At 48.8% G+C, this 72089-nt stretch overlaps 3 long non-coding RNA genes across 3 annotated transcripts; 1 reads left to right on the plus strand and 2 right to left on the minus strand.

The window, feature by feature from the left end:
• The first annotated feature begins 29910 nt into the window (after positions 1–29910).
• LOC117071369 lies at positions 29911–31471 on the plus strand. Its single transcript, XR_004432263.1, has 3 exons — positions 29911–29942; positions 30139–30235; positions 31401–31471. It is a non-coding gene; the product is annotated as an uncharacterized LOC117071369 (long non-coding RNA).
• LOC117071370 lies at positions 31364–38480 on the minus strand. The gene is made up of 2 exons (XR_004432264.1): positions 33647–38480; positions 31364–31896 (listed from the first exon to the last, which is right to left on the minus strand). It is a non-coding gene; the product is annotated as an uncharacterized LOC117071370 (long non-coding RNA).
• Positions 38481–52487: 14007 nt separating this feature from the next.
• On the minus strand, positions 52488–59166 carry LOC117071271. The gene is made up of 3 exons (XR_004432219.1): positions 59139–59166; positions 53014–53221; positions 52488–52681 (listed from the first exon to the last, which is right to left on the minus strand). It is a non-coding gene; the product is annotated as an uncharacterized LOC117071271 (long non-coding RNA).
• Positions 59167–72089: the final 12923 nt, after the last annotated feature.

Raw genomic sequence — 72089 nt, forward strand, 5'->3', positions numbered from 1 at the left:
GTTGGGGCCCCCACACAGCCCACACCCTGTCATGGGATGGACGGGGCGGGGGTCCACACAGGCCCACAGCTGTCCTGCCTCTGGGCCCGGCTCCTGCTTAGCCTTCTGCCCATGGGACAGGAGGAGGCAAGACCAAGGGTGAGGCTGGGATGACAGCCAATCATAATGGCGAACTTTACTAGGCATTTTTTTTCCACCAGGCACTCTTTCAGAATGATCCATTCCTATGTGTCTGTACCTGACTCTCTCCTCGTGTGGAGGAGACTGAGGCACGAGCCTCAGGGCCTGCTGGAGATGGTGCAGACAGCAAGGGAAGTCAGACCACGGATCGGCCAACAGACCTCTCCAAGTCGCTCTGCTGCCTCTGGGGGAGGCGGAGGGACATCCGTAACGTGGCGCCCAGCCGCCGCGGATCCTGGGGCTGTTGGGGTAAGAAGGGTCAGGGCCAGGCTGGTTTCAAGCTGCAGTGTGCTGGGGAGGGGAATGGTGATGTCATCCCCACAACCAGAGCACCCCCGCCGCGGTGCGACCCCTGAGCGGGAAGATGGTGCCTTCCTCATGCCCTGAACACAGACTGAGCTGGCCAGAGGCAGGGAGCGCCTCAGGCGGGCTGGAAGGGCTCGGTAGTGAGGGTGATAGTTGAGCGGGGCAGCCAAGTGGAAGGACGCCTGGTTGGAAGGGAATGGCCTGCCGAGACAGAGAGGCTGGCGTTCTGAGGGAGCCAGCTGCAGTGCGGGGGACAGGTTAGCGAGGTATTTGAAATTTCTGCAGGGAGGGCCCGGCTGAGCCTGCACCAGCAGCCTAGGCCTGCAGCCTCGGCCCCTCCTAGCCAACATCGGTGAGGGTGTCCCCCCACAACGTTTCACCTGACTCTGTCCCAGCTCAACTCACCTGGCGGGACTCAGACCCCATAACCCTTGTCCGAAAACACAGCCTTCCCTGCCCTCCCCCACATCCTACCATCCCCATTTAGAGGAATTGGCCTCAAATGACCCACAGCAAGGTCCACTAGCAGCCAGGACTCCAGGGAGAGTCACCACAGGACAACAGACCTGGCCCTGGCCCAGGTTCTCACCACCCACGTTCCAGTGTATCCAGACCGCAGCCCAGACACCGTGTGCGTGCTAGTCATCTGCAGCCCATCTGGTGCCCTGGCACCCGCTGGAGCACATCCCCAGATAGGGACTCAGCATTCCTCACGCCACTAGCAGGGCTGCCCCATGCTGGCCTCAGAGGTCCAGTCCCTGCCTGAGGCCCTGCTCAAGCACTGCCTCCTCTCTGGAGCTGCCCTGATTCTGTCCAGGGTTCCCTGGGGCTCCTGAAACCCTCCTGCTATAAAAACAGCTCAGGGCCTGGAGTCAGGGAAAGCAAGGCTGGACCCTGGCTGTGCCTTTTTCCAGGCCAGGGCCTTGTCCAGTCTGTGCCTTAGTCTTTCCATCTGTAAAGTGGGCTGGGTCCATCATGGGGCTGCGGGAGGGCTCTGGAGGGAATGTGGGCAGCAGTCTTCGCTCTCAGTCACCAGCCGCATGGGATTCAGACACCTGAGCTGACCCACTCTGGGGGACCATCTCTATTTGTCTCTAGATTCCTGGCAGCCAGCACAGGCCAGTGTCCAGACTCCCTTAAAAATAGCCAAGGCCAGGCATGGTGGCTCACACCTGTAATCCCAGCACTTTGGGAGGCTGAGGTGGGTGGATCACCTGAGGTCAGGAGTTTGAGACCAGCCTGGCCAACATGGTGAAACGTGTCTCTACTAAAAATACAGAAATTAGCTGGACGTGGTAGGTAGTACATGCCTGTAATCCCAGCTATTCAGGAGGCTGAGGCACGAGAATCACTTGAACCTGGAAGGCGAAGGCTGCAGTGAGCCGAGATCGCACCATCACACTCCAGCCTGGGCCACACAGTGAGACTTTGTCTCAAAAAAAAAAAGCCAAACTCCCCCTTAACATTTATAAATCCCCATTTACATATCAAGAAAAATTGAATTGGTGTTTCTGATTCATTTACAGTTAATTTGTGAATGGCTGCTCTGCAAGAGATAGCTGGGTCCAAACACTCCAGGTTGCAAATACCCAAGGTCGCAAACGTCCAAGGCAGAGTCTCGTCTCCTTTTAGGGACACTCCCAGGGTGGCAGGAAGCTCCCCTAAGGATGGGGCCTGGGATGGACAGAGAGACAGCATGAGACGGCATTCCCCACACGTGTGTGTAACTGTGTCCAAATTTCTCCTTTCCCCTTCTTTTTTTCTTGACCTTTGGTGACAATTATCCATGTATTTTTATGAATATATAACAGCATGAGAGCCACAGACTCCAACACAACCAGGCTCCTGGTCCACTGGGAGCCTCCTGTCCCAGGTCAGGGCCACCATCCCTCATATCAGCAGTTCTCCAGCCATCCGTGACTGGCCAGGGAGGCCCCTCATGGATGGCAAGAATGGCAAGCTGGGGAGAGGCATTGTATGGGCAAAGATGGGAAAGGTGGCATGCCCTTGGATGTGGACAGGTAGGCAGGTGGCCTATGGAGAGGACTGGCTCTCAGGCCTGTCTCCTGGGATCAGTTTGCTTGGGCAACCATGACAAAGTACCATACACTGAATGGCTTAGGCAGCAGAAATGGATTGCCTCACAGTTTTGGAAGCTGGGAGTCTGAGACCAAGGCGTTAGCAGGCTGGGCTCTTTCTATGGGCTGTGAGTTAGAACTTGTGCCAGGCTTCTCTCCAGCTTCTGGTGGTGCACTGGCAATCTTTGGCATTCCTCACACGTGTGTGTAACTGTATCCAAATTTCTCCTTTCCCCTTCTTTTTTTCTTGACCTTTGGTGACAATTATCCATACATTTTTATGAATATATAACAGTTGTACATATTTTGAGGGTACACATGATATTTTGATACCTTTACACAAAATAATGAGTAAATCAGGATTGTTAAGATAGCCATCATCTCAAATATTTATCTTTTCTTTATGTTGGGAACATTACAAATCTTCTCTTCTAATTATCTTGAGTAATATACACAAAATTATTGTTAACTATAATTTTCCTACTGTACTGTCAAATACCAGAAACTTAGTCTTTGAAATTACCCCTTCTTGTAAGAACACCAGGCACATGTGGGACTAGGGTCCACCCTAATAGTCTCATGTTAATTTGATTATCTCTGTAAAGACCCCATCTCTCAATTCCAAATGAGGTCACATTCCAAGATACTAGGGCTTAGGACTTCAACATATGAATTTCGAGGGCACAAGCTAGTCCGTGACATTTCTCAACAGACTCATTGGCCTAGAAGTGCCCAGGTGACCACAGGTGTATAAAGGGAAGGCATGATGAGCCCGTGGGCAGCTGAGAGAGTGGGCGCAGAAGGGCAGAGCAAGGCTGTGAGGTAGGGATACCCTCAACAGGAAGGTTGTCAGAAGAGCCAGGAAGGGCCAGTGCAGAACTCGGTTTCCTGAACGTGGAATGCCCTCAGTGGGGGCAACATAGCAAGAGGTTAGCCCAGGTTGGGGGTTCAGACCTACCTGAGGTGGAGTCTCAGCTCTGCAGTGTCTGCCCTCTGAGATGTCAGGCCTTTAACAGCTCAAGTTCAGTTTGCAGATCAGAGAAATGGGATGGTAACTACAGCTCACAGTGCATGGCAAACACTTGGCTCTTGATAGGGAGCTCAGGACCAAGTCTGGACAGGACAGCCTGCCTGGGTTTCCTTAGTGAAGTGTCAGGCCCTGGACAGCCCCTTTAAATCACTGAGTTAGAAATGGGGCTGCCCACTCCTATTCAATGAGTATTAGAAGTCCTACCAGAGCAATTAAGCAAGAAAAAAAATAGAAGGCATACAAATAGGAAAGGAAGAGGTGAAAATATATTTGCTGATTAAATTATCTTGTATATTGATAACCCTGAACACTTCACCAAAAGCCGTTAGAACTAATAAACAAATTCAGTAAAGTTGTAGGATACAACATGCAAAACTTAGTAGTGTTTCTATACACTAATAACAAATGATCTGGAAAAGAAATTAAGAAAACAATTCCATTTACAATAGCTATAAAAATAAAATATTTAAGAGTAAATTTAACCAAGAAGGTGAAAGATGTATGTACTGAAAACTAGAAAATATTGATGAAATCAATTGACGAAGATAAAAATTTTTTTAATCCTGTGTTCGTTGATTGAAAATCAATATTGTTAAAATGCCCATACTACTCAAAGTGATCCACAGATTCAGTGTATCCCATATCAAAATTCCAATATCATTTTTCACAGAAACAGAAAAAATAATCCTAAAATTTACATGGAACCACAGAAGACATCAAATAGCCAAAGTAACCTTGACCAAAAGGAACAAACTCAAAGGCATCATACTATCTCATTTCAAAATCTAATACAAAGTTACAGTAATCAAAACAGCATGGTACTGACACAAAAAAAAGACACAGACTAGTCAAACAGAATAGAAAGCCTAGAAATAGCCATGCAGAGCCATGCATTTATGGTCAATTCATTTTCAACAAAGATGTCAAGAACACATGATGGGAAAATGACAATCTCTTTAGTAAATGATCTTAGGAAAACTGGATATCCACATACAGAAGAATTAAATTAGACCCTCATCTCATATCATATATTATACAAAGGGTCAATTAAAAATGGATTAAAGACTTCAATATAAGACCTAAAACTGTAAAACTACTAGAAGTAAACAGAAGATAAAAGTTTCACAACATCAGTCTAGGCAGTGATGTTTTTGGATGTGACCCCAAAATCACAGGTAAGAAAAGCAAAAATAGACAAGTGAAATTACATCAAACTACAAAGCTTCTGCACAGCAAAGGAAACAATCAAAAGGGTGAAGAGCAAGCTAAGAAATGGGAGAAGGAGAACATATTTTCAAACCATACATCTGATAAGAGATTAATATATGAGAAACTCAACCCAATAGCAAGAAATCAACCTGATTAAAACTGGACAAAGGACTTGAAGAAACATTTCTCAAAAGAAGACATATAAATGGTCAGCAGGTATATAAAGCAATGCTCATTGTCACTAAATCATCAGGGAAATGCAAATTAAAACCACAGTGAGATATTACCTCACACCTTTTAAAATGGCTATTATCAAAAAGATGATGAAACACTTATTAAAAGTGTTGATGAGGATGTGGGGAAAAGGAAACCCTTACACACTGTTGGTGGGATTGTACTTAGTACAGCCTTTTGGAGCACACTATGGTTCTTCAAAAAACTAAAACTAGAACTACCATATGATCCAGGAACCTCACTTCTGGGTATATATCCAAATGATACAAAATAATATGTCAAAGAAATACATTGCGGCACTATCCACATTAGCCAAGATGTGAAAGCAATCTAAGTATTCATCAGTGGATAATGGATAAACAAAATCTGACATATACTTGGAGTCCTGATAAGAGAAGTAAGCAACAATAAGGAAGAGGCCCCAGGAGAGGAGGAGAACTATTGTTCTGGGAGATGGCTAATCACAGACAACCCACTGGCACAACATCCTGCTCCCAAATACCTCATTCTGCACGTAGCCCCAGCAGCACCACCTTATAAAACTTCCCTCCAGCCTCTGCTTCTTGGCAAACAAGCCCCTTCTCTGGTGTGCCGCCTGTTGCTTCCTTGCAACATACTTTCTCTCTAATAAACTTGCTTTCTTTAGCTTACTGCTGTTTCAGTAAATTATTTCACTGCCCGCAATGCCGGCCCCAATCAGTCACGACCCACATCACCACTGACAACAACATAGACACAGTGGAGTACTATTTAGCTTATAAAGTAAGAAATCCTTTCATTTATGAAATGGGTGAGCCTGGAGGACTTTATGTTAAGTGAAATAAGCCAGGCACAGAAAGACAAATACTTCATGTTCTCACTTATATGTGGAATCTAGAAAAGAGGAACTCATAGAAGCAGCGAGTAAGGTAGTGATTGCCAGGGGCTGGAGTGTTGGAACTGGGGAACGTGGAGACGTTGGGCCAAAGGTGCAAAGTTTCAGTGAGACGTAAGGAATAAGTTTTAGAGATCTATTGCACAGCATGGTGACTATAGTTAATAATAATGTATTGTATATTTCAAAATTGCTAGAAGGGTTTATTTTAAATGGCCTCACCATAAAAAATAAGTGAAGTGATGGATTTGTTAATTAGCTTGATTTAATTATTTCATGTGCATGTGTGTATAAAAACATTGCAGTTGTCTAAAAACTAAACTGAGGCACATAAAATTTTGAAGAGTTTATTTGAGCAAGTAATGATTCATGGATTTGGCAGCTCCAAACCAGAAGGAGTTCAGGAGCTCCTCCAAGGGAATGCAAGAGTGAGGCTTTTACAGAACAAGCATAGAACAAAAGCAAATAAAATATTTGATTAAACACAGCTATGTAGTTGATTTTTTTAGTTTATCCTGTTGGAAAGTCACTATTTATATAATTATAAGTTTGTTGGATACTTCTAATTGGTTGAGCTTAAGCTCTTTTTTTAAAAAAAAATGGGTATTTAAAAGAAATAGCTTAAGTTTTGCTTATGTTTGCAAATAAAGCAAGGTTGAGGTCACTTATGAGACCTAACTGGTTTTGTCCTCTCAGGAATTCTTCAGGCCCAATCTCCATCGTCACTTACTTTAACGACCCCACACCTCACTCCCCTTTGTTCACCCTCTCAGCATGCTGACCGTGTGACCAAACAGCATAGCATTACTCTCAGTTACCACTGTTGATACAGTCACTGGAACAGTCATGTAGGCATTATCATCATCAACAGCTGCATTGGGAAGTAAGGTCACATTGTCATTATTATCCAAAATTGGGCATTCATTGTAAGACTTGGGTGGTCAGTTTGTTCAGGTCTCTGAATTGTCTAATCCTGATGGCAATCATTTGAGGTGTGAGTGGCTACTGGTAAGTATTTAAAATCCTCACAAGGATACAAGGACTACAGGGAAGTGAACACAGTGACTAAGGAGAATGAATACAATGACTAAGGAGGATAATAGCCAAGAACTATTGGCTGAAAAATTCCCTGGAGCAGAGATCCCAGGAGTCAAGATTTAACCAACTGAATAAATCAAACAAGGAAGCAGTACCTATTTGATGAGAAATACATGTTTCTGAAAAGCCTTTTAATTTGGGGCAACGATTTATAATTTATTGACATAGAAGCGACATTTTTTATTAAGAAGAGCACAAACTACTCCTTACCAGATCAGGAACTTCTGTGGAAGTTAGCCTATGGAAGCTAAATTGTTCGTTTCAGATTGTATTGCTTGAAGGAAATTCAAGCTGTCATCCTATGAGAATAAAATAAAAACAAAGATTAATATTGGGAGTATATTATGATCTCAGTGTTTGAGTCAGAAGGACAGCTAGTTGAGATTTCTAGATTTGAGTCTGAAACATCTTTAGAGGGGGAATGAGCATGGCAGCTGTCATCTGACGAATTTTCCTGATTTGCAGTTGGAATATCTCTGCTTATGTCATCAGATACTCTTCTGGTGAACTCTCCAAGTGACCCCTATAGCAGCAGGCATGAACATTGCCCATGCATGGTCTGTTATAGTGATGTTTCTGAAGTTTAAAGTCATCCAGTTTCAGCTTACAGATCTTAGGAAAAAGGAAGTTTTAGCTTTTTACTAAACTAGAAGAAATCAGAACTCAATCCCGTTTACAGATGGGTAATAGAACCTCAAAGAAAATGAACAGGACTAGAATTTGACAATAGATGCTATATAGGTTTCCATTAAAATAGAATCTTTGTAACAGACACTCCCATTTTACCAATGATAATCACAGTAAGATTTTTTAAAATAAGTCCAGTTTCAGTTAACTTGGCCTTATTATTTATGTAAGTGTAACAAGAATAGTAATTCTGTGTGTTTTTTAAAATACGATATTTTAGACAGAGCTTTGGTAGTATCTGTTGATGAAAAAAGCGAAACTCTGTAAAATATTTAGAGACTTATTCTGAGCCAAATATGAGTGACCATGGACAGCAGTACAGCCTCAGGTGGTCCTGAGAACACGTCTCCAAAGTAGTTGGCTTACAACTTGATTTTATACATTTTAGAGAGACAGAAGTTACAGGCCAAGACATAAATCAATACATATCAGTGGTTTAGCTGGTAAACATGGAACATCTTGAACATAGGTGGAACCAGAGGTTTTCTGATTGGTAGCTGGTTAAAAGAGTTAACCTATTTGCCTGACAAGTTGAAGTCAGCATAAAGAAATGCTTAAGTTAAGATAAGGAGGGTTGTGGAAGCCGAGGTTCTTGTTATGTAGATGAAGCCGCTAAGTAACAGGCTTCACAGAGAATAGACGGTAAATGCCTCTTATGACGTTTACCTTAAAAGCTACCTTAAATGACCTTAAAAGGTGACAGGCGCTCTGAAAAAGACCTAGCAGGGGAAGAAGAGGCTCTACAGAATGCAAATTTCCCCCACAAGAGATGCTTCACAGGGCCACTTCAAAATATTTCAAAGAAAATCTATTTTGGTGGTAAAACACTCTGATTTTCTATAGATCCTGCTGCCTGTCATACAACATTACACCAGAGCCAGGCTGGAGTTAGATATTCTATTGCTACAAAGAGCTTGTTTTGTCAGTCTTATGATCTCAATTTTAATGTTAATGCTGGTCAGTTGCGCCTGAACTCCAAAGGGAGGAGGGCATGGCAAGGCAGATCTGACCCCTCAGCTTCCCATGATGGCCTGAACTCGTTTTTCAGGTTTCTTTGGGTTCCCCTTGGCCAACGGGGGCATCCATTCTGTTGGCTGCGGGACTCAGAATTTCATTTTCCTTTACATATTCAAGGAACTTTATTGACTTTCTATCAGTCAACTTTAGTTTTTTTAAAACTATCTAGTAAGGAGAAATGTCATATTAGACCTTTAAAAACTTCTCTAAGCTAAGAAGCCAAGCCAAAGACTTTCCCAATTATGTCCTGTTACAAGAAGTACAGATTCTCCCCGCTGCCCCACCCCAAGATGGAGTCTCACCCTGTCACCCAGGCTGGAGTGCAATGGTGCAATCTCAGCTCACTGCAGCCTCCGCCTCCCGAGTTCAAGCGATTCTAGTGCCTCACCCTCCTGAGTAGCTGGGATTACAGGCGTGCGCCACCACCCCTGGCTAATTTTTGTATTTTTAGTAGAGACAGGGTTTTACCATGTTGGCCAGGCTTGTCGTGAACTCCTGACCTCAGGAGATCCACCTGCCTCGGCCTCCCAAAGTGCTGGGATTAGAGGTGTGAGTCACCACGCCTGGCCTCAAAGAGCACAGATTCTTATTGAACCTAAACAAACACCCATATTGCCATGAAAATAAAAATATGTAATATGAGTTCCAAATTCTGGAGGAATCAGGTATGGAGAAAAAAAATAAATGCTCCATGTTTGTTTACAAAAGTATGTTTTATCACTGCTATAATTTATAGACAACTTAAGAGAAAAGAGAAAAGGAGTTTATTAAATCTAAAATACAAGACAATGAAGAACAAGCAATGTTTCCAACAAACAGTCATAGAAATTATAATTATCTTCAGTTAATTTGATCCCACGTAATTAATTTTTGTTTTGTTTGATATTGGGTTAGCAGTTTTATGAATCCATCAGTTTTTTATTACAGTTCCAGAAATTCTCACCCAGTCCAATAGTATGATCTTAAGGTTATCAGAAACCTGTACTTGTCAGTCTTTTCCATGAATCTTTTGAAATTTCATATCATGCAACTGATTAGAAAATTTGGTTGTTTTGTTGCCATCTAATATTTTATGACAATAATCACAATTATATAGATAACATTATACGAGGACATATCAGAATTTTAGCAATTTCATACAATTTCTGTAATACTCATATCAACAAATTGATATAAATTAAAATATAAATTTAAGAAGGTTTAGCATGGCTTATTACTTAGCCATGCCTCTCACACAGCTTAACACCAAATAAGCCTAATTAGTTTAGTATTTATTTTTATAAAATATTTATTTATTTTATTAGTTTAGTATTTATTTTTATAAAGTTTAGTATTTATTTTATTTTATTTAGTATTTATTTTTATAAAGTTTAGTATTTATTTTTATAAATTTTATAAAAATTTTTTTTTTTTGAGACAGGATTTCACTCTGTCACCCAGGTTGGAGTACACTGGTATGATCACTGCTCACTACAGCCTTGACCTCCCAAACTCAACCAATTCTCCCATCTCAGTTAGGACTACAGGCACATGCCACCATGCCCAGATAATTTTAGTATTTTTTGTAGAGACTGGTTTTCTTCATGTTGCCCAGACTGGTCTTGAACTCCTGGGCTAAGGCGATCTGCCCACTTCAGCCTCCCAAAGTGCTGGAACTACAAGCATGAGCCACCATGCTTAGCTGAAAAATTCTTTTGAGATATTCTAGGGACCCTTCTGGAAACTCCCAAAACTAATTCAAGGTCCAAAAGACTTAATTCAGAGTTTGATTTTAGGAAGCTATCAAAAATGTCAGAAAGTTTAAAACGTTTGATTGAATAGGATCATAGGTCATTGTGAAACAGTACCAAAATGACGAAAGATTTTAAAGGCAAATACAGAAAACTATATCATTGTAAAAAAAAGAAAACAAACAAACAAAACAAAAATTAGCCCTTTTAATCCTAGAAAGACTCACTTTTCTGAAACACTCTAAGACCTAATAAAAGACAACATGTGGCATAAGAAATTATTTGCTAAAACACAAGATGTTTGTTCTGGGCTAATTACTTAAAGGGTAAAGAAAAAACATTTTATAATCAACAACAGACCAATATTGCGAGAAAACTTTATCCTTTTAGCACAGAGAGAACCCAATTCTAGCTTTGTATTAGTATTTACTTAGCTTATTTTTTTAACCCTTAGAAATAAAATTTACCTAATCTTAGTAAAACTCCCTTTTCGCAGCCCTACAACTTTCTATATCAGTTAGTTTTTGTCTCAGTCATTTTCTTCCTTTTCCTTCTGGAAAAGTCAGTCACCTTTGCTTTAAGACAAAATTATTATTTTTCCCCTAATGAAAACACATACCTTGTATAGTTTTCCTTATTAAAGTATTTTTAACATATTATTAAAGTACCCATTTTATATGTATATTTTTCATATACACTTGTTTTCTTCATCCTTATTATTTATAGTAGTTTTAATTACATATATTAATCAAAATTCTTAACACTTACTACCCTTTATGTCCAGTGAAAATTAGATAGTGCATGATTTCATAATTTTTTTTTTTTTTTTTGAGGCGGAGTCTCGCTCTGTCGCCCAGACTGGAGTGCAGTGGCGCAATCTCGGCTCACTGCAAGCTCCGCCTCCCGGGTTCACGCCATTCTCCTGCCTCAGCCTCCCGAGTAGCTGGGACTACAGGCGCCCGCCACCTCGCCCGGCTAGTTTTTTGTATTTTTAGTAGAGACGGGGTTTCACCATGTTAGCCAGGATGGTCTCGATCTCCTGACCTCGTGATCCGCCCGTCTTGGCCTCCCAAAGTGCTGGGATTACAGGCTTGAGCCACCAGTAAACCCAGATACCTCTAATTCCTCCTAATAAGAAGCCAAAAATATGTAAGCTTAAACTTATGTTCAGGAATTAATATTTTAGCAGTTTGTATTATTTGGAAATGGTCTAGATAGTTAATGAATACCTATCACTTAATTTAATTTAGTACAGTTTTAAGGTTTCCAGTTATCAAGAAGATGTTGGAAATTGTTTTTTGACAGACATATTATACCTCTAAATAAAAGTAGCTGTCATCTCAGGTTATTTTTCTTGTTGACAAATTTCATAACAAAGATGATATGAGCTTATTCAACTAGTAAAGCTAGATGGAATATCCTTTTTTAACTAAATCACAAATATTTTTATTTATTAAAGATTAAAGTCATTAGAAACTTGGAAATCATTGGGGTTAGTTCCTTTCTCTTCTGAGAAAATACTTATTTTATACATGAAGTTATTTTTTCTTTAGACAAACTAAACCGACTTCTCTCAATATTATTTCTAACAATACCATCCAGATATATCATTTCTAATAACATCCATATGTAGTATCATTATATGTAGAATAATATTACAGATAAATTATACGCCTGTATGTATGGCTATATATGTGTATACATACATATAAATTATATATATGCCTATATACATATAAATAACTTTATATGTATGCATATATAGGCATATATATAATTTATATGTATGTATACATATTTATATGTATACACATATATGTATTATATGTATTATATGTATACATATGTATTATATGTATTATATGTATACATGTATATGTATATGTATATACATATATATAGCCAGACATATAATAATTTATATGCAATATTATTCTACATATAATGATATGTGGATGTTATTATTAGAATGATATATCTGGATGGTATTGTTAGAAATAATACTGAAAGAGGTCTGATTTGTTTAAAGAAAAAATAAGTGCATGAATAAAATAAGTATTTTCTCAGAAGAGAAAGGAATTAACCCCAATATTTTTCAAGTTCCTAGTGACTTTAATCTTTAAAAAATAAAAATACTACTGATTTTCATATATATATATTTTTGTATATATGTGTATATATATAGCCATACATAAAGATACAGAGAGATGCAAACAGAGATTCATGGAGTCTGTTCTGTAATTCTAGCCACATTTCAGGTATAATAATGTCAAACTCTCTGGTTGTATCCAAATTGTGTCTCTGGCAGTTAAAGTTACCTGCTCAGATAGCTTAAGCCTTTTATTAATATTTGTGAAAAGGACTTTTAAGATGTTTCATTTACCATTTATTTCTAAAAAGTTTCTCTTTGGCTGGGCGCGGTCGCTCACACCTGTAATCCCAGCACTTTGGGAGGCCAAGGCGGGCAGATCACGAGGTCAGGAGATCGAGACCACGGTGAAACCCCGTCTCTACTAAAAATACAAAAAATTAGCCAAGCGTGTTGGTGGGCACCTGTAGTCCCAGCTACTTGGAGAGGCTGAGGCAGGAGCATGGCGTGAACCTGGGAGGCGGAGCTTGCAGTGAGCCCAGATCGCGCCACTGCACTCCAGCCTGGGCAACAGAGTGAGATTCTGTCTCAAAAAAAAAAAAGAAAGAAAAAAAAGTTTCTCTTTATATTATCCTTCTGATAAGTCATTTCCCTGAAGTCTGCATTTTGAAGATTTAGACATCTCAAAGGCAGAGGAAAAGGACATGAAGTTTTCTCTCAGGAGGAATTTTGGGGCATATTTCTCCATTATCAGGAGCCAGTCTTAATAAGACTGCAGGCTGAATTGCAGGTGAGTAACCGAGGAGACATCCAGTCTATTTCCAATTAGTCTTTATCTGTTTTAGCCTTAGGTGGTTGCTTTTATAATAGCTCAGAGTTGTGTGCAAGACCAAGAATTAAATTTAGTTGCTGCAGGTACACCTGGTTCATTTAAGGATCTAGTTTTTTAAGGAAGTTAGTGTTGAGGAGATTCAGATGGAAAAAGCAAGACTAAAGACTACTAAAGAGGTTAGTAGATTCAGAATAATTTTTGATTACTGTGCTGTAGAGATTCCTTTAGAGAGATTATTTTTTGAGTCATTCTGTCTTTTGGGAACCTCTGTATACCAATCAAAAAATGTATTTTGGCCAGGCACAGTGGCTCACACCTGTAATCCCAGCACTTCGGGAGGCCGAGGCGGGCAGACAACCTGAGGTCGGGAGTTTCAGACCAGCCTGACCAATATGGAGAAACCCTGTCTCTACTAAAAATATAAAATTAGCCAGCCGTGGTGGCACATGCCTGTAATCCCAGCTACTCGGGAGGCTGAGGCAGGAGAATTGCTTGAACCCTGGAGGCGGAGGTTGCAGTGAACCGAGATCGCACCATTGCACTCCAGCCTGGGCAATAAGGACAAAACTCCATCTCAAAAAAAAAAAAAAAAAAAAAATGTATCTCATTGTTTCTGAGGTGTTTGGGATCACTTTTAAAAATGTACCCATAGACCAATGATTGCATCTAGAATAAAAGTTTCCCCAATATGGTCACTCTAAGTCTCAGTTATCTTCCTGAGTTGCATCCATTTCTCTAGAAAGGCACATATGCTGGGTCCGTAGATACTTTCAAACACAAAATTAGCTGGAGTTCCAAATGGAGGAGTCCTAGGCCTCTCAGATTCTGAAGAACCCATAATACTTTGTTTTCCTAAAACTTTACTTACCTGAGGCTTTCCAGTGCATCCAATCCAGTTTTTGTTGAACACTCAGTTTGACCTCCAGATTACAACCTGGATTCCAGGCCTATCCCAGAAACAGAGCACTATCCTCCACCTAGTCCAGTCCCTGTCAGACCCAGTTTGACCTCCAGAATAAAAGTTGTTCAAAGGAAGTCAAACAGCTCAGGGTACAGGTTGCAAAGCTCAACATCCGAGAGAGGTTTGCCCTGCGATCACCACAGTAGGTCCAGTAGGTGCCTGTGTCTGGTTATTCATTGTTCCAGGGAGTTATCAGGGGTCTCCTTTAGATCCCACTCTGAACACCAAACTTTTACAATGGTAAACTGAGGCACACAAAATTTTAAAGAGTTTATTTGAGCAAACAACAATTCATGAATCAGGCAGCCCCAAACCAGGAGTGGTTTAGGAGCTCCATTGAGGAACTGCAAAAGGGAGGCTTTTATAGGATGGACACAGAAGTTAAGCAATTTGATTGGTTACAGTTAAACAGTTGCCATATTTGTCTTATCCAGTTAGAAACTCCTTAGTTATTTAATATATTAGCTTATTGGCTATTTCTAATTGGTTGAGCTTAAATTCTGGTTTTTTTTTTTGAGTTGGAGTCTCACTCTGTCGCACAGGCTGGAGTGCAGCGGCATGATCTCGGCTCACTGCAACCTCCACCCCCTGGGTTCAAGCGATTCTCTTGCCTCGGCCCCCTGAGTAGCTGGGATTACAGATGTGCACCATCACAACTGGCTAATTTTTGCATTTTTAGTAGAGACAGGGTTTCACCATGTTGGCCAGACTGATCTTGAACTGCCGACCTCAGGTGATCCACCCGCCTTGGCCTCCCGAAGTGCTGGGACTACAAGGGTGAGCCACTCTGTTGTTCTTCAATACAGGCATTTTCAAGAAATAGCTTACGTTTTGCTTATGTTTGCAAATCAAGCAAGGTTCAGGTTTCTTATGAGACCTAAGCAGTTTTATTTGCTCAGGAATTCTTCAGGCCTAGTCTCCATTTTAATTTAACATATCATACCCCATAAATATATACAATTATTACTTGTCCATTAAGAAAATAAATGTGGCCGTAACTCCATATTAACCAAGACTATTGCTGAGTGCTGGGAAGAAGCAGCAGACAGGGAGAGGCAGACTTCAAAACGATTTAATTCTTAAATGTGCTTCTAGTTTTCCTTATCCATGGCTTCTAATTTCCCTATAAGGACCACTCAGGACTTGATTCTGTTTCATGGCAGAGAATTCCTGCCACATGCAGCTTCCCGGAATCCCCTAGTCATGGCCACTAAAATGCACGAAGTGCAGTGAGGGGCTGATGGGCGCTAAGAACACAGGATAGGAGCCCCCCATTTCCTCTGTGGCCCTGGGCAAGAACCTTCACCTCTGAACAGGTGCCTTTTTCACCTGAGCTAAACAGATGGAGAAATGCCTACACTGGACTCCCCTGACACCATGTGAGAGCACTCTCCAGCGTAAAGCTCCAGGAATGCCTGAGATGGAGCAGGCTCTGTGCCCTGCCAGGCCCTGCCAGGCCCAGGCCTCTGGGCCTCTGCTCACCAAGGCCAAGGGCCCATCCTTGAACCTGGTCCTGATCACCCAGCCCATTCCAAGCATGGTTTCCACCCCAAAGGCCTGCTGGCCACAGTAGCTCGTGAGCTCGCCAGGCTCAGGTCAGTTCTGGGCCATAAACACTTCCTACTGGCAGAAAGGGAAAGAGGTTCCTGTCCCTTGGGTTCCCTGGTCTCTGTTTCCCTTCACTGCTCCAAGTGGCCACCGAGGAATCTGGCCACAGAGGGCAGGAGCTCAAGGCTGGCAGGACATGCCCTCCAGCCAGCCCTGGGCTCTCCAACACCATCCACAGGCCTTGTTTCACTGCTTGGTAATGCTGGGATTGTTATTTCCAGTATTTTGCAAGAAGCAACGTTTATGTGATGTTTTACCACTGGTAATTTTCTTGTGGTTTTTGATGGGTGCCAAACAAGTCTCCAAAGGCCGTAGTGCTGGAAGCACACAGCGGGTGTCCAGGGCTGAGCCTCTTGCCTTCAGGGCAGAGCCTGTGAGCAGGACGTGGTGTCCACACTGCCTCCTGCACATTGCTCCAGGGTCAAAGCCATGTGCAGTGGTGCTTTATGGCCCCCCACTGTTACCGAGTTTATTTGAGCAAACAACTCTTTAACAGTGATGTGATGTAAACGTGAATGGGGACATTCACCCTGGTTTTTCCACTCTGCCCCCTAGTCCAAGTCCAGGCTGCATGTCCACTGCCACTATCTCTGCACTAGGGGTCCTAATTGCAAGGGACTGGACTAGGTTTGCAGAGGCAAACCCAGAGGAGGGGCTCCTGGCCTTGATGCTTTCTGACACTTACCTGCTGAACAAGGAGGGCCATGAGTTAATTGTCAGCTCCTCACACCTATCCCTCCTCCTGCTTCCTCCTCTCACCAACAGCTCCAGAGTGCACTTAGGGACCAAGCCAGGAACCAGCCGCTGGCCTGTGTTCCTCCCCTAAGGCCCCAGTCTCCACCTCGAGTGGATTCTTTCTCTTATCTCAGTAGTCCATGGATCCACCAGCTTCTTTTAGTCTCCTGGATCCAGTCACTCCTTCTCTACCTGGACCAGGGCAGAATCATCTGTGTGGACTCTCTGCTGCCCCCTCACCTATCCTTACCCCTGCAACACACACACACACACACACACACACACACACCTCTCTCTCTCTCTCTCTCTCTCTCTCATACCCCAACAGCATCCAGAGTGAACTCCTGGGTGGGAAGGCCAGTGTATGTCACAGTCCTTTTTGGTTCCCAGAAACTCTCGACCCCTACCCACCTCTCCAGCCCCATCTGCTATGAGCATAATTTCCCTGTCCCAAAATAGTTCAGAAAGCCTCACAGTCCTCCTTGGACCAAGAAAACTCACCAACCCAGCTGACCCAGCTCCTTGGCATGGTCACCTCAGTGGGCAGGTGAATGCCAAGGTCCCTGAAGTTCCGCCTCAGCACCTGCCATGGATCCACCAGCCCAGGAGCTGCCCACACCCATCCCGTGCTGACCCACTAGTCCTACAGTCTTCTGGAGCCCAGGATATCTCCAGCCATGGCCCTACATGGTAAGAGAGGGCTGCCTGAATCCCAGGGCTCCAGTACGTGTCTGCCCTGCAGCCCCTTTGCACATGTGACCCTCAGAATGGGAATGTTTACCCCAGAAATAAATTCACTCATTTATGGTCAATTGAATTTTGACAAAGATGCCAAGAACACACATGGGGAAATGACAGTTTCTTCAATACATGGCATTGGGAAAATTGGATATCCATATGCAGAAGAATGAAGTTAGACCCTCATCACACTCCATATACAAAAATCAACTCAAAATGGGTTAAAGACTTTCACATAAGACCCAAAACTGTAAAACTACTAGAAGGAAACATAAGGGAAAAGCTCTATGACATTGATCTGGGCAATGATTCTTTGTTATGACCCCAAAACAACAGGAACAAATATAAAAGTAGACAAATAGGATTGTAACAAATTGAAAAGCTTCTGCACAGCAAAGGAAACAACAGATCGAAGAGACGGTCTATGGAATGGACAAATATATCTACAAACCATATAACTTATAAGGGTTAATACCCAAAATAGATAAAGAACTCAAACAATTCAACAGCCAGAAAACAAATAACCTGATGCAAAGATGGGTAAAGGATCTGAATAGACAATTCTCAAAAGAAGACATACAAATGGCCAACAGATATATGAAAAAAATGCTTAACACCACTAATCATCAATGGAATACAAATTAAAACCATGATGAGCTACTACCTCGCATCTGCTAGAATGACTATTATCAAAAAGATGAAAAACAACAAGTTTTGGTGAGGAGGTGGAAAAAGAGAACCCTTGCACACTGTTGGTGGGAATGTAGATTGGTGCAGCCATTGTGGAAAACGTATGCAGGCTCTTCAAAACTGCAGGCAGAATTACCACATATCTCAGTTGATTTGGGGCTACTATCACAGAATACCTGAGCCTGGGTGATTGATGAAGAGTAAAGATTTATTTCCTACAGTTCTGCATGGTGGGAAGTTAAAGGTCGGTGGCCCATAAAAGGGCCTTATGGTAGAAGGTGGAAGGGCAAGAGAACACAAGAGAGGTCAATGAGAGAGCAAGAAGGGGCAGAGCTCGCTTTCATAACAAACCCACTCCTGAGATAACCACATTCATCCATTTACAAGGATAGCGCTCTCATCTCATGACCTGATCACCTCTTTTTTTTTTTTTTTTTTGAGATGGAGTCTCGATCTGTCACCCAGGCTGGAGTGCAATGGTGTGATCTCAGCTCACTGCAACCTCCGCCTCCTGGGTTCAAGTAATTCTCATGCCTCAGCCTCATGAGTAGCTGGGATTACAGGCACCCGCCACTACGCCCAGCTAATTTTGTATTTTAGTAGAGATGGGGTTTCACCATGTTGTTCAGGCTGGTCTCGAACTCCTGACCTCAGGTGATCCACCCTCCTTGGCCTCCCAAAGTGCTGGGATTACAGGTGTGAGCCACCGCACCCAGCAACCTGATCACCTCTTAAAGGTCCTATCTGTCAGTATTGTTGCATTGGGTACTAAGTCTCCAACATGAACTTTAAGGAACACATTCAAACCATAGCACCACAGGATCCAGCAATCCCACTTTTGTGTGTGTGTGTGTGTGTGTGTGTGTGTGTGTATGTAAAATGCACTCAGGATATCAAAGAGATTTTCTGGTCTCTCATATGTATTGCAGTACTATTCACAACAACCCCGCTATAGAATCAAACTAAATATCCATCAATGGACAAATAAAGAAAATGTGGTATATATAAACCATGAAGTATTATTCAGCCTCAAAAAAGAAAGGGATCCTGTCATTGTCAGCAACATGGATGAACCTGGTGGATATCATATTAAGTGAAATAAGCCAGGCACAGAAAGGCAAATACTGCATGATCTCACTGATATGTGGAATCTAGAAAAGCCAGACTCACAGAAACAGAGGGTAAAGTGGTGGTTTCCGAGGCTGGTGGCAGAGGCATTTAGAAGATGTGGATCAGAAAACACAAAATTTCATTTAGACGGACGGAATAAGTTCAAGAGATCTGTTATACAACAGGGTGATTATCGTTAATAAAAACACATTGTGTCATTGACAATTGCTTAGAAAGTAGATGTTAAGTGTTCTCACTACAAAGAAATAAATAAGTATGTGAGGTAATGCATATGTCAATTAGCCATTCCACAATGTATACATACATCAAAGCAATGCGTTACACGTGATAACTGTACCCAGTATTTATCTGTGAAAAACAAATAAGCAAAAGAGTGAGAAGGCTCATCTCTCCTGGCCCCAGTCTGGACGGGAAAGTTCTGTGGAAGTGGATTGGTTTGTGGATGTCCCCGGGCAGAGTCAGGAGTCGCTTCCCCTAGTGAGCAGGTTTTTGTTCCTGGTCACCTCTCTGGGCTCCATAAAATGGGGCTTCTGAGTAAGTCAGATGGTCTGAAGGGAACCTTACCAGTCTTTGGGCCCAGCATTAGCCATAAATGTTTGTGATAACAACTGGCCCTGGCTTTGTGTCCCGCTTCAAGCTTTTCCCTCCCCAAAACCTGAGCCCCAGTCCTTCCAGGCACATCCCAGCTCCTCACAGAGGCCAAGCCATTGTATGGATCAGCCCCTTTGCACGCACTCTTCCTTCTGCCGAGGATGTCACCTCTCCACCCTGGTGTCTAGTGAAACCATCCCTCTCCCGGCACCATTCCTGGGTTTGGGATGGACTCTCCCTTCCTCTCAGCACCTGACTACACAAACTGCCAACGTTCTTGTGCCTAAGGCCCAGCCTAGAGCCAGGCACAGAGGGGAACTGGGGACAGTCACCATTTGCTGAGCTGGGGAGTAAGCAGGTAAGCCCTCCACTGCACCAGACACAGGCAAACACCCAGCATGAGGGTCCCACATGGAGCTGTGGTTAAAAGCATGGGCTCAAGCCAGTGAGACAAGTCTGGGGCCAGGTTCAGCCACCAGCCATTCCACTCTGGGCATGCCAGGGAAGCCCTCTGACAATAGGCTTGACTCCAGTTTCTGCCCCTAGAGGGGAGGGTGGAGGATGGATGACCCCGTGAGCAGCACCTAGCACAAGGCACTCTGTGACTGTCGGCTTCCACCATCCCCCATGCGATTGCTGATATTGCATTCTGGATGGCACCCAAGCTTAGACTTGCAGCCCCCGATCCTATGACCCTGGTGGCCCTGGTCGGGTGGTGGGGCAGGGGGTCTTCCCAATCCTTCCTTTCACTTAGCCTTGGGCAATGGTAGATCCTGCAGGAAGGGGGTGCCCCGAGTGGTCCTCAGTCCTGTGGATTTGAAACCTGATGTATAACTTTCCTTGTGCTGCTGTAAAACTTACCACACATTTAGTGGCTTTAAAACAACACAAATTTATTGTCTTACAGATCTGGAGGTCAGATGTTCAAAATGGTTCTTGCTGGGTTAAAACCAAGGAAGCCTAGAATAGAATTCCTTTTCTTACCATTTCAGCTGCTAGAGGCCACCTGCACTCCTTGGTTCATGGCCCCTTCCTCCACTTTCAAAGCCAGCAACATAGCATCATCCAGTCTGTCTCTTGACCTCTACCACTTTTGCCTGATCTCCTTCCCCTTTTATGTCTCTCACTCTACTGCCTCCCTCTTATAAGGATGCTATGATTACACTGAGCCCACTCAGATAGTCCAGGATCACACGCCTGTCACGAGATCCTTAACTTAGACACACTGGTAAAGTCCCTTAGCCCTGTAAGGCAGCATGTTCCCAGCTTCTGGGGATTAGGACGTGGACATCTTTGCGGCTATTATTTGCTCAAGCACACCTGGGCTTTCAGGACCTCTAACCTGTGCTCCAGACACAGTGTCACATCTCCACTTCCAGCTACCCTGGGCTGTGCTGAGGAGGGACCCCCAGGTCCTTGCCACTCCCCCAGATCTCTTGTCCTCTCAGTGGGCTGAGACTCTGGAGCCAGAGGGCTTGAGTGCAAATCCCAGCTTGCCACTTGACAGCTGCGTGACCTGGGCACGTTACTTAACCCCTCTGGCCTCTGTTTGCTCATAAGAGGGGATGACACTAACAACCCGCAGCCCCGTGGAGCTACGACGATGATTCAGTGAAGCTACACTCATAAGATGCTGAGAACCGTGCCATGCACAGGATGTGCTCTGCAGTGACACTTGTCACTACCTGGTTGAAGCCTGGCCTCACTCTTTACTAGTGAGGAAGAGAAAACCAAGCAGCCTCTGCCGCCGTGAAGCACTGGAACCTGATCTGGACCAAGTTATTCTATCGGACAAGAGCCATCTCGCAGGAACCAACCTCAGACAAGGTGTCTCTGAGACGGTGACAGAATGAGACCAAGGCTAGGCCACTCTTCACGTTGTCCAAACACAGACAAAAGCAAGGTCATTGTGCCACCCTCAAAATCCCAGCCATTCCCTTTGTTGGCAAAAATGAGTGGCAGCAGCTGCTTTACGGGCTCTCCATTCTGCTCTGCCCACCGCAGATGAGCTTTGTCCAGATGCCTGATCACAGAACCACCCTGAGTTCTGACAGCATCCACACTTGAGGGAACTCCTGCTTCTTTACATCCTCCCCTAAGCCCCAGCTCTGGCCCAGTGTGGGCACAAGTTCTTTCTAACTCCCTGATGGCACACCTGGTGCTTCCCCATGGTGCGTGCGCTCCCTCTCGGCAACGTGAAATGAGCTCAAACTACTTAGCTACAGGTGGGTCCCAGTGGGCTCTGGCTGGAGGGCTTTGCTTTTGGTTTGATTTGTACACATTTATGGAGTACATGAGAAATCTTTTATATGTATATAATGCAAAGTCATCAAGGCAGGGTATTTACGGTATCCGTCGCCCCAGTACAATACGTTTTCTTAGTATAGTCATCCTACTCTGCTATCAAACATTGCATTTATTCCTCCTATCTTACTGTCTGTTTGTACCTTCAACTCACTTCTCTTCATCCTCTCCCTTCTTCCCTACTCCCCTTCCCAGTCTCTGTTATCTATTTTTCTACTCTCTACCTCTGCATGTTCAAATTGTTTAGCTCCCACATATAAGTGAGAACAACTGATATTTGTCTTTCTGTGCCTGGCTTACTTCACTTAACATAATACCATCCAGTTCCATCTGTGTTGCTGCACATGACATAATTTCATTCTTTTTTATGGCCTAATGATACTCCGTTGTGTATATATACCACATTTTCTTTATCTGTTCATCTACTGATCAACACTTAGGTTAATTCCATATCTATGCTATTGTGAACGGTGCTGCAACAGACACGTGAGGGCAGGTGCCTATTTGAAATACTGATTTCTCTTCCTTTGGGTAGATACCCCGTAGTGGGATTGTTGGAACAAATGATAATTCTCTTTTCAGTTTTTTGAGAAATCTCCATACTGTTTTCCACACTGGCTGCACTAGTTTACATTCTCACCAATAGTGTACAAGCTCCCTTTTCTCCGTATCCTCGCCAACATCCGTTATTTTTTGTCTTGTTATTAATAGCCATTCTGACTGGGGTGAGATGATACCTCATTGTGGTTTTGATTTGCATTTCCCTGATGATTAGTGATGTTGAGCATTTTTTCATATACCTGTTGGCCATTTGTATGTCTTCTTTGAGAAATGTCTATTCGTGCCCTTTGCCCACTTTTTAGTGGAATTATTTTTTTTTTCCTGTCAAGCTGTTTGAGTTCCTTGTATATTCTGAATATTAGTCCTTTTCGATTGAATAGTTTACAAATATTTTCTCCCATTCAACAGGCTGTGTCTTCACCCTGTTGATTATTTCTTTTGCTGTGAAGAAGCTGTTTAGTTTAATTAAGCTCCTTTGTCTGTTTTTGCTTTTGTTGCATGTGCTTTTGAGTTTTACTCATAAATTATTTGCTTAGACCAATGTCCAGAAGAGTTTTCTCTAGATTTTCTTCTAGTATTTGTATAGTTTCAGGACTTACGTTCAATTCTTTAATCCATTTTAAGTTGATTTTTGTATATGGTGAGAGATAGGGGTCCAGTTTCACTCTTCTGCATGTGGCTATGCAATTTTCCAAGCATTCTAATGTAAGTTCCTGGGGAGTTTGTTAAAGATTGGCTGTAAATATGTGGCTTTAGTTCTGGGTTCTGCATTTTGTTACATTGCCCTAACTCTGTCTATTTTTACACTGGTATCGTGCTGTTTCGGTTACTATGGCCCTGTGATATATTTTAAAGTCAAGTAATGGGACGCCTGTAGCTTTGTTCTTTTTGCTCAGGATTGCTTTGGTTATCTGAGCTCTTTATTTGGTTAAATAAGAATTTTAGGATTGTTTCTCCGAATTCTGTGAAGAATGACATTAGTATTTTGATGAGGATTGCATTGAATGTGTATATTGCTTTGAGCAATATGGTCATTAAAGTGACCATATTGTTTATTTTAAAGACTATATTGTTTATTTGTATAATCTCTGATTTCTTTCATCAATGTTTTTTGGTTTTCCTTGCAGAGATCTTTCACCTCCTTGGTCAAAGCTATTCCTAGGTATTTTTGTTTGTTTGTTTGTTTCTTTTGGTAGCTTTTGTAAATGGGATTGCCTTCTTAATTTCTTTCTCAACTAAATCATCATTGGTGTACTGATTTTTGTACATTGATTTTGTATCCTGCAACTTCACTAAATTCATGTATTAAATCCGTGTTTTTTGGAGGAGTCTAGATTTTTCTAGATACAAGGTCATATCATAAGCAAAGCGGGACAATTTGACTTCCTCTTTTCCTCTTTTCTAATCTGGATGCCTTTTGTTGGGTTATCTTGCTTGATTGCTCTGGCTAGGACTTCCAGTACTGTGTTGAATAGGAATGGTGAGAGTGTCTTCCTCCAGTGCTTAGAGGAAGAGCTTTCAACTTTTTCCCATTCAGAATGATGTAACTATGGGTTTGTTGTAGATGGCCTTTATTATTTTGAGGTATGTTCCTTCTATGCCTAGTTTGTTGAGAGTTTTTATCATGCAGGGGTGTTGAATTTTATTAAATGCTTTTCCTGAGTCTGTTAAGATGATCATATGGTTTTTGTCCTTCGTTCTGATGATGTGATGCAGTGCATGCATTGATTTACATATGTCAAACCATCCTTGCATTTGCATCAGGTATAAATCCCATGTGATCATGGTATATTATCTTTCTGATGTGTTGCTGGATTTGATTTGCTAGTATTTTGTTGAGGATGGTGGTGTCTATGTTTTTCAGGAATACTGGCCTGTAGTTTTATTATTATTTTTCATTGTGTCTTTGTCTGGTTTTGGTATCAGGGTAATACTGGGAAACCTTAAGGGAATGGATACATTCCTGGAAATATGCCATCTACCAAGATTGAATCAGGAAGAAACAGAAAACCTGAAAAGCCCAATAACAAGTAGCAACATTGAATCGGTAATAAAAAGTCTCCCAATACAGAAAAGTCTAGGACTGGATGGATTCATAGTCAACTTCTACTAAACATAGAAAGAACTAATTACTACTGAAACTATTTCAAAAAATCAAAGAGGAAGAAATTTTCCCTAACTCATTCTATGGGACTGAAGGGCTTTGACTCCAGCTGTGAGGCTCTGGGCACATGGCTTCACCACTCTGGGCTTATCTGGAAATGAGATGAGATGCCTGGGAATGATGAGGTGAGGGCTGCTGAGCACTGGAGCACTGAAGCACCAGTCCACCCCGACCCCAAGCTCCCCACCAATGGAGACACATCGGGCTGGCTGTCCTCCCAGGGGGAAGAGCCTTGGGCGAGACCATCTCCTAGTGCTCTGCCCTGCTCCCAGGAAAGGCAAGGGTGAGCACCCTGCACAGTGGGCCCTGCCCACCAAGGAGCCCACAGGCACAGGCGTGCTGCAGAGCAGGTACGCAGCCTTTGGTCCTCTTGCATTTGTGGAAGCTGCGGTTCAGAAGCATTTTCCCTGGGGACCCAGAGTTCGGTGCAGTGCCCAGCAGGGGAGGTGGGGTCTCCCCAGAGGCATTCAGGAACTGTGGGCGAGCAGGTGGGCTTAGTGGCTCTTGGGATCAGGCACTCATCCCAGTGTACCCTGTGCCAAGCCACATTGAGCCACCATTTCAGATCTGTTGTCACTCCATGATACCTTTTGTATGAGGTTTTGGCTTCAGAAGGCCGGGACCCTGAGATCTAAATTTTTCAAGCATTTTTACCCTTCTGTTGGTCCAGGCTTATACAGCTCCCTGCACCCTCCTGCAGCTTCCAGGCGGAATGGGGCTGGGGTTTTGGAAGGAGGGGAAAGGCCCCTGGAGTCAAAAGAGTAGGGGTACTGAGAGGGAGAAAGAGGAGGACCCCCATGGGGCTGGGAGAAAGATCTTGGGGGAGCACCTGTCCCCCTCATTGGCTTGGCTGTGTGTTCTAGAAGGTGTGAGAGGAGCCTAGCTACTCAGAGCTGGGGGTTTTCTTGAACAAGAGTCCAAAGTGGACGCTGGGGGCCCTGGAAATCATGGGGCCAACAGAGTGGAGTGAGTGTCTGCATGAGCACTGAGGCGAACAGCTGGAGCGGGGAGAAGTCACTGGCTGCATGGTCCGTTTTCCACCTGGAAACTGGAGGCCCAGAGAAACCAGGAGCCTGCCCAGGGTCGCCCAGCAAATACCCAGAGGAACCAGGCAAAGACCGAGGGGGTCTGCCGGCCGTCCCCCCAGGGGGTTCCTACAGGGTGTGGGGGCCCTGAAGCCCATGGCAGCCTCTCACCCCACTCTAGGCCTGAGCCCGTCCGGCAGTCCTCCACCCTCTTCTGGAGGCGGTGGGTGGCACAGCGTTGCAGGGGCTCTGTGAGCTGCAGACCCTGAACCCAGAGCAGCCCCCAGCTCAGCGGAGAGGTGGCTGTGATGTCTGGTAAATGTGCAGCTCTTGGAAACCCGCTCTCCTTCCTGCGCCGCCCCTCCCCTACACCGTGCAGTGGGGACCCAGGAGGTCTACTTCAAAGCCTCAGACACCTGCTCCCTGCACACAAGCCGTCATGGTCAGCTTGCCCCCGCCTGTCCAGAAGTCTCCAGGCCTGGGGCCCTGATTGCCAGCCGGTGACACTTGGTCCCCCAGCAGCTGCCCCTTGAGGGGAGCGAAGCAAGGTCAAGTTCTCCAGCAAGCCCCATCCTTCGCTCCCCTCCTCCCCTCCAGACCAATGTCGGATCGGCAACCCCTCCCCCGTATTTCCTCTGTCCAGCCATCCCGGTGCTGCCTACCCACCAATCCGCTAGCGCCTCTGAACCTCGCAAGGCACGTACGGTTCTGCGGCCCCCACTCCGCCCCTGCCTGCCAGGAGCCGCGCAGTGCGTTACTGACTCCGCCAGCGCGCACTTCATTTATTCAATAGCTCTGGGCCTGAAAAACACCGGCGAAATTGCATCGCATTTTCCCCAAGCCCATTAGCAACCAGCGGTCTCATTCTCGATGATTCCGCTGAGCACCCCCGGCTCTAGGGGAGGGGGCTTTATTCTGCTTCTGGCGCCACCCCCACCCACCCTCAGAAGGGCACCAACTTTTCCAATCTGTGAAGCCCGAAGAACCACAGGGCAGGGACCCCCGGGAGCCCCCCAACCCCCTTTCACCCCTGCAGCCTTCAATACCTCCCGCCTGCGTTCCTCCACCCCCTCTCGGTGTCCACCCAGCCTGGCCCCAAGGGTGGATTTCTTCTGGCTCCCGGCTCTGTTCTCAGGAGCCGGGCACTCGGGTGGGGGCGCCCAAAGCTAGAGTGGCAGCACCCCCTCCACCTCCGCCTCGAGCTGTGGAACCGCAGGCAGGTGGCTTCTCTGGCCTGCGTTTACCTTTTTTTTTTTTTTTTTTGGCTGAAAAGGGGAAAGGTGGAACCACTGGCTGACTGCCAAGAAAGGGCATTGGGTGAGATAAGAGGTGAAAAGGCCTTGGCAAACAGGGTCCTCCTGGCCAGGAAGCATCTTGGGGCTGCACTGGGCACAGGGTATTTTCCCCTACCCAGAGGTGGGCGCCCAGTGCCAGTAACTGGCCCAGGCCTCTAACGGTCCCATTCCTTTGTCTCTGCAGCCTGGTGCCCTGCCAGGCAGTTGCCGGGAGGCGGTGGTCTCTCTGTGGGGTCATAGTTCAGAGTACGGGTGCTCGGAAACTTAGTTAAATAGAAGCTGAATGCGTGAACTATGACTACATCCTCAGGTCCTCCTCTCGTTATGGATTACAAAGTGCCGGGAGCCATGGAAGGCCAGGGAACCCCTCGCTGAGACTCAGTTTGCTGCCATCACAAGTGCTCCGAGAATCCTGGAGAGGGAGGATGTTGGAGACAAACAGGACGGCTGCCCCTCTTTTAGGCGACCGTGGGAGGCCGCTCTGTGCCGGGCACAGGCAGGGTAGGTGACAACCCCGCAGCAGTTCCAGGTTTTGGGGTTTTCTGGGGGAACCCATGACGTTACCCCTCCATGGAAGGCGTTGATCTGCACCCATTCTTTTCCCCAAGCCCAGGGAAGAGGCAGCCTTTTTTTTTTGAGACGGAGTCTGGCTGTGTTGCCCAGGCTGGAGTGCTGTGGCCTGATCTCGGCTCACTGCAAGCTCGAGGCAGCCTTAGTAAAGGCCGGGCTTGCTCCCTCACTGGTGCTGTCTATGCAGTCTGTCCACCCTTCTTCCTCTTGGACCCACCAGGAAAATGTCAGCACTGCGAAGGAAATGGCAAAGGGAAGATGACAACAGACAGGAGAGGAACAACAGCCCCACCTGACACAGCCAGGACCCTGCAGAGATGCGGCAGGAGCCCCACTTCCTGGGACTCAGGCCCTGACCCGGGGACTGCCAATGGCCCCTCTGAGGGCTCTGCTCACTCCTTCCTCCCTCATTAGGGAAGAGGCCAGTGCCCAGCAACCACGGCCCAAGCACAGGTGGTCTGTTCCGTGCACCCAGCATCCCCCCAGGGTCTAAACCAGGTATGGGGCTGAAGTGGGAGAGACAGAGAAGATTGACAGAGAGGCCTGGGGTGACGGGGGACCAGTGGGCTGCTGGACTCTGTTCTGGGCACGCTTTGGTGTCTCTCTTTCAAGAACCCAGGTCCTATTATGAAGACACAGAAGCCCAGAAGGTTCAAGTGATGGTCCCAAGGTCACAGGCATGGGCGAGCCGGGCCAGTGGCTCCCGTGTGTTGGAGCATGAGGTTCTGGCAGAGTTGATGCCACCTTTGCCCCCACCCCCATCCTCAGGGTTAGTGCCCAAGTTGGGGGTGAAACCCGCCCAGCTTCAATCCACTGACTTTTCGGCGTCCCTTCCTGAGGCTTGGAAACTTCTTCGTGTTTTGGAAGACAAACTCTTTCTGTGCAAGAAACTCCACTCAATTCTTGGGCAGTGTGACTCCTGCCTTTTTAGTCAGAAGTGTCACTTTCTCTGCTACCCACCAAAGCGGGGGTGTGGCCAGCCGAACATCCCCAGACCAGGGGTGGTACCCTCTGTGCCCCAAGAAGAAAAGGAGTGTGGCCAGGAGGGGATCTGGATGTGAGTGAGAAATCACCCGTCTGTGGGAAGAGAGGCCTCATCACTGGGGGAGAGGGTGGGGTCAGCTTCGGTAGTGACTGGGACAGAGACAGAGTCCTGAGGCTGTGTGACATCAGACAAAGTGACCCAGGGACAGCTGCACAGGTGTCAGTTGCTTTGGTCTTAGAAAGAACCAGAAGAAAGCTATGCTTCAAAGAGAACTGGGTCCACTCTGACTGCAAGCCTTTCTTCTAGCCCAGGTCCTGATACAGCACTCACCCACCACCAACGTTCAGGGCTCCTTGCCATCCCTACCAGCACATGCTTCTGCTGCCCAACTCCCTTGACTCCTTCCTACCCCATCCAGGGTCCCTGACCTTGGCTCAGGCTCACAGAATGCTCCTGTTCCTCAAATGCGTGTCAGTGTGTGTGCATGTGCACATGACGGGGCGCGTGTGGTCATTTAGAGGTGTGCACATTCCTTAACCCATCAAAAGTCATGGCATGGGTTGTGGACTCGCAGGAGAGCTGCGAATTGGTGGCAAAGGGGGAAATGGGGTGGAGCTACCAGGGTGAAAGTGGCATCGGGCCACAGAGCCTTTTGCTGGGATTTTCAGCTCAGACAAACTCAGGGAAGGCTGCTCTGTGAGGCCTGCCAATCCTGGGATCCCCCACTGTACCCCAAGCCAGCCTGGGTCACAGTACTGATGGTTGGCCAGTGTTCCTCTGTCCTGTGTATCCTGCCCTGTGACCCCGAGCTCATTTGCCTAAGATGCCTTGAGGATTACCAATCCCAGTGCCCTCCAATTCTCCCTCTCCGCTCCTCCCAGGCGCCTGGCTCTGTGCCGAGCTCAGGTCATGTTCCCAGCTTTGAACACAGTTCTGTGGCCCTGACTTGAATTTCTACCTCTGTACCCTCCCATCAAGTCTGTGGCCCACCCCTCTCCCTTGCAGCTCCCACAGCTCAGAAGTCAGTGGAGCAGAGTCCCCAGGAAACCAGGGTCAAGGATGGAGGCCGCTGAGGAGTGGGTCTGGCTGAGGACCAGCTCGTGACCCGTGGCTCTGGGGACTAGAGTGATTTTGGCATAGGATGCTGCTCTGAGCTTCCTAAGAGCAAAAACAGGCAGTTGCTGCTTGTGGTTCTTGCTCTGTTTGGGGAATGCCATCAGGTGCTGGGGCGTATCAGGAGGGCACAGCCCCAGAGCCAGCAGTGTGTGGGGGGCTAGACCATCAGGGCAGCCAGAGTGAGGTCTGGGCGGCAGGTGCACCTTAGGATTGGTGGGAGTCCTCCTCAGCCATGGATCATTGACGGGGAGCCCCAGTTTAATGGGAACCTAACAGGCATTTTACTCTCATCCTGTGTAGGAGTTGGAGGCCAGAGACCAGAAAGCCACAGCACCAGAAAATGACAAAGGCTGGATCTTAACCCAAGTCCTCCGACTCTGAAGACCATACCAAACAGGTCCCATTTTATTTGCTTTACTTTTTTTTTAATTGAAGAAAAAAGAAAACTAGCATTCCCCTACAGCGCCCCCCACCTGGTGGGGACATCTTGGGTTGGCAAGGCCACCGCTTTCAAGAGTAGAAGTGTTTTTCAGCAGGAGTTTGCTGCACCAAAGGAGCTCAGGAGAAGCTGGGGTCTCAGGTCCAGCAGGAATAGCCAGAGGTTTTGCGGCTCTGCCCAGCGGCTGGGCTCGCCCAAGGTCTCCCTGAGGGTTCCCAGCGTGAGCCGAAGCCACCCTCCCCTGTGGGATGTATGAGGCCAGGCATGCGGCCTCTTTAGCCCTCAGTTTCCTCCCTGTCATAAGCAACTGACAGTCCCTCTGGAGCGCCACTGGGGCTACAGAGGGAGGCCGGAAAGATGGTCTCCCTGCACCCCCGCCCCGCCCCGGCACACAGTCCTCAGCAGGGAGACATGGACCCCCCCACCCCGCCCCCACCCCAGCCCTTAGCAGGACGGTGGCTGCCGACTGCTTTTGCATTTGCAGCAGAGTGGGGGAGTGAGGCCAAGCTGGGTTCCCCCTCCCCCTGCCCAGCCAGCCCAGACACAGGCGATGGAGCTGGGAGGCTCTGGGGAAAAGCGTGAGTCACTGGCGGCCAGAGTGCGTCCTTCCCTGCTAGTGCACTACGCGGCAGGTTTCATAGGTAATGATGTCATTTATGAGGCTCCCGCTTGGGGCTGTGTCTGAGTCAGCCTGGCTGTGTCGTGACCAAGTGGAGGCTGGCAGCACCGAGGCGTGGGCATGGGCTCTGCCCCCGGGCTCTGGCCTCTGCCCCTTCATGGGGCCCAGGCTGCCAGCCCCAGGCCTAGAATGGGCAGGCAGTGGGGCTAGGGGAGCCGTTTGAGGCCTCGGATTGATGAAGAAGCATGTCTTTGTTGCCCTGGCTCCTGCCTTGGAACGGGGGGCTCACATGCAGTGGAGGCAGGCCCAGGAGTGAGCCCCGACTTCACGAGGTTGCTCCCTGCAAAGGCTTGTTGGGCGAAGGCCAGTGACATTCTGTGCGAATCCCTGCTGAAGGCAGATGGCCTCCGTTGTTAAACCTCCCGCTTAACAAACATCATCTCCGAACATACAGACACACAAACATATTTACATTTTTATAATGTGTATTTATTATTCAAATAGCTCGACAGCAAAGTGTTTGAAAACGAAGAGCAAAAACTCTGCGGTTCCTGCTCGGCCTCGCCGTCCAGCTGGGAGAAGAGCATGGTCATCTGCTCCTTCACTTAGTCCACGGCCACTGGGCGCTCGTCCCCAGCACAGCCCTCCCCATGCCACGGCAAAGACTGTTCCTGTCCTGCTGAGGGATGTGTCCCCAGGGACTCAATCAAGATTCTGTAAGATATGAGGGATGTGGGGGCTTCTCCACACCCCCAGGGCTCTCCTTCCCCAGCGAGGTGGGAGAAGCTGCAGATGGAGTCTGCTGAGGAGCGGGCCTACGTGAGGACCAGGTCGTGACCCGTGGCTCCGGGGACCAGAAGGTAAACAATTTTGGCACAGGATGCACCCACTAGGTCACAGGTGGATTCAGCCTTCTCTGAGAACCGGGAAGATTCTGGAGTCTTTTGAAGCAGGAAAGGAGATCGGAGGAGGAGTTGGTGGCAAAGCGGAGACTGAGACTCTGGAGATAGGGGAGATGGAGAGAGACCGTCAGAAGCAGCACTAGGTGTTTTCCTGGGGTCTTTCCACGGGGCCCCATCATTTCTGAATCACCAGGCAGGCTGGCAGATTTCATCCATTTCATTTCATTGGCTGGCCCCTCTCTGCAGGCAGGTATCACCCTGACAGCCCCTTCCCAGGACAGAAAACCTATAGATACCTGGCTGCTGGGTGACAGGCCACCCACCCCTTTCTCCTCCTTTCCTTCCAGCCTTTCCTCTCCAAACCAGCCCCCTCCCCACCCGGTCCCCCTTCTATTTTTCCTGGCTAAAACCAGCCACAGATACCACCACACCCGGAAAGAGATAAATAAATAAAAGAAAAACAACCTCAACTGTGAAAAGCAGTCCAAATCTGAATTTTTTCCGGCCTGAGTTAATTACACTTTAAATTGGCATGTTTACTGATCGGGGAATTTCAAGTTAACAGAGACAGCCCCCCCTCCCCAACTGTTTGCACAGTACAACTCAGCAGGCTGGCGGGCTCCCCCAGGCCTTGGCAGGCCCCGCCGCTCCCCTGCCAACGAGAGAGCATAACAGAAACATCTATTTTTGAGTGTTAGAGAAAACGAAGATCTCACAGATGGCGGGAAGCAGCATCCTGGATAGTTTCCTGCACCCAGGCTCTGTGCACCTTCTCAGCAGCCTCTGGCCCCAAGAAAGACTAGGCATTCGGCCTCTAGGACCCTGCAAGCTAGCTCCCTTGCACAGGGGCCTGTCTGCCTAATCTCATCGCCAAGGGCCAAGCCTGTTCAAGGCTCCCCACACTGTAGCACTGTTCAGTGGGCTTTGACCCCTTCTCCTTGGAGCAAGGCTGTGTGCGGTGTGGAGGGGACTCTGGGCAGGAATCAGGAGTCCTGATTCATTCATTCACTCAACGCACACCGATGGAGCCAGGAGCTACACCAAATAAAGTGGTGGTCTTATCTCTGCCTTCTCGAGACTGACCCTAATAGTGGGCCTGGGTCTCCCCTAGACCCCATGTACCTTGGAAAAATCCCATCCCTGCTCCAGACCCAAATAGAGGCAACCAGTGGACTTTCTGACGGATGCAAACCCAAGGAATGCCTCCGGGGGCAGGCCAGGCTCCCCAGCTCACAGCCACATCTCTCCTGGCAGAAGTGGCCTGATGTGGCCACCCCCGCCCCAGGCCTTAGTTCATGGTCTGGATCAACCACAGGCTCTGCCATGGGATGTCCACACCCTGAGGACCTGCCGGGTGCCCTCTCCAGTGCTGCCCACAAAGGGGAGACAAGGCCAACAAGCATCATAGAGCACTTTCTCTGGACTCAGTCCTGTGCTAGGTACACGGATGCCATTGTGCACAAGTCAGAAACAGCCCTGGCCCCAGCAGAGCCTGCAGTCTGGGTAGGGAGATACTTGCTAATCTAAGAATCAGAGCAATGGATATCTGACTGCAAATTGAGACTCTGTGCCTGTGAAGGATGAATCAGGGAAGGCTTCCTGGAGAAGGTGGCCTCCCAGAGCTCAGCTTATCCTTCCTTGGGGTCCTTTCCATTCCCAGTCCCCAGCCTGGCACTCACTCAGCCCAGGACCTAGGGCCTTGGGCAGGCAGCGCAGCTGCACAGACAGGTGCTGTACCTGCTCCCCTGCATGTCGCTGGGATAATGGGAAAATGATGAATGAGGCCCCATCACGCCCTGCTTCCCAGCCCTCGAGCCTGTTCCCGTCCATGACAAATGGTCCCTCTACCTCCACAGGGTCTTTTCAGGAGCCTCGCGTGGGAAGCCTTGGCAGCACTTGGTGGAGATTTATGCCCATCTTCCCCGGATTCTTCTTTGTTTTTCTTCTTCTTTATTCCCTCAAAGATACGTTTTTATTTATTCATTCCACAAACGTGCTCTGCGTGCTTCCTCCTGGTGATAGAGAGATCGGGTTCAGTACACCCTCCTGTGTTGAACACCTGCTTTGCACTGGTGTCTGTGGTCAGATTTCATCCAAGGAGACAGGCATGAACTAAGCACCTACTATGAGCCAGCAGTGCTGAGTCAAGGGCCCTGGCTTCTAAAAGCTCTGCCACAGGGTGGCTGAAACCCCAGCCCCTTGGGTATTGAGGTCCCAATTTGGTGATTTTGCAGCCCTTCTTGGTTTGGATCACCTCAATTTTTACAAAGAAGGAAGTTGCTTGTTCATCAGAAGTGGGTCTTGACCCCGGAGCCCCAACCCCAAAGTTGGGGAGAAAGTGTTCAGAACAAAAGCCAGAGCAGTGCACCATCCCTTCTGTGGACCTCGGTTTTCTTACCTGTCCAAGGGTGTGAGCAGAGAGGCAGAACAAGAAGGGAGCAGCCTTGACGTTTGGGGGTTCTCTGAATCCTTGAGGACCCCTGACAACCGTGAGCTAAGTGGGTCTCCAGGACTGCACCAGCCGCCATGTTTGTGCAGAGTAGTGGTACACAGACAAGGGTGGGGGCAGTGAGGGGAGCACCTGGTCCTGCCCAGGAGAGATCAACCAGATGGTCTCAGGGCACCAGTCACCTTCACTAGGTCTTGTTCACTCTATGCAACCGAAGCAGTGAACACAGCCCTCAACTACCATCAAGTAGGGTGAAAAACACAGGTCAACCAAGGTCGTTGGTTTTTCGATGCCCATCACGCTTTGAGTCTTCTGACAAAGCAAGCAGCCCTCTCCCCAGGCCAGACACGCACAAAAGCAACCCATTTCATGGGTGACGGCCCCATGTTGGAGAGACGAGGGGTGGGTACAGAGAAAAAAACCATGAACATTCTGGCAAGCTAAGTCTTGGGGAAAGTGAGCCTACTTCACCATATAATACCAAGAAAAGAGGCCCATTTGATGAGCCATCTGTCTTCCAGGACACAGGGCTATTCCTAAAGCCCTTGCAAGCAGGGCGAGTAAAAGCACACAGCCTGGAGCCAGATCCTGCCCCACCTCCAGCTGGGTGACCTGGGTTGAGTCACTCAACCTCTCTGTGCTCCATTTCCTCGACTGTGGAACAGAAACTGTCCGCTCACAGCAGCTGATGGGGCCCAGGACCAAGGCAAGCGCTCCCTTAGGACAGCTATTCCTTCTCCTCTTATCTCTGGCTGAAAACAACAAGGAAATGGGAACGGAGGTCCAGGTTGTTCAATTTCCTAACCACCTCCAGGAGACATAGCGGGGATAAACCGGGCCCTTGCGCTGGAGAAAGAAGCACACCTGGTGAACCTGGACCGGCGGCAGGGTTTCCACACCACCCTGGAGATGGGACAAGTCGCTGACCCTCTGGCTGAAGAGTCCGTGAACACTTTCATCCTGGCCACCTGGGGGGCACGTTCTCATTTGGCTTATCTGATGAGAAAGGCCCGTTGTTTATTCTTTCTTCTGCGCAAACAATAGATAAATCAATCATTTCTGCTTTTAATGAAATTCTGCCTCAAGTTTGGCACAGGGTCACTGTGTTTGGGTTAGAAATGGGCGGGGAACATGCACGCTGCCGAATGCCGGGCTGATGCCGGACTCACGTGTAATTCTCAAGTGGCAGGTGATGCACCCAGCACTCTTCCCGAGTGGTGGCCTGGGAGGCTCGGGGAGGGGGGCCCGTGTCTGTTAATGCCATGGTGTGTGGGGATGGTTACATTGAAGCTATTAAACAAGGCTAATGTCACTCTCCCCCTCACACGCACATTTAATATATTCCAAAGATGTGTAGATGCATTAACAGCAATTTTCATCTCCAAATGTTCCCATTTAGTCAGCCCCATGCATAAAATATGAGCCCCAACACCACGCTCCAGCCCGTTGCAGATGGAGTTCCCCAGAGCATCTGGCTCTCAGCGCTGGGGCGTTTGCTGGAGGGGCGGGGGCGCGCTCAGTCGGCATCTGCAGGGGAACACGGAGCTTGTCACTTCCTCTGGGGCTTTGGTGCCCCTCCCCTCTGGAAAGTGGAAGAGAGAACCCAGACCCAGGTGACTTGTGCCTCCTGCAACAAATCTCAGCCTCATCCTGGAAGGGCAGAAAAAGCTGGGAAACCAAACAGCTTTGAACAAATGGGAAGAATTTCTAAAACTCGATTAACATATTCATGTACTCCATCACCACATCTTATTGACTGCCTGCTTTGTGCCCTGCACCTGCCTGGGGATTCACCTGATCCAGTCCCTGTCTTCGGGGACTCCATTAGTCAGTCAACAAACACTCACTGTTCTGCTACCGTTTCAGTGCTGGGGACCCAGCAGAGGATAAGAGAGAGAGAGAAATTTCTGCCAATGAAAGATCTCACAGTCTAGGACACAGATAAAGTAGACATTAACATTAGGCAATTTCAGAGAGCTGTAAGCTAGGAAGAAAACAGTAACGGGGCAACTGTTAGAAAGTGATGGGGAAGAGGCAAGGGAAGAGCTGCTTTTACAGGGTTATCAGGGATGACCTTGCTGAACAAGAGACATTCCATCCCCTTGGGAACGGTGAACCCCTGGGAAAGGAAAATGCAGAGGATGTGGGCCTCTAAGGAAGGAAGGGCTGGAGCCTGGACAGGAGGTAGCCGAGGGCAGAGCAGGGCCGCCCAGGACTCAGCTCCGGAAGGAGGGGCGTGTGCAGGGCCAGAATGAAGGATGGAAACACATGGGGGATAGGCTGTGGCTCCAAAAGAAGAGGGGGGCTGCCACTCCGGGAGTCCGGGGAGTCCTCTGACCATCTTGGCACCAAGCCCAAGGGAAGGGGCCCGCAGAGGTGCTCTGGGCAGTGCAGTTAAACAGCTGGACTCTGCACTTGCAAATGCTCTCCCTGGCAGAGGGAGGGGGCACTGGAGGGAGACCCAAGTGGCCAGAGGGGCCTAGCTAGTGCGGCCGGCCTCTCTAGCAGGGTGTGGCCCAGGGGCTGGGGAAGAGGGGTGCCGAGGGAGAGTGGCAGCAGCAGCCCAGAGGGACGGTGCTGGGGATCCCCACTCCCATGCTGGGCACAGAGAGGAGCGGTGCTGAGGAGGAGCCCACAAGAGGGAAGGCAGGCACAGGACTGCGACTTCCAAGGCAGTGATGTCTCAATCGGGATGATGGCAGCCCAGCTCACGAAGACCTTCCGAGCCCAGGAGCTCACTGATCAACAACGAGCGGTAAAGGGCAGCCGTAGCTCATTCTTTGGGGTCACTCCTGAGGTGCTCCTTGCCTTCGGCCCTGGACCCTGGGCATGGGCAGCACATTCTGGAGTCACTAAGTCTCCAGGTCAGCTGCAAACAGGCCTCTGGTCATCTTCCTGTAGTCTGGGCAGGCCGGGGGTGCAAATATGACAGAAGCATCAGGTAGCTGAAGGCCAGCCCAGCCTGGGGGACGTGCCAACTGGAAGCAAGGGCGTGGCGGGTGCTGCCACTGACACTGGAATCGGGGATGCCATTCCGTCACACTTCCAAAGCCCTCCAGAACAGAGTGGAGCTGGAAAATTAGGTCCTACACAAAGTCCATGGGGTCAACCAGCGCAGAGACAGCTGCTGCCTGGAGTCGGCAGCGAAGAGGAAGGCATCCAAGGTGGGATTCGATATCGGAAAGAGGTTGACTGTATAATATTCATCATATAGAAAGTGAACACCTCACAGGCAACCTATTTCAGGTACCACTGAGCAGCGCTGACTCCAGGGAGGAGGCTTCTTCCTCAGTGATGGGCCCTGCCACCCGCCACCTGCCTCCAGGGCGGAGGCCAGCACAGGGCTGCAGGTGGAAGTCAAGCGCTTGCTCGGCCATCAGCCATGCCTCTGGGGGCCCCCAGGGTGCACATCTGGCCCTCCCCGACATCAGCAGGTGCAGGAATCATGCAGGCGGGATCTGATACTGAAAAGAGACTGATCGTGTCTTGTGTGTCATGATTTCTGTGAATGCAACACAGGCCACCTCTCCTCAGGCACTGTGGGGAGCAGCACACACACATGGCCACCCAAGGCACCAGCTCCCACCCAGAGTCTCACAGCACTGGACGAGCAGAAGGCAGCCCGGGTGCAGGCAATGCATGCAGCCGCCCCCAACACCCTAGCAAGGGGCGGGTGGCCTTCCAGCAGGATGCCTTCCAGCAGGACTAGCTCCCCCGAGTCCTCTGCCTTGATGGCACTGGCCATGAAAAACAGACTGAGCTCCATCACCCATTGCTCATCAGCTTCATGACCACTCCCCACCCCAGTGCACAACCCTAGCATCTTCCCCAAAGTCCACATGGCCCCCAGAAAGCTCTCCCAAAATGATTCGATGGCGGGGGTCAGTGGAAAGGATGACACATGTCACGCCAGCCCATGCATTCACATACCCTGAAAAGGCCCACCTCAGGCGTGGCGCCCGCACACCACTGGGCGGTAGCGGTACTGAAAACAGGCCATCTGTGTTATATTCGTCATTAATAAAAGCGAACTCATCACAGACAACCTCTCCTCAGGTACCCAGAGTGCCATCAGCTCAAGAACATGGCTGCTGCGTCCCGTGGTGCCAGCGTCGCCCCCGGGAAGCTGTCCTGAGGATGGATGGGACACCAAAGGTGAGAAGACACAGAGACAGGAAAGAGACCCCCGCCTGGCCCACCCTCAGTGACCAGGCCCCCACTGAGACAGTGACTCCAAAGCACCTGTCCCGCTCCCACCCTCCAAAGGGCTTCATCTCCAACGGGTCCTCCAAGGTGAGATTTGATACTGAGAAAAGATCAACCATGTATTATTCGAAGTCAATAAAGCGAATATAACACGGTCGATCTCCCTTCAAGTACCAGGAAAGGCGCTGAGCTGAAGCGCGATCGGCTCCCCGGCCCGCAGGCCCCACAGGCTGCAGCGGATACGGACGGCTAGTGGACCAGGTGAAGTACATTAGAAACAATTACTTTCCAACTGGTCGACCATCCATCCCCGTACCCCAGAATGGTGCTGATGCCGGCGTCCTTCCCCGAGGTGCCCCAGCCTCCAAGACGGCCTCTCTGGTGGAATTTGATACCGAAAAGGGGTTCACCGAGCAACATTCGTCGTCCAGATGCAAAGTTGCTCGGGTAACCTCTCCCCGAGTACCATGGAGAGGCTCAGATGCTCGAACTAAGGAGGATGCTTGCAGGCGGCCGTGACTGCGGAAGACCCTCCCTCAAGGGCAGCACAAGGTCTGGACATTCAGAGGCCAGAGTCTCACACTCTCCAAGGGCGTTCCCAATTGCCAAGTCCAACCATTCCAACCCCTTCCAGAATGACTCTGGAGACTCTTCCCAGAAGTTGAGTGCAAGACCCAGGTAGGATCTTATACTGAAAAGACGGCAACCTTCCTTGGGCACCTTGCTAAAGATGAAGATGAAACCCTGCTGCTCGCACCGGCTTTTCATTCCCAGACCCTGAGGGGGGTGACCCTATAGGGACCCCTGCACAAGCACAGAGCCTCCCTCCCAGCAGAGGATGCCTTTGGCAGGAGCTCAACAGGGCACAACGCTGACCCCAGACCCGCGGTCTCACCAGCACCATCTCCAGCCCACAGAGGCATCACCCCAGGATCCCTCAAAGGGTGACTTCACAGTTATCAACAGCTGGCTGACTATCTGATTAGCCTCACAAAGCAAGTGAGACATTAAAAATAAGGGACTGGGAGGATAAATGCAGCAGAAGAAAGCAGGAGAGTCACAGATGTCTTCTCTTTACAAGGGTCAGGGCAGCCCTGACCTCAGAACCCAACCTTCCCCAGACTCAGAGAACACCCAGAAGGTGCCTCCTGGAGCAGGCAGCCAGCAAGCATCGGGTCAGACGACAGATGCCACAAGCAGAGTCCGGATTCTGTGCCCACCACCCATTCTATGAACTTTGGAGTGGGACCGACAGCAGAATCCTTTCCCTGACGTTGGCATGAGCTCAGAGAGCCCTCTGCATCTTGCTACAAGTGGAGCAAGAGGCCTGCCATGCGGGGCCTGCTGTAAAGAAAGAAAAGATGTCACAGACGACTTCCCGTCAGGAGCCATGGGCACTGACCTGCAGCAGAACCTCCTTCCCAGGGCAGGTATCACCTCCCAAGGTGGTCCCAGAACGCACTGGAGTCAGCAGGAGGGGAGCAGATGACACACACCATGGGTACAATCGGGCCTGTCCCATGGGCGGCCCTCAGGCACCTACCCTGGAGAGGGCTCTGGCTGCAGGCTGCCTCTTGAGGGTGCTGTTGCTTCTGGAAATTCTCCAGGTAGGGCTCGATCTGAAAAGAAAGCCATGTGCAATGCTGGTCACAGACAAAGCATGCCAGCAAACGAGCTCTTTCCACAGCCCCGGCAAGGTTTCTGACTTTGGAAACATCAACTCCAGGATGACTTTCAGCCTCCATGACCAACTGACATTCAGCACCAACGAAGGGCATGTCCTTGGGACCAGCACGGAACCATGTAAGGTAGCAACAGCACGGTCTGAGGAAGGACTAAACCGCAGAATGTTCCTAGATTCCTGTGTGTTCAGCAACACCCTCGGAAGTGTGAAAGGAAAGTATCTCGGACCCCTAAAATCACGAAGGAAAAGTCAAGCTGGAAACTGCTCAGGATAAACCTGCCTCTCATTCCGTTCAAAGTCACCCCTCTGCTCACTGAGACAGATGCGTATCTGATTTGCCTCCTTTGGAAAGGCTCATCAGAAGTGCGTAAGAATATAATTGTTTGTGTATCACCCGTCTGTGACCTGGAAGCTCCCTCCTTCTTCCTGCCTTCGCTTCAAGTCGTCCCACCTTTGCAGGCCAAACCAATGTACTTCTTACATATACTGAATGATGTCTCATGTCTCCCTAAAATGTATAAAGCCGAGCTGTGCCTTGACCACAGGACGTCCTGAGGCTGTATTACAGGTGTATCCTCAACCTTGGCAAAATAAACTTTCTAAATTAACTGAGAGCTGTCTCAGATTTTCTGGGCTCACAGAAGCAACTGTCCTGAAAGACCAGACCCCACTGATGATAGAACTTCTGCTTCCCTCCAGTCAGCATCCCACCCAGAACCTTCCATGAGGATGGAGGAGACCAGGTGATGCCTGTCAGTTACATAGTGAATATTCTGGGGACAACATGCACCCAGATCCCCGGGAGGACGCCTTACCAGTGTGTCACACCTGAAGTCAGCACACCTTTCCAGGAAGCTCTCGGGAAGGTTTGGGGCAGAAAGGAAAGATCAACTGCATAAGGGAAGAGACTGTATCCCATTTTTTGACCCTACATTCCTACTGACCCCACCAACTCCACTGTAAATACACAAATGTAACCATCTTCACAACAATTGTACCAACATTGATTGTCATAGAAACGTGTTTTTCAGAGCGAATGCCATTACACTAATCCAATTCCCTGTTTAGCTTTCTTGACTGCGCTGTTGAGCTGTTTGCATTTCTTTTATTTCCCTTGTTATTTTCCCCAAATCATTTTCATTAGGATCAATTCTTTTCCATTTAAAAATCAGAATGAAGACTTGGTTCCTCAATGTGCTTTTGTCTACATCAAACATTACTGTTTATCGCCGCCACCACCGTGAACTTCCTTCTGCGGCTGCCACGTCGGCAGCTTTCTATTTCCCCAGGTCAAATGTCGCAGCCGAAATGTTGTCAAGAAAATTGGATTCTTCTGCCAATTTGTACTCAACTGAACACATTTAGTGCTGTGCCGTTTCAGCTGCTTTTAGTTTTATTTTGTGTTGATTATTTTTATCACTATTATTTAATACAAATGGGATGAGATACTGATAGCCTCTATTTGTTTCATAACCCAGGAGAAAATTGGGACCAATGTTTGGCTGGGGGATAGAAAGAGAAAAATAGAGACAAGGAAAGGCACAGAAAAAAAACACAGCATTTGTGAGCGAGACAGGGGTCTGGGGCTGCAGCCTCGTCACAGACACTGCCAAGTGTGAGCGCTTTGTTTATCCGCAAGGTCAAATATCTTCCAAAAAAAACTTGGTGCGGTCAAAACGTCTTCGGGATCAACACAGCCAAAACGGTGATGTGAAGAGAGAGGGTCCAGGGTAAGAGCTAAAGCCGACGTGACACCAACGCCATCCTCCCGGGCCGCAGGCCCCGCCCCCATCACGAATGAAGCTTGTGTTCTCTGATCGACATCTGTTCTCATCCACCGCAGAGGACTGCAGAGGGCAGACCACCCACGTCTACCCCGTCCATTCTTGCTCACAGGAGGGACGTAGATGCCCCTGAGCTTGCCACTGGGTCCCGGAAGCCATCCCAAGCAGGATTTGATACTCAAACAAAAGTTGCCTTTGTGTGATTCAACATAAATAAAGCGAATTCACCAAGGGCAACCTCTGCTCAAGGGTCAAACGTCAGCACAGGCAAGAATACACCGAGCTGCCTCTTCACCAAAGGTAGCATTGCCTCCGGGGCCTCCCTGCTGACTCCAGCTGCAGGCTTGCTGGCTCGCTCGCTCGCTCTCTCCCCTCTTGCTCTCTCTCTCTCTCTACCTCCGAGGACCCCCCCCAGGCAGTGGTCAGAACACGGTTGGTCATGGACCAGCTCCTGTAGCCGTGGAGCAGGCGGTGTGAGTGAGGCCATGTGCACACACAGCGTGGGTCAGCCCGAGCTTGAGTCAGTCCCCGGTCACCTACCCTAGGGGGGCTGGGACACCAAGGTCCCTCAACACAGGGGGTTGAGGGAGGACCTGACCTGAAGGCTGGTGACTCCTCTTCCAGTGCAGCATCCTCAGAGGGTGGGTGGGGCTGTGTCACAGGGACAGCACAGGTTCAGGTGACTGTCCTCCATGCACTCCATTCCAGGAAGCCTCAAAGAGAATTCAACCAAGAAAACAGGTCACGCCACCTGTTCATTCATTCAGCATCACACCTACTGTGCACACCTGGGGACACAGCGCCAGGCAAGACAAACAAGGACTCTGCCCTCAAGGAGCTTCCATTCTAGCAGCGAGAGGACAATGATTGCAGATGACATAACGTTCATATAAGGACCGCCCTCAGAAACAATGCTTATCCTGCAGCCACATGCCAGACGCTGTCTAGAGACTTCAGAAAGAGCACACGTCCACTCCCCTGTTAACCCTGCTTTACAGAGACAGAGATTGAGGCCCAGAGAGCTGACAGGTGAAGGAATTTTCCAAGGGCACACAGGTGGCGACCTAAGATAGTAATAAATGCTATTAATGATTCTCACCTTGCAGTAGGAATAACCGAGTCATGCCATGGAAACGCGTCTTTAAACAACATCCATTATCACTGCCGAGGAGACCCCTCCACCCCTTGCTTCCCAGGGGTCACCCCGAAGATAAGATATTTGAGGGAGTAATGTGAATGTCTTCCATTCAGCCAGGAGCTCCTTTCCCTAAAATGTGCCACACAGCCAAGATGATTTCACACCTAAAAAGGTTGACTAAATGTGGTTTATTCACTAATGAGTCTTCAAGGATGTGACTAGAAGACCACCATGTCAACTAAAACATCAGCATCATTTCGGTGAATTCCTCCTAATGATGGCCAGGACGTTGGGCCAAGTGATATAAGTCACACAGAGAGCGCCTGGCGTGCGGAGGTGATCCACTTCCTTACCCTGAGCAGGTGCCGGCTGGGCTTGCCCCTCGTGACGTTTCCCAAGAAGAATTGAGTACCGAAAGGAGATTGGCCATGTAATACTCATCATAAATAAAATGAACACACCATGGACAACCTCCATTCGAGTACCTGACTTGGGTGCTCACTTCCAGCGTGTCCCAGCAGCAGGCCTGAGGATGGACGGGATTCCGAGAGTCAGGAAGGTGGCAACACACCACCCACGAAACACATTCTGTGGTCTGGGCCGTACTCCATCCCTTACTTGCAGTTAGCACCTCTTGCAGGAAGCCATTCAGGGAGGGATGTGCCACAACAGAGAGGTCTGCAGAGCACCTTCTGTGATACGTGAAGAGAGGGCAGCAGGGAAGACAGCAAGATGGTGTCTTGTCAAACACAAAGTGAGCTGGCAAGGGAGCTGCTGCCTCTTTGGAGGAAGCCGCCGTGGTGAGCAAGCAGGACGCCTGCAGGTGCACGGTCCACCAAGAAGAGTGTGCACACGGTCAGCGTCGCCATCCGTCCAGGCATTCAGACACCAGTTCTAGTTCCTAAACTCGGCACACGGTCAGCGTCGCCATCTGTCCAGGCATTCAGACACCAGTTCTAGTTCCTAAACTCAGCACATGGTCAGCGTCGCCATCCGTTCAGGCATTCAGACACCAGTTCTAGTTCCTAAACTCGGCACCACCCGAGGGTGCTTTAAGGCTGGATTTAATGCTTTCAAAAGGGTCCACTATGTAGGATTGGTAAAAAAAAATAAATTGAAGGCATCATGGAAGAGCTCTCCACCAGTACCACAGAGTAGCTCTGATAGGAAAAGCCCCACTTCTTCCCCAAAGCTGGCACCATCTCTAGAAACCTCCCCAAGGATGGGGCACACACAGAGTTAGGGCCAGGGCACACGGCCTCAGGAAAGCACATTCTTTGCTGGGTCAGCTATGGTCAACGGTCCCTTTGCTTACCCTGGAGAGGAGCTGACACCAAGGTCCCGCCCTGAAGTGAGATTCCGCTCCAGGAAGCCCTCCAAGGCGGGATTTGGCACTGAAAAATAGGTCAACCGTGTATGATTCGTCACAAATAAAGCGAAGGCAACACGGATAACCTATCTTCAAGTACCTCACGCTAGCACAGACCCGGTGTCAGTGCCTCTTCTCCAAAGTTGGCCTCCTCCAGGAAGTCCCCCTAGGAGACAGTGAACATTGAGGGTTAGCAGACTGACTGCAAGAGGGCTGAAAAGAAAGCACACGCCCCATATTCAACCATCCCATCCTGGACCCTGCAGCCATCCAGACCTCAATGCCATAGCCAAAGTGGGTGCACGCCTGAGAAGCACTTCCAGGGAGCCTGATGGTGGAGACGCTCAGTGCACAGAAACTCGGCATTTGGATCAGAGCAGGATACATTCCCTCATCTCACATTAGCATCGAGGCTGACAGTAACAATCCTTTCCTTACACAGGCCTTGTGTCCAGGAAGTCCTCCAAAGCTGAGTCCATGACAAAGAGACTGACTTTACAATATTGATCATAAAGAAACAAAAAGCATTGAATGCAAACTTAATTAGACCATGGCACGGCACTGACCTCAGAACCATGGCCTCATCCCCAAAGGTGAGCATACTTTCCAGGAAGTCTTCCTAAGGATAGATTGTATGCTTGGGGTTAATGGTACAGCATATACAGGTTTTCCAAGTCGTCCATTGTTAACAGAAAGTTCACATACCTGGCCAGTGGTGCTGACTCCCACGACTGTCTCAGAAGTGGGCATTGCCATAAGGCATCCTGCCAGGGTGGAAGGTGACACTGAGGAGGGGCATCTGGGTAGGATTGTTTTAAATAGACAAATGCACAATGCAAATGACAACAGACTGATGTGCAGACAGAGATGGCAGCAAGGGGCCAGATGACAGACTTTCTTCTCCTCCAGTACGTAATGAAATGAACAAAACAGATTATTTCACCGAAGAAAAGACCAACTCCTGGAGTAGAAAAGTGCTCATAACATGAATAAATCCTTGAAACAAAGGAACGATTAAATCTACTCATCAAGAAGGCATACTATGATTCAGAAAAACTAATGAATAAAAATAGCGATTGAGTCATAACCCGGTCAAGTCACCAATATTCAAGACTAAAGAAAGAATCAGGAAATCTAAGCAGGAAAAAAAAAGTTCATCCATCCAAGGGGAAAGAAGCTGTCCCCAGGCTTGTCCACAGCAGTGGTTTAATACCAGAAAGCAATGGAGCAAAGTTTACAAAGTTCAGAGGGAAGAAACTGGGAGCCAAGAATGTCATGCCAAGTTCACCCATCATTCAGCTCAAAGGCTCCATCCCAGCAACAAGCGCTGGTAAGGAACCCTCTCTTCCACAAATGTTGAGAAGTGTTGGATAAACTGCAACCACAGCCAAAATCAATTCCCAAATAAACATACAACTGAAAGGCAAAACCCTCAGGTGTTAATGAAAAAAATTAGTTCAGAGCAACATGTTTGCAACCTGCTACTAAGAGACCTAAGGGATGCTGTGCTGGCTAGAGGCTCCAAGGGTCTATAGTCAAGTTCAAGTACAAGCAGAATGAAAAGCCATGACCGTGGGTCCAGGAGAAGTTGATCTAGGAATGGAAAGGGGAACCAGAAAATTTTATAATGGCCAGGGATGATAAGAGCATTTGTCATTTTTAGGGAGTGGATAGAAAGAGGTCTCCTGTGAGCTACCAAAGCTTCAGGACAAAGACATGGTGAGGACTTATGCCAACCATATGTCTGGGAATCCATAAGCCAACAAAATGAGTTAAAAAACTGGCACCAACTGGTAAATTCCTTGGGGTGCCAGGCAGAACCAAATGCAAACACATGTACATAGAGATTGAAACAAAACAGAAACACCTTAGTGCTCAATTGATGATAACTTCACAACACAAAGCTACAAAAACCACAAAGAAAAGCACCATCATGAGAGTCAATAGATTCAACAAAGAAAGGGGCTTGCATCCCTAAAGCTGAAAGAAATTATACAATACATATCTTTAAAGGCCAAATAGAACAGAATGAAAAAAAATGGACAGATGAGAAAAAGTGTAAGAGCAATGGTCAGACATTCTCAAAGATGAAATACCTCACAGAACATAGCATCCTAAAGTGTTTCTAACAAGGTTTGTGAAGATCACTACATAAAATAGTCCGGGTAAGTAAGGGCTACATGGAGAAGCCACATTAAGACAGCTAGTGAAAGCCTCAATGCAAAAGACAGTGGACAATAGCTATAAATTTCTGAGAAAAAACAAGTAGGCTGAGACTTTTATACCTAGCTAAGCTGTCCCTTATGCATAAAAGCAAGAGATACATATTCGTAAATGCACCAGAACTCAAGGGTAATGTCTATGAGCTATTCTCACAGAAACAATAAGATCAATTCCATTGAGAGACAAATTAAAGTTAAAAACTAAAGAATGGAGAGACCTCAGTTAAAACAAACAAACCAACCTTGTGGTCAGAAATGAATTCATTTAAATATAGAACTATGGCTAAACACTTGCAAGAATTATAGTTCTAGAACAAATTGCAGATATTTATAATGTAAAATTAAAATATATAACTGAGAAAAAGCAGGAGATAATAAGCAAAGAATAAGAGTGCTGACTTCTTTATGTTTCTGAACTAGGAGTGAAACTGAAATAGTTAAAAACCGTAACAATCCCAACCACTTAATTTTTACATACTAATTTTTTTTAATTTTACAGGGATCTTTTAGGAGTTGCTACCTCTGGTGGTGAAGCGAGAAACATTTATCAATCGTTTCAATCTCCTTTAGCTTGTTCTTTATGATAAATTCAAGTAAAATTATAGTTAGCATTTTAAATAAAATGATTAGGTACAGTGTGATCTCATATTTTCTCTGTGTCTGTCTTGTTTTTCTGTTTGCATGTATGCTCAGACAGGTGTATGAAATTTCTAAAGCCCTTAATGATTATTTCTGGGTATCCAGAGAATTGGGCAATTTTCCCTCATTTTCATTTAGATTTTTCCACATCGTTTGATTTTATCATAAGCATGTGTCATTTTTATAAATATGGTAATAAGGTAGAATAATTATCCTTTTCGAAAAGAAAAACAAGAAATTGAAAATGCAACTGTCCTCTGTTCTTAAATTTGATGTGGCCTCCAGATCAACAGATGTGGTGAATCACCCTTCCAGTGAGTCCCCAAAAATGCTGAAATCAATGCCCCTTCCCTGAATTTGTCAACATGTCTAATAAGTCCTTCCTCCATGACAAGATTTAACAGTGAAAGAGAAGAGAACTACATATTATTTTTCTTTAAAAAAATACAAAACCCCAGAAGCAACATGGGCACCATCACTTCCTCAGTCACAGAGGGGTCTTGAGCACAGATCACATGCTTCTTCCCCAGGAATGCACTGACTGAGCATTAGGAGTGCTAGCAGCACCTACCCATTGGTTACAGGGCCAAACACATGTTCAGTTGCACTGGTGTGGAACCAACATGAGTATGGTGTCCCCTAAATCAGCATCAGGTCCAAGAAGACACCTGGTGAGATCTGATACCGAAAAGAGGTCGACCGTGTATTGGGCATCATTAAATAATGCGAACTCACCACGGACAACCTCCCTCCGAGTACCATGAGGTGGCACTGCTCACAGCATTCCTGCATCTTCTGCACAGCCTGGGCAGCTTGGGAGTGGCCTCTGAGGGTGGATGGGACCCTGAGGATGAGTGGACCAGGTGGCTCAAACCCATGCTCCCCAGCCAACCCCAGGTTCACCAACCCAGGATTAGTGCGCACAGAAATACCACTTCCTGTGCTCAGCTGGCCATGCAGGCAACACTTAATAATGCAAAGATGTCAGTGGCACATGAGTCAGTAAAAATGAAGCAAACCACACACAAATGTGTCTGCAAAAGCAGGCTAAGCACTACCTCCTTGGTAAACCTGGGATTCTCTTAAAGGAATTCTCTGGAGGGTGTGAGGCTGCTGTGGGTTAGTAAACCAGGTATCACACAGAGTCCTGTTTCTGTTCTCTTCTGTATCCCGAGGGCTGACTATTAAAGCTGCTTCTAGATGCCCAAGATTCAACTGCAAGGTTGAATTTGATAGGAATGAAAAAAGAAGTCAGCCATGTGTATTTCAATCTTAACTTCTAAAAAATTAGGGCATCCCAACAACCTCTCTCGATTTTCCTAAAGCTGGTAGCACCCCAGGAAGTTGTTTGAGGGTCAGCCTGGACTCTAAAGTTAGTAGGTCAGTCACATGCATCCTCAGGAAAGTGCTTGCCATGGGTTCAGCCATCCAGAAACCTACCTTGGAAGCAGCTCAGGAAGCCCTCCGAGGCAGAATTTGACACTAAAAGAGAGGAGAGCCGTGTATGACTCGCTTTGATGAATCGAATTCATCACGGCCAGCCTCTCTCCAAGTACCACACATGAACACTGGTGAGTAGTAATCCATTGCCTCTCTTGCAGAGGTAGCCGCCCCTCTCGGGAGTCCTGTTAGGAATGGGTGGGATAGCGTTGGGTAGTGGGCCGAGCCGAGTGACATACACCCACATTAAGTGCATGCTCACCCGAGGCGCACTTACCTTAGGGGAGTGCTGAGGGCACGGCCTTCTCCCCAGCAGCAAGGATGCAGTTCGTCCTCCTGGGCAAGACAGGGAGCTTCTGCGTAGCTCACTAGTCCCTGAGAGGAGAATCATGGCTGTTTCCCAAAGCCACAGCACCTCCATGGAGCCTTCTAGGGAGAGACAGGATGCTGGGTATTAGAGGACAAAGTGACAGACCTAATAAACGCAGCACATGCTCTGGGAAGAAGGATTCAGTCACACACCCAGGAGAAAAACTGGCCTGCATCAGGTCCCTCAACAGAAGACAATGTAGCATCCAACATCGGAAGTCAACACTTCAAGGAGGCTGTGACTGGGAGAAGGAGCTACCAAGGTTGACTCATTGCATTTTAAGTAAACACACACCCCCAAGAGTACGTGTCATCCCGGTCCACCAAGCAGTCACAGCAAGTCCATGGCCGCTTCCCCAGAGTTGGTGGGAGCTCTGGAAAGCCTTCCTGGGGTGGGAGTGATGCTGAGGGTTGGTGACTAGGTGGCCCACAGGGTGAACACAGTGCACGCCCCTCTGGTCAACCAGTCACACACCCTGGACGGTGCTGACACCAACATCTCTTCTGGAAGTCGGCCTGGGGCCCAGGGAGCCTCTCTTCAAAGTCTCGTGAGGTGATGCTGGTGACAGAACCACAGCTGATTCCCCAGAGTTGGCGAGACCCACGGGAAGGCCTCCTATAGGTGCAGAGGACGCTCGAGTTATCGGGCCAGGTGACTTACAGCTAGGTCAGCGCATGGTTCATGGCCCGCCATCCATTCTTGGCTTTTCCACATGGTTGACACAAAGACTATGTTTCCTGAAGCTGCCATTGTGTCCAGGAAGTCCTTAGAGGTAGCATTTGGTACTGAAAAAAGTGTTGTCCGTGAATGATTCGTCATAAGTAAAGCGAATCCACCACGAACAACTTCTCTTCAAGTACCACAGAAAAGCAGAGACAAGACAGACAAGGAGTCCCCTTCCACTTCTCCAAGGGGAGTGGCTGCCAACCACCATCCTGTGGACAGAGTGGACACTGAGCATTAGTGAGGCAGCTGACAGGTGTTCTAGGAACACCCTGGAGTTTGGGCAACCCTCCACTCACCTCCCCTGGAGTGGTGCTGGCACAGTCCCCCTTCCCTGGAGTCAAAATTTTGGTCCTGAATCCACACGCACAAGGTTTAGAAATGAGAAGAGGGAGGCCACTTGTCGCAGGCCAGGAGCACTCCACAGTGTGTAGACCCTAGGGTTTCTGAACAGGGCCTTGGACTTCTCAACAGAGCACACTGAGTTATCCATCAAGCACGTCAAGGTGCCAGCCAAGCTCCTGCAGGGCCCACTGAACTGGGGAGGTCCAGAGAGAGCCCTCTTTTGCCACTGCAGGTGCCCCTGGAGAAACTGCCCAGCTCAGACACACCAGCCCCCTGGTGGGTTCCCCATCACTGCCCTGGGTGGATTCTCTATCAATGCCCTTGTGGTCAGAGTGATCTTTCCAACACAGACCATGCATCCCCCCTGCTCACAACCCTTCCAAATCCCCCATCTCACTCAGAATAAAACCTGGAGTCCTGCCTCTCCCAGCTCAGACCCAGTGACTCCCAGCAGCTCGGTTCAATCCCACTGGCCTTCTTGCTTTTTCTTAAAGATGTCAGGGGGCTTTCCATGGGCTTTGCCCTCCTCCTGAAATGCTCCTACCCCAGATCTTCCTCTGGTCCAGCCCACTCCATTCCCACCCACATCCTCAGAGAGAGCTTTCCAGACCCCTGTGTTTAACACAAAGGTCCACCTGCTTTTACCTCTGTCACTGTAACCTGCTTTCCCTTTCTCCATAAAACCTAGCAGTGGACAAAATTACACTTCCTGATTCATGTGTTCTCATCCGTCTCTTCCACCAGAATGTAAAGTCCACGTGAGCAAGAACTTGATTTCATTCTCTGCTCTATGCTGAGGTCCAGAATCACCAAGAATAGAGTGTGCACTCTATCACTGTTTATGGATTGACCAAATCATTCCTTGTTATTTGATCAATTCATGAACCGTGTAGTTACGCTAAAAACAAAAGAATCTGCTTTTTTAAAAAAGAGAAACCCTGATAAACAAAATCATGGTGGCCAAAGCCACCAACCCTCTCAACAGCCATTATGGTCATGGGCAGGACCCAGCTCTGGCAGGAGAGTGAGCTGAGGGAGATGCCTCAAAAACAAAGCTCAGACTACTCAACTAACTCTCCACAAACTCTAAAAGATGTGCATGCCAAGTTTCCCCAGAGGGCAGAGCTGCTTCCAGAAACCCTTCCCCAGCAAGATTTGACACTCAAAAATTCTGCCCTGGAACAAAAGCAATAATGATGACCAATTACCTATCAGTCCGCCCAGCTGATGACAATAACACTACCAAGCCAGCGTGTCTCCAGGGATTCATCTTACCAAGGGTGAAGGTCACTTGGAGCAGGTGACAGATGTCTTGTGTGAATGGGCTTCTCACTGGTCAACCTCCCCCAGTAATGTAGTGCAGACACCAAAGCCCCTTCCAGAAAATCACAGCCTTGGAAGCAACCACCTTCCTCAGAGATTGGACTCTGGTTATGGCTGTGGCACGTGAGGAAGCTCGTGTCCCGCGATGTCCCGCTCACATACATACCTTGGGTGGGAGATGAAGGAAGCCAACACCTCCTGCCTGAAGGCAGGACACTGTCCAGGAAGTCCTCCAAAGCAGTATTTGATACTGAAAAACTGGATGTCCCTGTATGATTCGTCATAAATAAAGCGAACACAGCAGGGATAACCACTCTTCAAGTACCGAAGGCTGACGCTGATGGCCCACGTCTTCACCAGAGTTTACCTTCCTTCTAGCTAGTCTGCCTGAGGATAAATTGAGGACAGAGGGTTAGGAGAGTTGAGGGGTGCACAATGTCAATCAAACCCATGCTTTCCAGTCAACCATGCATTCTTGTCCCTGAAGACGGATGAAGGACAACAGCTCCTTCCAGAAAGCTTCCCCGGCAATATCCACACTCAAAAAAGGCACCAACCCCCCCAACCCTCCCTCATGAGACTCGGCACAAAAAAAAACAAACCCAGCAAGGAGAAGGTCCTTTCAAGTGCCCGATAACAGCATGGCCTAGGAAACCACCACCTCTTCTTCTGAGCTGATGTGGCCTCCAGGAGAAGTCACTGGATAGGTAGGGACTGTGGATCAATTGACATACACCATTTATAAAATGTACATTCTCTGATCAACCATCCATTCCCCTATCACGGACAGTGCCCTGACCCCCAGGTCAGGGTCCTGCCGAGGCACCTCTCCAAGGAGTCTGTCCTGAAAAACAGCAGTCCAATATGATGAGCCACAAACCCAGGCGAGGCCCCACAGTCAGCCTGGACGCTGCTCTGCCCCCGAGGCCTCCAGAGCCTGGAGGCCACTGTGTGTGAGGCTTACTTCTAATGAAGGCACAGGCTCTGCCATGGGCCATCTTTACAAGTATTTTGGGAGGTGCTGACACCAATGCCTCCTTTAATAATTCCTTGGAATTATATCCAGGAAAGAGGTGATGCTGAGTTGCATTTGTAGCAGAGAAAGCATTATAGAAGGAACCTGCCATGGATGAGACCTCTCCAGGTGTGGCAGAGGAGTCCCCCTGCCTCCTCTTGTAGGTAGCCTGGATGCTGAGGGTCAAGGACAGAGAAAGCCTGTGACCTGGCTTGACAATCTGCCCTGTGGCCTCTTGTCCAGCAGTACCTCCCGAACCATGGCCTCGTGCTGATGGCGAGAACATTTCCCTGGAGTTGCCCTCCCTTCTAGGGGGCCCTCACGGGCAGGCTACATGGATCATGAGAATTAATGAGCCATTTAATAGGTAGCATCAATTCAGCCCCCTCTCTGCCTGGGACACAGAATGGGGCTGGGCACTGAAACAGTCTTGCCCAGAAGTTCCCCAAGGACCGGTTGCCTGGGCCAGCGAACACTGGGCATCATCAACAGACCCTTCCCCAGGTACCTTGTGATGGTGCTGACACAGGCCTCCTCTCTGGCGGCGGGACACCTCCACATATTCTCCCACCATGCAGGAATGAGGCCAGTGGTGTGATCTTTGTCATGAAAAATGCAAGAGCGCTCCAGCGGTTCCTCACCAAGCCCCATGCCGCGACATTCACAAGCATGTCGGTATCCCCCGGCCAGAGCCTACATCACTTCTAGGGCTTCTCCTGAGGGTGGAACGAATTCTCCAGGTTAGCGGCACAGGGAATACATTCGTCAACAAAGTTCCTGTCCCTGCGTTACCTCTGTGCACATACCTCAGGCGAAGCTGACAGTTTTCTTACTGTGAAGCTGGCACCTGCAGGGACCCATACGGAACTGACTCCACACAGGGACCCCAGCGCACTGGCCGCCTCAGATAAGACAAAGCATCGAGGCAGAGAGCAGTGGGGCTTTGCAGCCACTCCAGGATGCTGCCCTGCACAGGGACCACATCCTGAAGGGGGCGGGGCTCGGTGCCACCGTCCTCCACTGCATTAGTCCATTTTCAGGCTGCTGATAAAGACATATCCAAGGCAATGTGCAAAAGAAAGAGGTTTGATTGGACTCACAGTTCCATGTGGCTGGGGAAGCCTCGCAGTCATGGTGGAAGGCGAGGAGAAGTCAGTCAGGTCTTACGTGGATGGCAGCAGGCAAACAGAGACCTTGTGCAGGAAACTCCGCCTTACGAAACCATCAGCTCTCGTGAGACCCATTCACTACCCTGAGAAGAGCAGGGGAAACACCCGCTCCCATGACTCCGTCACCTCCCACCAGGACCCTCCCACAACACGAAGGAACTCAAAATGAGATCTGGGTGGAGGCACAGCCAAACCATATCATCCACCAACCCGGGGATCAGGGACAGCCTCCCTTCTCCATCATCAGGGGCCATGCTGGAGTCCATGCTCTCCTCCCAAACTAGGGGCTGCGTGCAGGGAGCCCTCTGAGGCAGCATCACAGAGCCAAAGAGTCATTAGCTGCGTGGTCTCCATCGGGAGGGAGCGAGGGGAATCTGGTACCACGCCAGCGTCTTTGAGTGCCAAGCAGTGGACCAGGAGATCCCACCAGGTCGGCTGGCAGAGCCTCAGGGAAGCTGACCTGAGGAGGAAGTGGCACTGGGCCAGTGACCTGGGTGAGGAGTAGGAACAGAGCCCAAGTCGCCCTGCCCTTCACATACCCACAGAGGCACTGGCCTTTATCCAGGGAGCCACCTTGGCCCAGATCCGACCCTAGAAAACAGGCTGTCCTCAGAGGAGTCCGCATGGAGTCCACATGGAAGAAGTAACCTCTCCTCAAGTGTCCCAGTGCAGTGGTAGACCTTGTCCTCAACCCCAGGGAGCCACCCTGAAAAGCACTGGGTCCAGAGGGTCTGTCCCAGGAAAGGACCTAGCCCTGTGGCTAAGCCACAGGCCCCGGCACTGGGGGAAGGCACAGGTTGGCATTCAAAGAGGAGGGAACCTCACATAACTCGTAAAAACACATCGCATTCACAGCAAACACAGCAAAGCAATCCAGGGCTCTTCCCCCCACCGGCCTCACTTTCAGGAAGCCTCCCTCACACAGCACAGAGCCGGGGTGGGGGCTCTCAGCTCACACAAGGCACACACTCTCACGTCTCCTGTGGGGGCGGCCCTCCGAGGCAGAGTCTGATATTCAAAAAGAGGTTAACCATGTATTATTCATGATGAATGAAGCGAACATAACACGGATAACCTCTCCTCAAATATCCTTGAATAGTTCTGAAACGAAAACCATGGCCTCTTCCCCACCGTTGTCTTTGCTTCCAGAAGATTCTTCTCAGAATGAGCTGAATCCCAGGGTTGCAGCAGGGGCAGGGAGAGGTGTTCACATCCTGCAAAGAAAGCACACATGCTGGCATCAACCTTCCATTCCCGTACCTGAGTCTCAGGGCCCAGGCAGCCCTGGCACCAAAGTCCAAACCCTGAAATTGGAACCATGCTCAGAAAGACTTCTAAGGAAGGTTCCATTAAAGATATATAAAAGCTTCCTCCAGGGATTCCTGAAAGACAGGATTTGATGGCGAGAATCCACCAGAATGCATGTCAGAGATAAGCAAAGCCATCATGAAGAATTCTGCTTCCAACAAAATGGGGTGTCACTGATCCCTGAAGACAGGGTCCCTACCGCAGAGATGGTCTCAGTTCCTGGAATTTCCTCCCGAGGACTGCTTGGAAACGAAGGGTCACAGAATTCCAGAGCCCAGGACATCAATAATGAATAAGCATGCCGTTGACCCCCACCCGACAATCTTGCAGCAGCTTGACACCGGCGGCCCCTCCCTGAAGCAGGTCTTGCATCTGGGAAGCCCTTTGAGGCATGATTTGATTTAAAGAAAAGTAATCTTGTGATATTTATGCATGTGAAGGTGAACCCTTGTTCACAAACCAAAGCATGGTACATTGCTTCTGGGCCGTTCTCCCATGACGGACAGTATACGGCATGTGGGGAGACAGGGGACGCACATCACAGGGAAAGCACCTGGTCTCCAGCCCTGAACCGCTGCACGTGTTGTCCACAGACCGGCGGCATTAGCATCACTTGAGAACTTGCTAAAAATGCAGAATCTTGGTCCCTGAATCAGAATCTGCTTTTTAACAAGATCCCTAGGTGATGAAAATCTTAGGAGCATTTTTAAAGTTTGAGAAACACTACTGTAGCCAACAATTCATACACACACACACACACACACACACACACACACACACACACCAGAGGTGCTGTCGAACACAACATCTTATTCCATGAGAGTCTGTCTGAGATGGGGTGGTTCCCAAGGAAGACACGAAGCCATGCCACGTCCACCAAGAATAATCCAAACACCCAACAGGCAGCTGCTTAGGAGCTGCCAAAAAGTAGTAGTAGTAACAGGAAATGTACTGAGTTTTTACTAATGTTTGCATTCCCTACAGGAAAGTGTTCATGCTCAGAATGAAGGCTAAAGATAGGAGTGGCTGGACCCAGATGCCCCGGTCCACCATCTATCTAGAGAGATGCTTGACCCTGGCATCTCTCCAAGGAATTCCTCGTAGTTAAGATTTAACAACAAGAAGAGAAAGAGAGATGAAATAATTGTGAACATCTTCCAATAAAACAATATGGCACCAAACCCCTAAATGGCATCTCCATCCCAAAGCTAGCATTTGTCCAAGGAAATCACACTGGTGGCTTGCATTCTGAGATCACTGGATTCCTTATTATAAATCATCGACACAGTCACACTCCATGGTGGGGCAGGCACCGATGTCCCCTCGCTGAAGTCAGCACTGTGCTTTCGAAAACTTCTGAAGCAAATTTGGATACTAAAACAATGGTTGTCCGATATTAATCATCATAAATATAGAGACCATACTACGGACAGCCATTCTTTAAGCACCAAAGAACTGTGCCATCAAGAAGAGCTGGGCATCTTCTCCAAAGTTGGTGTCTCTTCCAGAAAGTTCTTCTCAGGTAGTCCAAACAATGAGGATTAGCAGGTCAGCTTCACACATTGAGAGTCAAGCCCATGCCTTGGGGGTCACACTCTCGGGCAGGGGAAGGGGGTCTGGCCCCAGTGATCTGTCTCTAAGGTTTGCTTCATGTCCAAGAAGTGCCTCCAAGAGGCAGGATTTGATAAGTCACTTAAATGCTGGGTCACCCACAACACACACCCATGGCCAATGCAAATCCCTGGCAGCACCAAGGAGTCCCATGGCCCCTTGCCAAGCATGGCCCCGCCTCCAGGGTTCTGAGGTTAGGGTACAAGAGTCCCCACCACAAACCAACTGCATGCACCCTCATCCCCACCCAGGCGTGAGCCCCCTGGGAAGGGCTGATGCGTACATCCTTTACAGAACTTGTCGTGGCATCCAGGAAGTCTGCCGAAGCAGGATTTGATACTCAAAAAGAAATTGTCCTTGTATGATTCATCATAAATAAAGCGAACACACCAAGGATAATTTCTCCTCAAGTATGAAACAGCAGCACGGACAGGAACACCACCACCTCCAGGTCTTTGGCTCAAGGTTGGATGGTGACTGCTACCTGGCAAACCCAGTCACGCACGCGCTCATGCACACACACCACGCACATACAGGCATGCACAATGCATGCACCATGTTTGACCTCTCTTTAAGCACCAGGGAAGCAAGATGCCATAGAATTCTCACTCGGTTTGGCATTCTCTCTCAAGAGTTTGCTTCAAAGTGTGGATAGTGGCTGAGGTCAAGAATCCAGGGACTGTCACTCTTAAGTGGAGCAAATGTTCTCGGCACCCCTGCTGACCCCTACTGCATGTGGCATTGTGTTTCGAAAGTATCGTGAGAATGGCTTAGTTGCCAAGCATCAAGAGTGTCACTAGCCCCCACTGTAAACACCGTGTGTGCTCTGGGCTTCATAGTCCGTTCCATACCCGACAAAGGACTTGACTTCCATGTCTTGACATTGTTCCAAAAACCCACAGAGAGATTTTAGTCATAAGACCACCACCACCACCCCCAGTGACAGTTTCACAGCACACAAGGGTCCTGGCTACCACCTACGAAGTGTTTGACCACCGGGCTCTGCTCTGAGCCGTGTACAAGTCTTAACTCATTCAGCCCCAGCAGCCCCACGAAGTAGACGCCGATGTGATTCCCATTTGACATGTGAGACAACGGGCACAGCACGATGAGATCCTTGCCCAAAGTTGGACGGTTAGTAAATGTCAGAGGTGGGATCCAAACACAGGAAATCGAGCTCCAGAGTCTGCGCTCTTGATACTGAAAAAGTGGATGACCCTGTACGATTCGACATGAGCAAAACGAACAGGACAGGGATAACCACTCTCCAAGTACCAAAGGTTAGCACGGAAAAGAAAGCCACTGCCTTGGGTGGACTTGGTATGTCTTCAAGGCGCGGTCCTGGGGATGAATTAGATGCTGAGGGTTAGTGGACCAGGTCACATACCCCAAGCAGAACATGCACACTCACGTACCAAGTAACAGCAGGGACCACAAAGCCACTGACCCACACCAGCGCCACCCCAGCCATCAGCCCAGGCTGGTGACTGCCCGCTCAGGAAGCAGGGACCCAGACCACACACATTGTGCATGCTTTTGGCCCCGCCCACACTGCACCAGGAGAGGGGATGTCCCAGAGGCCACTGCCTTCCCTAAAGTCATCCATGTGCCCGTGAAGTCCTCTCTGTGAAGTGGGGACCCGTGAGCGATTTGCCACACACAAAACGGATACACACGGTCATGCACACACATACCGCATCCCTTGCTGAGTGTGGACTGGGTCCAAGACAAGGTTTGATACTCACAGAGAGCTTGCCCTTGTATATTCCATGTCAATAAACCGAATATACAAAGGGCAACCTCGCTTTAAGTACCAAACAATAGCACTGGGCAGGTTCCTCACTATCATTCACAGAGCCGGCCTCGTCTCCCGGGGTTCATCCTGGGGGAGGAGGGGGTGGGAGATGCGGGATCAGCAGACCAGGTGGCAAACACCACCTGCCAGCCGTGTGCCCATAGGTCAGCTCTCCATCCCAAAGAAGCCGGAAGGGGCAGATGCCAGCACCCCTTCACCGGAATCAGCCTCATTTCCAGGTATCACTCCAGATTAGGACTTGTTCCTGAAAAGGAGATCCACCCCATGGGCCTTCCTGGGCACACACAGAGCTCAGCTTCTCCCTTTCTACAGGAACTCCCTGGGCTGGGACCACCATCTCCTTCCCAGTGTGGGCACCTCTCCAGGAAGTCTTCCTAGGGATGCACTCAGCACCGAGGTCCCAGGTACTGGATGAATTTACACCTTAGACAAAGCAAAGGCCCTGTGGTCACCATTCCTTCATCCATCTCACAGAGCCGTTAACACCAGTGTCATTCTCCATGGCAGCCCTTGCCCCATCCCTGCCAGAGGCTGGCATCGTGTCCATGAAGCCAGGCTAAGAAAGAGCTCATGGTCAACAGTAGTCAAACCCCACATACCCCCGAGTAACTTAGGAAGCAGACCCACAGCCCATTCCCCACAGTGCCTCTCCCTCAAGAAGGGGAGAGGAGCAGGAGCTGCCGGTCCAGGTGGCAGGTTGTGTGACTCATTACCCAGGCTGGCGCTCACCTCTCTTCACCAGGACGTTCACTTTCCTTGAGCTGAGGATGCAGCAAATGCCCTTCCTGAAGCTGGCTTCGGGTCCACATGACCCCCATGGCAGTCGGGGTGTAAAAAGCTGGCAGTCACATGGCCCAAGGAGTGTCTCCACAAACACAGAACCAGAGTCCCATTCTCAGGCCGCCATCCTAGGTGTGAGCAGAAAGCCAGCAGTCAGAGGCGGGGCACAGACATCGAGGCAGAAGCAGGCGCCCTCTGACCTCCCACATTCACGCACCTGGTGCGGGGCTGACAGCTCCCACAGCTCATCCCCAGAGCTGCCTTCATGGGCAATCACAAACGACAAATAGAAACAAACCACTCTTGCGGATTCAGCCTGGGGACTGCAAGCTGGATCATGAACACCCAAGCATCCAAAAAAAAAAAAACAAACAAAAAACGCTGATGAGCACACCTCAGCCCCTTCCCCAAGGTCAATACCACCTCTAGAAAGCCCTCCTGGGCTGGCCTACCAGGCTCGAAAACAGCATAGACAGAGCCAGTGCTCCGTGGTCCACCATCACTCCTGTCTGTGTTCCCCTTGAAATGATCCAACATCCAGGTCTCCCTTATAAGGCTGATACTGGGAACAGGGAGCCTTCTGGGTATGACTCGGTACCAAGAAGAGGCAGATTGATGTGTGATTTATCCTTAAAAAAGCAAACCACCATTAAACTCAGTGCACACAAAAAGGAATCCCCTCTTCCACTGCCTCCAGGGAGTCCACAGGAAGAACCAGCACAGAGGGCAAAGGCAGAACCCAAGGGCCAGGATCACAGCCAAGCTCACATTCCCAGACAGGGAAGCCAGGCCGTACCTGACAGGGGCTGACATCCACAGTTTTGTCCTGGAAACAGCAGGGTCTGAGCGTCTTCCCCGACAGAGTTTGATACGCAAATAAGAGTCTCCCCCTGTATATTCACCATTAATCAAGTGAACATACAAAGGGTATCCTCTCTTCAAGTACCAAAGAGCAGCTCGAAGAGCAGGTGAGGACCACGCCAGGTCTTCGATGGAGTGGACACCTCCTCCTGTGAGGCCTGAGACCAAGGGGGAGGGGCCAGGTGACAAGCCTCATCTGGCTGACCCTGGAGCTGGGCCTGCACCTTGCAGGTTGTGGCATGGCCCTGAAAGGTGGCACATCCAGGACTCCCTGCAGCGAGATTGGCTTCTAAACGAGGGAACAGGTGGGCATGACTATCCATGTACTCAGCATGCATGGGTGAACCTGCTTCACATACCCACAAGCTACATGGACAATGGAACCATCACCTTTCTCCAAAGGGGCATGGGGTGTGAAGGCTCAGCCCCGGAAGACAGGGACTCATCAGAGAACAGGGCACCTGCAGGCATTCTCAGAGCTGGAGAGTGCTGAGACACTGTCCCCTCCTCTGAGGCTGGCTGTCCTAGAGATGACCAGATCCAAGAATGTGTCACCTATACCTGCCTCAAAACAAACAAAAAGGGCCCCAGCATCAGACACTGGGGACAAAGGAGTCCTGAAGACCAGACACACCTGCCCAAGGCACACTCAGGTGCAATCCACTGGACAATGTGCTCCAAGGACTGGTCACTGGAGTCCAGCAACAGTCCCAGAGGGCACAGGCAGGCTCAGGGAGCTCCACCAGTCACTTGCCTTAGAACAGCCTGACATCCATGTGCTTCCCTCAAGGCTGACACTCTCTCAAGGACGAAGCCCACCAGGGAGTAGCAGGTCAGGGGAGTAGCAGATGAGCAGCAGCATCGGCTCCGTGCTCCACCATCCACCACCCATTCATGTGTCCAGAGAGGTGCGAGGTTAGTGCCGGAAGCAGGAAGCCTTCTGGGTATGACTTCGTATGGAGAAGAGGCAGATCCGTGTGATTTATCCCTAAAAAAGCAAACCACCATTAAACTCGGTGCACACAAAAAGGACCCTCCTCTCCCACTGCCTCCAGGGAGCCCACAGGAAGAACCAGCACAGAGGGCAAAGGCAAAACCCAAGGGCCAGGATCACAGCCAAGCTCACGTTCCCAGACAGGGAAGCCAGGCCGTACCTGAGACGGGCTGACATCTGCGGCTTTGTCCTGGAGATAGCAGGGTCTGAGCGTCTTCCCCGACAGAGTTTGATACGCAAATAAGAGTCTCCCCCTGTATATTCACCATTAATCAAGTGAACATACAAAGGGTATCCTCTCTTCAAGTACCAAAGAGCAGCTCGAAGAGCAGGTGAGGACCACGCCAGGTCTTCGCTGGAGCGGACATCTCCTCCTGCGAGGCCTGAGACCAAGGGGGAGGGGCTAGGTGACAAGCCTCATCTGGCTGTCCCTGGAGCTGGGCCTGCCATACAGTTGACTTTACTTCCCAGCATCTCTTCAAGACAGGATTGGTTACCAAAAGACAGGCAATCCTGTACCATTTGAAGTAATGTAAATGTAAAATGGCTGAAATCCCTTTAGGGCCTGCAAAAATATCCTGGGAGAAGAACCTCTGCCTCTGCCCAAAGCCACTGCCTCCAGGAAGCCCTCCTGGTGAACACTGGCTAAGGGAGGTTAGAAGATGCAGTAACATGCATCATTAAAGAAAAAAGAGAAACAGAAATCCAACACACTCCATTTGCAAATCACAAAGCAGCACTATGACAAGTGTCCCTTCTCCTGAATCTGGCATTGTACTCAGAAAGCCATCTGAGCAGTTAGTTGTTACTCAAAAGTATTCATCTCGGGCAAGATTCATCAAAGGAAAATGAGATTCTCATGGGCCAACTGTCTCTGAATAAACAGATACAAACATCAGGAATCCAAGGGTCTTTCCATTGGCAAGAATCCCTAAAGGACACCTATGGACTAAGAGAGCAGTGGGGCTTAGAGGTCCCAGTAGCAAGTGCTGTAGCCACACTGGGTGCTCTGGGGCCTCCTTCCTGTGGACTGGCCTTCCCTCAAGTGGACAGTGAGGTCCAAAAGTCACTCTAAGGATGGGCTAGGTATGGAGAGTGGGTAGACCAGATGACCCACATCTGCATTAGACATTGACTTTGCTCATGGTCATTCTTTCATGTATCTGGGAGATGCATTGACCAGGAGACCTCTTCCCAGAGGCTGGCATCATGCTGGGCAGTCCTGCCACAGTAGCAGCCCATGGATGCTTTGTGATGAGCAGGGCCCATCAAGGGAGGCCCTTTGTTCTTTCTTTTTTTTAAAACTTATTTTTTTGAGACAGGGGTCTCTTTCAGCCAGGCTGAAGTGCAATGGCACAATCTTGGCTCACTGCAATCTCCCAACTCCCAGGCTCAAGTGATCCTCCAGCCTCAGCCTCCTAAGTACTGGGACCACAGGCACACACCATGACGCCCAGCTAATTTTTGTATTTTTTGCAGAGATGGGTTTTTGCCAAGTTGCCCAGGCTAGTTTTGAACTCCTGAGCTTAAGCCATCCACCATCTCAGCCTCCCAAAGGGCTGGGATTACAAGCGTGAACCACCATGCCCGGCCAAGGGAGGCCCTTTTTTTTCTAAGCAGAACAGGTGCTCTGAAAAGAAAACCTTCTATCATCTCCAAAGCCAGCATCTCTTCCAGAAAGTTCTTGGAAGGACGCATGAGATGAAGAGGGTCAGAGAACCAGGTCACAAACAGCAAGACAGAGGCACATGCCTTGTGGTCAACCATCCACACCCCAGGGCTATCCTGGCCATCTAACAGATTGCTGGAGTCAGCCTTGTTCCCAAGAAGGCTTCCCAGGTAGGATTTGCTCCCTAGAGAGAGTCTGCCGTTGTATAATCATTGCAAGTAAACCAAAAGCAGGAAGGATTACCTCTCTTCAAGTAGCAAATGATGGCAGTGACAGGAAGGCCATTTTCACTGTGACTAAGTTGCCACCAGCTCCAGGAGCAAGCCTGAGAGACACACATGGGACCTGCATGGTGAAAGCAGCACACTGAGGTGTGAAGCGCAGGCCTGCAGGTGAATCATAAGTCTATTCCTTCCATAGCCCCTGAAGCAGTGCTCCTTCCTGAAATTGACAGCCCACTCAGGTATTCTCTAAGGTACGACTAGTCACAGAAAAAGAGGTTCATTCCAGAAAATGCATTGCAATCATGGTAAACACACAGAGAACAAACTTCGTTCAAGGTCAATGAGGCAATACTGAGAACACAGCCTTGTAACAACACATTATGCGCGCGCCCAGGGCAGTGAGCAAACAGCAGAGAAGCTGACGGCGTATTTCACACAAAGTACAATTCTGTATCTGTCCGTCCTGTACCCGAGAGGGGTACAGATGGCATCCCTTCTTCCATGGCGACTTCACGTCCTCCGAGGTTTTCAAAGCAGCATTTGATACTGAAAACGTGGATTTTCCTCTATGATTAATCATAAATAATGTACTCATAGAAGGAGAATCTACCTTTTAAATACCAAAGAAGGATTCCATCCAGGAAAACGTGCACCTGTGCTTGAGTCATCAGAAAAGAAAGTCACATGAGGCAGACGAGCTTCCATGGAAACACTGGCACCACAAGACCCACAATTTAATCTTCACCAAGTCGGCATCTCAAGATGGTTCTCAGGCGCACCCCATTCATTCAGATACGACGCGCGGCCCACCATCTTTGCACCTAATCAGGCCCTACGGTCTCTTCCAGAAGCATTTCCAAAGCAGCATTTGATACTGAAAACATGGATTTTCCTCTATGATTAACCAGGAATCACGTAAACATAGAAGGAATATCCACGTTTTAAATACCAAAGAAGGACTGGGCTCTGGAAAGGACAAATCTGAACGCAGTTCATGGAAACAGGAAGCAAGACAGCAACGCAACCGTTTTTAGTCCCATGGCGTAGCCGTGACAACACACCACAGCCTGTGTGCCGAGCTGGCTCCTCCGCGAAAGGGGGCTTCTAAAGGTGATGGTCAGCAGACATATGGCACGAACTCAGCACATGTTCTGCGGCCCACCATCTTTCCACTTACCCTGGAGGGCTCAGCCCCACCTCACGTCCCTGCTGGTGGCTTCCGTCCAGCCATGATCCCAAGGCAGCATTTGATACTGAAAACGTGGATTTTCCTCTATGATTAACCATCAAACACGTAACCATAGAAGGAAAATCTACCTTTTAAATACCAAAGAAGGTTTCATCCCAGAAAGCACGAACCTAAGTACAATCCGTCAAACACAAAAGTAGCACAACACAGAGGAGAGCATTCGGCCTCATGGATAAGCGACAGAGCCCAGCCGCTTGGCTGAGCGGGCAGCTTGCGACAGGGGTCTTCTCAGGATGGGCGGGTGGTCCGCAGACATATGGCACGAATTCAGCACATGTTCTGGGGTCCACCGACTTTCCACTTACCCTGGATTTGGGGGGGGACTTTATTGTCTCTTCCCTGATGGTGGTTTCAGTCCAGGAATGTTTCCAAGCAGCATTTGATACTGAAAACGTGGAATTTCCTCTATGTTTAACCATAAATAACATAAACATAGAAGGAATATCCACCTTTTAAATACCAAAGAAGGATTGAGTCCTGGAAAGCATGAACCTAAGCACAATCGATCAAGATGAGAGACAGCACAGGGCAGGTGCAGTCGGCAGGGGCCTCCCGGGCTAGCAGCAGTGACGTGGGCCCTGCGGAGGACACATGTCTGGGGACAGACCTTGCTAACAAGAGCTTAGGTTCTGGGAGTCACCTTCCATCACTCTCTGCATGGGGCCGGGCGCTAACCTTCCTCTCAGAAATGTTCAGAAATGTTTTAAAAGTGGCCTTAGATACTGACCATGTGGATTTTCCTCTATGATTAACCATAAATCCTGTAAGCATAGAAGGAACATCCACCTTCTAGATGCAAAAAGTTGGAACAGCCCTGGAGAACACAAACCCAAACAGGACTCATCAAAGAGAGAAGGTAACGGAAGCAGGTGAGCGCTTTGAGTCCCACGTGGGAAGCGCGGGGCCCACCCCCGCCTCTTCACGTCCAGAGATGGAACTCCCACGGAGGCACGCGTAGGTTTGGGGTCTGCCCTGCTGTCACTCGTCTGGGTGGGGGTGACCCTAAGGTCTCTTCCCTAATGGAGATTTCATGGTCAAGAGTGTTTCCAAAGTAGCATTTAATTCTGGAAAACAAAAAAACAAAAAAAAGTGAATGTTCATCAAAAGTTTGCCATAAGTAAAGCAGGCGAAGGAGGGATTCCATGCTTTAAACTCCAAAAATATAAAAAACAAAAAGAAAATAAGCCTGTCAGGTTCCTAAAGTCAGCATTGCCTCCACGAAGCCCTCCCAAAGCACCTAATGACCAATGTCACGTAACTGTGGGCTGGAGCGCACTTCACATACCTTGGAGGGAGAAGGATACCCAAGAATCTTCCAGAAAGTGAGGCTTGTGTCCAGAAAGTGAAGCCTGTGTCCAGAAAGTTTCAATCGGCAGGACTGGTCATGTCAGTGTGACAGACTGAGGAATAGGCAAACAGGTCAAAAACAATGTCTCTTTAAATATAACCGAGAGGCAGCAAAACATGATGCTCACCAGCCCCTACCACCACCACCCTCTACAAACAATGATCGCAGCTTCCAGAAAAATCATTTTTGGGGTGGACTGGATGCAGAGGCTTACTAAAAGAGTGACAACACATGCCTCCCAGAGTTAAAAATAAAGGATCAGTAATCCCAGACTCAAACCCTATCCCGCAAGGGTGCCATCACTCCAGGAAGTGTCCCTAAAATGGCTTCAGTACTGAGGATCGGGTCACATTCTCCACAGGCAAAGCGTATGCTCCATGTCCAACCCTCCATTCACATTCCACAAACCGACAACCTACACCCATCTCACTTCTCTAAAGCTGGAATTGGTTCAAAACAGTCTTGTACTTAAAAACCACTACCTCTCACACATGCAGAGTTAGGCGTTCCTCCTACTGGCAAATGGATTAGAGAGCGGACTAGATAACACCCATTGTCTGCAATTCGCCAGTCCCTCCCCTGCAGCCACAGCTTGTTGAGGAAGCAAGTCTGATTCCCCGAAGCCGCAAAGCACAATTTGGCATAAATAAAGCAAATCTACATGGACAAGCATTCTGCCCGTACCAGCCAGAGCAAGGCCGCTTCCCCCAGGTCACAGCTGCCTCCAGGAGGCCCTGTTGAGGATCAATGGCTGGTTAGGGAATCAAACGGTCTGAGTCATAAACATGTATTCTCTGTGGCCAGACATCATTCATGTCCCCAGGAGTGGGTCTTGCCAGGATGGTCCTGAAGAGGGGGGACATGGAATTGAGGAACAGCTGCTGGCTGGGCGTGGGGGTCTTATTTTGGTAACTGAAATACCAGCAGCCTGGAAGAGCTGGGATAGGTCTAATAATCAGCCAAGGAACTCTTCTTCCTGTGAGTTGGGAGAAAGGTCAGCCCACAGGCTGTCTCTTCCGAGGTGCTGGCATCCCTCCCTGAGGGGCCTGGCTAGGGCACCCAGGCTAGTGAACTAACACATCCGTGTCGGCCTCGGGCCTCAGCTCTAGGTGCAGCTGACTCCCCAGGCCCTGCTGGGGGATCTGGCTGCAGCAACCCTGCTCAGGACAGGACTTGTCCTTCATTGGATACGCCCCAATTGTTTTCTTCTGCTGTTTTCACCTGCCCCCTCCCCACTTCCTCCTGGAATGGGCTTCCCTGATGGTACTTCCTCCGTGATTAACCATAAATCCTGTAAGCATAGGAGGAACATTCACCTTTTAGATGCAAAACGTTGCTGGCCGGACGCGGTGGCTGACGCCTATAATCCCAGAACTTTGGGAAGCCGAGGTGGACGGATCACCTGAGGTCAGGAGTTCAAAACCAACCTGGCCAACATGGTAAAACCCTGTCTCTACTAAAAATACAAAAATTAGCCAAGCACAGTGGTGGGTGCCTGTAATCCCAGCACTTTGGGAGGCCGAGGTGGGCAGATCACGCGGTCAGGAGATCGAGACCATCCCGGCTAACACGGTGAAACCCCATCTCTGCTAAAAAGACAAAAAATTAGCCAGGCGTGGTGGCGGACGCCTGTAGTCCCAGTTACTCAGGAGGCTGAGGCCGGAGAATGGCATGAACCCGGGAGGCGGAGCTTGCAGTGAGCCGAGATCATGCCAGTGCACTCCAGCCTGGGCAATAGTGTCAGGCTCCGTCTCAAAAAAAAAAAAATTCAGTGTGTCTCCCATGTAGTCATGAAAATTCCCATCCGCCTCACTCATTTGCCATTTTTTTTTCCGTTGTATACCTATGTCTTCCCTATTCTTTAGAGTTAAAGCTTTGGTAATCAAGAGACGAGATAGTGTATAGTTTGACATTCTTCTAAAAATCTGAAAACTGTGCTACATATGGTTTTGTTCACATTTCTTGGTCCATTTCTTAATAAGAAATTAGTGGTGTAGGACCTACATTTGTACGTGTAGATTTACCTTAGGAAACAGGATTACATGGTGATTCATTCAATAAATTCTCAGTTCTCAAAAGAAAACACAAATAAAGGAAAATACTTGCCATGTGTTCCACCATCTGCATACACACCCTCAGTGAGGGGCTGACAGACACCCTCACCATGTTCCCGAACTTGACCCCACGTACAGCACGTCCTTCAAGGAGGCATTCAGTGCTTTAGGAGGTCCACTGTGGGGTATCTGCACGCACAGAGTGAACACATCACCAACAACCTCCCTCCAACCATTCCTGGACAGCTTCTGGGGTCCTGTCTCTCTTCCAGAGCCCAGGGGTCTTTCTGCAAAGGAAACAGACGGCAAGCGTTAACACACAGGGACACGCACCGTCGGAGACGCAATGCTTCCTCAAGGTCTTCCTCTGACGTACCTGAGGTGGTGGAGGCAACAGTGGCCCTCTCCTGACATAAGCAGCAGAGAGCAGAAGCCCTCTTCGATGAGAGACGAGGCTCTGGTCGAAAGAGAACTGTCCATGTCACGTCATCCAACAACTATGCTTCCCCTTCCACAGGGGACTCAGAACCAGTGTCCCCTCCAGAGGTCCTCAGGCTGAGGGTCCACAGGCCAAGTGGCACGTGTCATATACAGACTATGTGGCCTGCCTTCTGCTCCCACAGCTGCACCTTCCCTGAAGTGGGCACCCCATCATTTAGAAGGGTGGCACTCAAATGAGTAAAACGGGTTGACCGTGCACGCCACAGCTTGGACAGCCTTTCTGGATGGAATTTCCTGACATGAAGACCGGTGCTGCCTCTCCAAAGTGTTTCTGCCACCAGGAGGTTCTCTGGAGGGAGGCCAGAGCCCAGGGGATGGGTGGAGCAGCTGCCCACTGTCCAAAGGGCACCTGCTGAGGCCAGCATGGTCCCAGTGCCACCAATGGACTGCCGTTAGCATCTCCTCCTAGAAGTGGGTTCTGGGCTTTCCTGATGGCACATGATTCTCAAATAGAAGTGCACCATATTTTTCATCATAAATAAAGGGAAGAAACGCAGATAACCTCTCCTCCACTACCAAAGTGTAACCCAGAGAGCAGTCCCACAGCCTCTAGTTCTGGCTGGCAGAGCTGCGGGAAGCCCTCCTAGGGGACAGGGATGCTGAGGTTCAGAGCACCAGGTGGCCATGGTGCCGGCACACATGCCCTCTGGGCAACACCCATCACTCACCCCAGAGAACTGCTGACGCCACCAAACCTCCCAGCTTGAACAGCCTTTCCCTTCAAGTGAGATTTGATACCGAAAACAGACTGGCCAGAAATGATTCGTCACAAATAAAATGAACACACTGGGGAAACTTCTTCTCTTCCAGGACCCAAGGACGGACTGGATGTGGGGACTGGACACCCGGATAGCAGTGTCTTCGGGAAGGCATGTGTTCTGCCATCAGCCATTGTTCACTGCTCCCAACTTGCGGCAGACACCCACGTCAGTCACCAACGTCTCTCTGCTGTTGGTGATCAAGGAGCACATCTCTCAGAGGCAGGACTGGCACCTAGAAAGAATGGGGCGGGGTTCGGATGCAGTGGATTGTGCCTGTAATCCCAGCACTTTGGGAGGCCGAGGCAGGCGTGGATCATGAGGTCAGGAGTTCAAGATCAGTCTGGCCAACATAGTGAAACCCCGTCTCTACTAAAAAATACAAAAAATTAGCCGGGCCTAGTGGCGGGCGCCTGGAATCCCAGCTACTTGGAAGGCTGAGGCAGGAGAATCGCTTGAACCTGGGAGGCAGAGGTTGCAGTGAGCCAAGGTCGAGCCATTGCACTCCAGCCCAGGTGACAGTGTGAGACTCCGTGTCAAAAAAAAAAAAAAAAAGAAAGAAAGAAAGAAAAGAAAAAGAAAAGAAAGAGCAGGGCTAGGAGGATTAGGCTCCAGTGAATCATCACTCTGGGAAATCCTGTCCCCCAGCACCACAGGGACGACTTCTGCCACAGTTACTACCCCCAATGAATTCTTCTGTGGAGGTGCGGGCGGCAGCCCACCAGGTGGCGTGTCCTCATGTCCCCTTCCGCCATCCCCTCGCGCCTCTGGACAGAGCGGATGGGGGCGGGGGTCTTCATTGCTTATTTGTTTTTGTGGTTGTGGCAGCTGCTTCCTTTTTTATTTGTTTTTAGCTGCTATAATCTGAACTCTTCTCAAATGTTGGGGAACGCTTCTCAGTGGAGCCTGGAAGTGCGTCTCCCCAGCCTCCCTTGCAGCGGGGAGCTGGCATGTGGCTGAGGCCTCGCCAACTGTGCCTGTTCCGAGAGGTGGGCGTGGACTGAGGACTGAGCATGGTCCCTGAGCCCACCAACACGCAGAGTCACCGAGGGGCTGCCGGGACACATCCTCCATGTACATACCAGGAGAGGTAGTGATACCAGGTCCCATGCTCAGGGTCCCATCGGGGATGGAGGCTCTTCAAGGAGAGATTTGACACCGAAAAAGAAGTGCACCATGTTTGTTTCGTCACATATAAAGCGAAAATAACATGGGCAACTTCTTTTCAGGTACCAGAGATGAGCACGTCCTCCCCACCAGCGGCACACCTGGGCGTGAAGGGACACAGAGGGTCAGGGCGTCGGGGCAGGGCTGGCCAGACACTCGCAATCAAACTTATGCTCAATTAAGCCTAAAAGCATCAGGTGTTGGCTCACCCCAGGGTAGGCGGGCGGCATGCTGCGAAGGGCTGGGCTGACACTGAGCAGAGGCGGACAGTCATCACAGATAAAGCAAACCGATCCCAGACTCCCTCTACTTCGGGATCCCAGGAAGTCTTCATGGGCAGAATTCAATAATCAGGGCAGACGGCTTTCGGAATGTTTACTATCAAACCCACAAATGGAGGAAATGGGATGGTCCTGGACCCAAAAATAGAATCTCCTCCATGAGTCCGTGGTTCCAGGAAATTCTCCTCTTCAGAGATGGGAAGACAAGGATATCAAATTAGAAGAAACAAACCAGTGAGGCAGCCCGGCTCTCGGTGGACCCATCTATGTGTGCACCTTGCAGAGTCCTGACCACCACGCCTCCTCCCTAACGTGCTCTGGATTCCCTGGAGGCATGGCTTGCTTCTAAAACACTTGACAGTTTGGTATGAGTTGTGACAAATACAGCCAACCCACAGACAGCCAAAGGACAGCAGGGGCCAGGAAAGGAAAACAGCTTCCCCAAGTCCGCATCATTTGAAGGGCAGCCTCCCAGGGAGAGGTGGATTCCAGGGAGAGTGAATCAGGGCAGAAGTGCTGGGGCCCACCACCCTTCAGGCCTTCCAGAGAGGACCCAGTGATCCATTGCTGGACACAAAACACGGTAATTGTGCATCATTTGTCAACCAAAAATGAAATCACTAAGACAAAGCTTTGAAAGCATAAGTCCATAAGAAAAGTCACCTTTCACAAAGACCCTGCCTTAAATAGGATGCTGAAAATAGATAGGCAAACCGTGAGAAACACATAATCAAAAAACGCAGGCTTTCCCAGTCACACTGGAAAACACACTGTGGTATCATCTGTTTGTATTGCAAGTAAGATAAAATCTAACTCAAACTGGCTTAAACAAGTAAGGGATGTAGAGACTTATATAACTAAAAAGTACAGAGACAGAGCAAGCTTCAGGCAGGGTTTGATCTAGGGACTCAAATGATATCACCTAGGCTCTTCTCTAGGTCTCCAAGATGCCTTTCATGGTAGACTCCCTCTTCTGTGTCTGTGTGGCACCAAGCCCTCTCCTCTTAGTCCTTAAATGGCTGTAGGACCTTTGAAGCTCACATCAAAGTTCACTGTCTGTTCCCAGCCGAATGGAATAGACAGTATCTACTCTGGCAGCTATCATAGAAAAGGGAGAAACAGTTTCTTTCCCAGAAGCCACAGTAAACATCTCCTTGCCTTTCTCTGGCTCAGTGAGGTCAGGAGCCTATTCTGGAAGCAATTGCAGTGGCAAAGAAGAAGAGATCAAGAGATTCACTTAAGCCTGGGCTGGTGAAGGAAGTCAGGCAGGGTCAATGCAATCAAAGCACAAAGTGGGAAGAGGGGAGCTTTCATTAAAAAAACCAGGGGAAATTTAGGAAGGGAGAAAAGACATGGGGTGGGGAGGTCCTGACCAGCGTCCACTACAGGGGCCCCATGTGCCTTCCCTGAAGTTGGCACCCAAACCAAGACGTCTTCAAGGCAGAATAGGATACTGAAAAAGAAGTGCACCGCGAATGTTTCGTCACAAATAAAGCGAAAAAAACACGGGCAACTTCTCATTAAGTACCGCACGTCAGCATCGTTGACAGCACTGCTTCTCCGCGACTGGTATCACCTCTGCAGGCTTCCTGAGAACACATGGGTCCTGATGCACACCGGGCAATGGGTGACAAAGATATGGCCCTGCATACAACCCACCTCAAGACCTCGGAGACTTCTAACAGGTCTGCCCCCTCTGCACAGGTGGCATTGTGTCCTGGAGGTGCTTGTGGGCAGGGTGTGTTTAACTCATCAATAACAACGTCTCCTCCAGGATCACAGAATGACAATGGC

The sequence above is a fragment of the Trachypithecus francoisi genome, unplaced genomic scaffold (genome assembly GCF_009764315.1).
Source record: "Trachypithecus francoisi isolate TF-2019V2 unplaced genomic scaffold, Tfra_2.0 Lachesis_group3, whole genome shotgun sequence".
NCBI lineage: Eukaryota > Metazoa > Chordata > Mammalia > Primates > Cercopithecidae > Trachypithecus > Trachypithecus francoisi.